General features: G+C 39.4%; 2 protein-coding genes and 9 non-coding genes across 11 annotated transcripts; 8 read left to right on the top strand and 3 right to left on the bottom strand.

Moving 5' to 3' along the window:
* Positions 1-256: 256 nt before the first annotated feature.
* Positions 257-5,724, top strand: LOC131942125 (uncharacterized; the record flags this gene model as incomplete). Its single annotated transcript, XM_059301854.1, is given in 5 exon segments — positions 257-455; positions 1,667-1,770; positions 2,398-2,607; positions 3,624-3,766; positions 5,081-5,724. Coding segments are annotated over 5 exon segments (789 nt in total), but the record flags the coding sequence as incomplete, so codon positions are not given.
* A 6,813-nt stretch (positions 5,725-12,537) lies between these two features.
* Trnai-uau (transfer RNA isoleucine (anticodon UAU)) lies at positions 12,538-12,646 on the top strand. The gene is made up of 2 exons: positions 12,538-12,575; positions 12,611-12,646. It is a non-coding gene; the product is annotated as a tRNA-Ile (tRNA).
* A 416-nt stretch (positions 12,647-13,062) lies between these two features.
* Trnai-uau (transfer RNA isoleucine (anticodon UAU)) lies at positions 13,063-13,171 on the top strand. Its single transcript has 2 exons — positions 13,063-13,100; positions 13,136-13,171. It is a non-coding gene; the product is annotated as a tRNA-Ile (tRNA).
* Positions 13,172-18,009: 4,838 nt separating this feature from the next.
* Positions 18,010-24,304, top strand: LOC131942121 (pancreas transcription factor 1 subunit alpha). Its single transcript, XM_059301850.1, has 3 exons — positions 18,010-18,437; positions 20,740-20,872; positions 23,448-24,304. The coding sequence occupies exons 1-3, from the start codon at positions 18,084-18,086 to the stop codon at positions 23,633-23,635; spliced, it is 675 nt and encodes a 224-aa protein (XP_059157833.1). The 5' UTR covers positions 18,010-18,083; the 3' UTR covers positions 23,636-24,304.
* Positions 24,305-29,810: 5,506 nt separating this feature from the next.
* Trnai-uau (transfer RNA isoleucine (anticodon UAU)) lies at positions 29,811-29,919 on the bottom strand. Its single transcript has 2 exons — positions 29,882-29,919; positions 29,811-29,846 (listed from the first exon to the last, which is right to left on the bottom strand). It is a non-coding gene; the product is annotated as a tRNA-Ile (tRNA).
* A 1,879-nt stretch (positions 29,920-31,798) lies between these two features.
* On the bottom strand, positions 31,799-31,907 carry Trnai-uau (transfer RNA isoleucine (anticodon UAU)). Its single transcript has 2 exons — positions 31,870-31,907; positions 31,799-31,834 (listed from the first exon to the last, which is right to left on the bottom strand). It is a non-coding gene; the product is annotated as a tRNA-Ile (tRNA).
* Positions 31,908-32,235: 328 nt separating this feature from the next.
* Positions 32,236-32,344, bottom strand: Trnai-uau (transfer RNA isoleucine (anticodon UAU)). The gene is made up of 2 exons: positions 32,307-32,344; positions 32,236-32,271 (listed from the first exon to the last, which is right to left on the bottom strand). It is a non-coding gene; the product is annotated as a tRNA-Ile (tRNA).
* A 3,263-nt stretch (positions 32,345-35,607) lies between these two features.
* Positions 35,608-35,716, top strand: Trnai-uau (transfer RNA isoleucine (anticodon UAU)). Its single transcript has 2 exons — positions 35,608-35,645; positions 35,681-35,716. It is a non-coding gene; the product is annotated as a tRNA-Ile (tRNA).
* Positions 35,717-36,625: 909 nt separating this feature from the next.
* On the top strand, positions 36,626-36,734 carry Trnai-uau (transfer RNA isoleucine (anticodon UAU)). Its single transcript has 2 exons — positions 36,626-36,663; positions 36,699-36,734. It is a non-coding gene; the product is annotated as a tRNA-Ile (tRNA).
* Positions 36,735-37,631: 897 nt separating this feature from the next.
* On the top strand, positions 37,632-37,740 carry Trnai-uau (transfer RNA isoleucine (anticodon UAU)). The gene is made up of 2 exons: positions 37,632-37,669; positions 37,705-37,740. It is a non-coding gene; the product is annotated as a tRNA-Ile (tRNA).
* A 1,639-nt stretch (positions 37,741-39,379) lies between these two features.
* On the top strand, positions 39,380-39,488 carry Trnai-uau (transfer RNA isoleucine (anticodon UAU)). The gene is made up of 2 exons: positions 39,380-39,417; positions 39,453-39,488. It is a non-coding gene; the product is annotated as a tRNA-Ile (tRNA).
* Positions 39,489-58,573: the final 19,085 nt, after the last annotated feature.

Below are 58,573 nucleotides of genomic sequence, written 5' to 3'. Positions count from 1 at the left end.
ATTGACTGAGCTCGGTCCACATTATGTTTTTACATTAGATTTTAATCTATTTCTATAACAATTTATTAAAACAATTTCCTAAAAAAGCAAAAAAACGGCTAAAACTATTTTTTTAAAATGCAAAAGTGTGACGTCACATTATCTGAACATCCCCTCCCCCTCAAAATCACAAAATCACGCCCCCCTCCCCCTACGAGTGTGACGTCATGTATGTGTCTTATATTTAAAATCTCGTATTATGTTCTGAACTTTTCAGCCTCGGGTTAATCTGGACATCAGCGGTGAAAATATGACCGTGGATGGCGTTATTCGCACACGAAGTAGCACAGAGATGGTCCGCGTGCAAAATGGCGTCAACAAATTGAAGAAGAAAAAGAGAGTGACTGGACTTGGCGTTAATGGCTGCTTCGCCCCCACACTAGATGTTAGCAGCGTGAAGGAAACGCCATCGAAAGGTAATTTACCGATCACCTGATCGCTGTGTGTGTTAATAAACTTTTAATAACTCAACAGCAACACAAAAAAAAAAAAAACCGTACACGAATAAATTATTGTTTTATTTTATGTGACAATGTCGTTAGGGCGTTAGGGTGGCAAATTTTGACATTTGGAGACATTTTAACGAACAGTGGTGTGGACCAGAGGTATAGGCAAGATTTTGTTATGGGAGCAGTGGCGGAACTAGAAAAAATGGGCCACCCCGCAAAAAAAATTTTTGGGCCCCCCATATATGTATATATATATATATATATATATATATATATATATATATATATATATATATATATATATAATATATATATAATATATATATATATATATAATCTGTATCTAAACAGAGTAATTAAGTCTACTTCATTGCAATATATAACCATTCTGAGAGAACAAACTAGACACATTTTTTCTTTGTACTTACGCCTTTCATTTTTAACTGGTCAAAAATATATAAAGACGTAAGCTTAATTCGTGAATGGTTTCTCGCGTTATGTTTATTTTTTTCATTTTTGGCTTTTATAATACCAATTTTGAAAACATTGATTTTTATATCTATACCATTGTTTAGTACGTCTTATTTAAATAACAATTCAGAGAATCAATTGCTTTTTACTATACATAGTACAAAACTATGTAAATGAGATTCGTGGGCATCCCTATTTTTAAAGAAGGGCAGTAAGTCATGGAAGTTGTGTGAATGTTTGCCTACCTTTCAGACTATAGCCCTTGGAGATTTTTAAAATATTTTTCTACGCAACAATCTCTGCTATAGTAGACCTGTTTTTTTTTTTTTTTTTTTTTTTTTTTTTTTTTTTTTTTTTTTTTTTTTTTTTTTTTTTTACAAAACCACTTTTAAGATGCATGGAAAACATAATTTTTGAAAAAAAAAATTCATTGTTTTTTGGTCGGAAATGGGCCCCTAAACGTCCTGGGCCCCCCCGCACTGCGGGGTCTGGCGGTATGGTAGTTCCGCCCCTGTATGGGAGGGTCATATATATATATATATATATATATATATATATATATATATATGTGTGTGTGTGTGTGTATGTAGGCTTTGTGAGTGTGTATAATATACGACCATCCAATATATAATCCATTGTATTATATATGACAATACAAGGAGTTCCAAGCAAATAGTGGCATCCCTACACTGTGTTTTTGTTTTCAGTAAGATCCAAGCAAATCGTGGCATCCCTACACTGTATGGGTACCCCGGTCCATGGAAAATGTGAGGTGTCGTCCTACGCTTCGGATATTTGTATCGTAGGGAATGTGAGTAGACTTGGGTAGAGGAGGTAGATGTGATACAGGGGACTAGATATTGTAGGATAGGTTAGGATATGAGAGGGAGTGGTCGTGTGTCTCGAGATTGGGTCTTGGTTCGGACTTTTGACTGTTGGACGTCCTAGAGTCCATCCAGCTTTGATGGGTACCTGCCTTACTTTGGGGAAAGTTAAGACGGCTGGGCATAGTGCTGAAGACACTATATCTTCACATGCCGAGGTCAAGAAACATTAGAACTCTACTTCAATGGATCGCTAGGTCTAAAGAGGAACTTTACTACTATTAACTAGGATCATCAATGCTAGGCAGTTTATGGTTAGTTAGGGTAAGTGAGTTTGGGCATTTTATAGTCAGTTGCGATTTATAAAACAAAGCAGAACTGTGTTACGATGTGCGAAGAAAGGCAGTTTATGTTCTTGATCACTCTTAAACCATTATGGCTAATTAATCTTCATCTTTTCCAAACCATTATGGCTAATTAATCTTCATCTCTAAAACACCCTGGCTCATCTCTCTAATCTTCACCTCTTTAATATATTCTTGTGACTAACTCCTGTTGATGCTCCAACCTTGAGTCACGAACCACCTGATTATCCCCCCCCACCCCCATTACAGACCGACTCCCCACCTAAAGTCCTACACTGCAGCAACTCCGCCTCTGACGTAGGCGATGAGGGCGAGCGCGTCATGAGTGCTGATGGCGTCAGTCGCCTGCCGCCCCCCACGTTCCGCGTGAGTGACGGCGGCTGTGTGGGGGTGGGCTACAACTCCAACCATGAGCTCACGAGGGACGGGCTGCAGGAGCTAGAGCTCATGATGGAAGAGGTAAGGTGGTGGTGGTGGGGAAGGGGGGGGGGTTGTAAATGTCAATTTTGACAATTTTTACCCTCACCATCTCTAAAGTCACAAAAAACCACATCCCTTACTAAAATGACGTCACACCTCAGCCTACAACCCCTCCTCCTCAAAATAGCATTTTTTTAAACAATTTTTTTTTTCTAAATAATAGCCCAAGCATGGTGAACATTGACTTTGTTAATACATTTCTATTACGTTAAAAACAGTCTCTTAAAAACCAAAAAAGAACGTCTAAAATTCAGTTATTTATTTTTTTAAATGCAAAAGTGTATCATCACACTTTTGAACCCCATTTCCCCCTCTTCATATGCCGAGGTCACAAAAACAAGTGAACTCTACTTCACTTGCCCCATAGACCGTCAGGTTTGAAAGGGAAACTTTACTTTTACTTTTTCCCCCTCTTCTCATAATGACACGAAATTCCGACTTCCCTTCCTCCCCATAGGAGTGTCGTATGGTTTATGGACGACCCCTAGGGTAAGAGGGGGTGTGTAAGACTTGCTTCCCGTTATGAAACTACTGTTCTTACATTATCGACCTAAATGACAAACGACGTCGACCATTTTGTTAACATTTTAAAACAATCCTATGCCCAAATATTAGCGTACCCCTTCACATTAATCCAGACCATACGCTCTCATAAATCTAGCACGTAAAGTAACCGATGGAATTTTTGTGTATCAATTTTTTAAATATCGCTGATGTTTTATGTGCCTAAAGCAGAAACCAATACGGGAAATATTCAAAATTTCTTTTATAATAATTTAAGGTCAATCTAAATAAATCTAAGAAGTATTTAAGCTTATAGTTAATTGTAATTATCACCAAAGTTACCTAGAATTACTAAACAACCATTTAAAATATCAATACATATTAATGATTTAGCATCAAATTATTTTACTATTCAATATTATTTTACGTTAGATTCAAAGTTGACCATGGTAAGTTCAAAAACATATAAAACACGTTTTCTATGCTACTAGCAAAGCCGTCTGAGATCACTTCGAATGGGCAAGGATCATTACAGTTTTGACCTAGAGGACCTGCCATTGGATGTCAGCCCTGAAACTTTATCGTCCAACTCAAAGATCGGCTTGGACGCGACGGTTGATCTGTCGGATGAGTAGTGAGTTCTGTTAGATGTGTGTGCTCATCGATCGAAACATGCATGTGGTGACCAGTCTAGTAATTAAACTAATTATATGAGTAGTGAGTTCTGTTAGATGTGTGTACTCATCGATCGAAACATGCTTACGGTGACTAGTCTAGTAATTAAACTAATTATAAGTACTGATAAACTTGGGTGGACTGACCAGCCTGTCTACCGGAAAAAATTTCCGGTGGGCCGCAGTATAAAATCTAAAAGGGTCCCCGGAAAAAATCTCGGTGGGCCCCAGGATAAAATCTAAAAGCCCCCTGGACTATTACTACGGGGCTGTAGTAATAGTTAGTATTTTGATTTAAAAAAAATTAATTTGCTTTTATTTCTCCGTTTTACCATTTCCATGACTACATACCAAGGTGTAACGTTCGATTTGATGGGAAAAAAATTCACAATGAAAATTTCAATCTAGATTTGTTGGGGAGGGGGGGGGGGGGCTCTTTGAAAATTTCCCAGGCCTCTTAGACACAGCCAGTCCACCCCTGATGATCAATATAAGAGTGGTAATTAGACTAATTTCAAGTACTGTCTAAAGTATTTAATATTCAATTAATTATTAACCAATTTTTATCCATCTCTGTGTTGTACATATCATGAAATTCAACCTTATAGAAATTCCTCCACCCGATCACGAAATTCCACACAAGATATTCACCCATAACTAAACGCCACATTCACACATGTATACCAATCACAATATTTAACCCATTACAGAATTATATAGTCTTGAAATTCCACCCTTCGATAATCCATCGAAGCCATCTGGATATTCCATCACTACTATACATCGCCATTACGAATTTCTATCCGTTATAAAATTCCTTCCATATGGTCATCGATCAATCCCCCCACCCCCTCGTAATGTTTCATTATCACGATATTCCTACATTAAGATGTTCCAATATCACGATATTCCAAACATTAAGATATTCCAATATCACCATATTCCAACATTAAGATATTCCAATATCACGATATTCCAACATTAAGATATTCTAATATTACGATATTCCAACATTAAGATTTTCCAATATCACGATATTCCAACATAACGGTATTCCAATATCACAATATTCCAACATTTCGATATTCCAACATTAAGATATTCCAATACCACACTATTCCAACATTACGATATTCCAAAATCACTATATTCCAAACGACCTCCACCAATCCCTAACCACCATCTTCCTCCACCCCGTACCCCCCTACTACCACCCCCCCCCCCCCCACCCCTGTACTCCCCATCGTCTAATTGTCCCCCCTAATTTTCTCAAGTGTGTGTGCAAGGGATGTCTGTCACTCTCAGAACTCCACCGATCAGCTCACCACGGCCACTGAATGCCTGCACGTGCGCTCTCCAGATCAGACCACGCCCCCAGACCAGAATGCCTCTCCCCGGGACGTGTGATCACGGAGTGGCATCCCTCACAAAAACTTCACAACACGGCTCACTCTTCACTTGTGTGATAAAAAAAATAATAATTTAGACTTACGAGAGGGTGAAGAAGAAGAAGAATGAAAAAAGGGGTGGGGGCGATTTGGCTGGGATAATTAGTTAATAAATTTTTGGTGGAGAAGATTAAAGAAGGATGGCACAATGTGAAAGACATACTGAATTATGGGATGATTTATGTCGTTTATTATAAGTAACAGTGCGATTTTTATACATTTACATATACCTATATATGTATATTATTATCATGTACATTTGTATATTATTTAAGTTGTGAAAATGGAAGGATAATTAAGTATCTTATTCTGCAATTCGAAGCACTGAGTATGAATGCTAGATGAACTATATATTAGATGACTGAGTTTGTCTGAACATGAGTATGAGAGTGAAAGTGCGAATTTTATATTTTACAAATTATGTTTGAAAAATTTATATAGAAGTATATTTTACAATTTTGGTAAATAAAAACAGGAAAAATTAAATCAGATTCGATTAACTTTGATTAAGTAGGGTAATGTATTGTCCTGAACACATCTTCACTCCCGTTTGAAATAGAACGGGTAGGCGGGGGGAAGGGGTGGGATGTTATACAAAGGAAGAGAAATTACTACCGTGGGTAGTTAAAGATATGTTTGATTCTCTCCCCTTGAGTCGTCCCACACAGAATACAATACTCTGTTGTCACGACACGAAAAAGGGTTCCCTCCCCTGTTTAAAAAAAAAAAAATCGTGCATGCGGTTTCACTTGAGTTGTCCCGCTTGACGCCCGGGCCCACATTTTTAAAGCCTTTCATTTCTAATAACCGTACGATAATTCCCGTCGTGAACTGAGTTAGTACACCCCCCCCCCACCCCACCCTGCCATTTCATTACTGCGCGGTCATCCTCATTCACTGCAGGGGGTGTAAATGGAGTTTTAATTCTCATTTTTTTTTACTTGTCTAATTAGTCATGACGTGTTAAATGTAAAAATAGTTCCTGTAAATATTCACAACGAAGGGAACAATTTCAAGGGTTAAAGTCTTACAATGACCCGAACAAACAGTTAGTCGACAGGGATAAAGTAATTATCCCAATGAGTGCTCACTGCTCATTCACTGCAGTCTTGATAATAATAAAAAAAACGTAACTTGTAATAGGCGGATTAGCATATGAATTTGCATAATGTTACAAAAGTATGAATAAGAGCCAACCTGATATTTTTGTCATAGCGTCTAGGGGGGTTGTCAAAAGTACTTAAACTTGTTTTGTAAAATATGCCTTTGAAAGACAGTTTTTTTTTTTAAATTATTCGAGGCGGCCAACAATACGGCATATAATAATGCACATTGCTTTTCCAAACGCCATTGAGAAACAAAAAGATGAGTAGTTGAGTTGGGTGGCTTGTAGTGGTGACGTGTCTATTGTGGTAACTGTGGCGGAAATTTCTGTGACAACGTTTCAAGTTGGTTGTATTTTATCTTATTTTTTTTTTGAAAACAAAGCATTTTCACATTTGCTGGCCTAATAAAGGTGTTGTAACACAAATCAGAGTTGGGAAGTATTAATAATCAGTATATTAGGTCATTTAAAAAAATTAAAAACTTGAATTCACGATGTGGAAAAAAAACGAAACAATTTAAAAAAATATGTTATACTATAAATAGTTTTAAAAATTAGACTATTTACTAATACATACACAACTATATACACAACTAGAAAAGCTATTTTAAATTAGTGCTCATTCATTTTGTTGTACAAGTACTAATGCGTTTGAGTAGGAAGGAAAATTTATCAAAGGGAAAAAAATCGATTTAGGCCAGACTAAGCGCCGCAGAAGGCGAATCCTTTTGACCCCGGCTGCTAATTAAAACCTCTGATTAGTCGCTTGATAAAATCATTTGATACGGACAGCCCGGCAAACATACGGGAGGGGTGTGGGGGTCAGTAGAGACAACATTCCACAATCTCCCCCCCCCCCCTTCCCGCCCCCACCTCTCTTGTGTTGTCCATTTGCTCACCCTTCCGAATTACAAGTGTGCACAAGGCTAATTTGTTTGTCCTGCTGCATCGCGTGTTTGCACCGGAAGGACTCTTTAAACATTCGTTAAATAGGGGCTGCGGGTTCAAGAAACACGGGGGTCCCCTTTTCACCCAGACCACGTGGTATTGTTAAAGCTGTACCATTCAAAATTTGCAAGTTTTTTTTTATGAACTTACTGTTGTTGAAATGGTGGTATTTGAAAAGGTGGGATTTTTATATTAAGCTGCAAATCGGAAGTTTGATTGTTTGGGTTGGTTTTTGTCAAAAGCCGTGGTTTACGGACTCAACCGCGACACGAACAGTAAATGACCGGTCATCCGGCATAGTAAATAATTCACCGGTCGTCCGGCATAGTAAACCCTTCACCGGTCATCCGGCATAGTAAAAAAATTGAGCTTTCAATATCAACCAGATATTTTAACAAGACGAAACGCGTTTCCACCAGTGGTCTCTTTCAAATAAAAATCTAGACGTGTTAGTTTTGATAGATTTAGGTTAGGTTTTAGGGCCGAAAATTAGGATTAGAACTATGGAAGGATAGGTTAGAGGTTGTTTTTTTTTCAGTTCTTTCAGGCATCTCTTAGGAGCACATCTACCGTCCGTCCCCCACCCCTCGAACGAAATAGAAAAAATATATTTAATAGGCTTCTAGAAAATGTATAATTTAACCAGTGTCCGCTTCCCCCTCGACCCGCATTGAAAATTTAAGTTTCCCCTCCAAAAATCTCAACTGATCTCCCCTCCCAGAGGCGTTGCAAGGGCGGGGAGGGGATGCTGATCGCACCGGGTGACACCATTTAGTGGGGTGACACCAGGGGAAAAAAATGCAAAATGTGCAAAAAAAAAAAAGGCTTTTTGTCAGTTCCATTAATGATTAATGAAAGTTAAATAGTCGTTTAAGTACAAATCGACAAGTATATATATACTTTGTTTCTTGGGGAGGGGGGGGGGGGGGGGGTAAAACCACGAAGGGCCACGCTGGGTGACACCCGACCTAGCGACGCCACTGTCCCCCGCCCCCACGGAGAAAAAAAAATGACCGAAAGAATCACTGGTTATAGTTTATAGTTTACTACCAGTCACATATCATCATGTTTAAAAAAAAAAGATTCCAATATTGCGGCTTTATTAGACAGAGATAAAAACAAAAACCGAAAAATAAAATAATCGCTTGTTCATTAACATCTTAGTAGTTAGTATTCTCACCCCCTCCCCCATTTCTAAGTAGAGTTAGAATATAGATAGTACATGCACTAATTATTTTTCACAAACCCGTTCTTAAACAAAAACAAGGAAGTGAGTTGGGCAAAAAGAGGGGCGTTTATGACTACGGGCTATTGAAAAAAAAATTAATTGGAAAAATTCCGAAAACACACATGAATTCGATGACGGTCACAGTTCATTTTTTTTTATATGTTGGAAGCATGGTGGAAAAATAAGGGCGCGGAACACTAAGACGCCCTAGCCCAGGCACCGCTTGTGTATCAATGAGGAAATGGGGTTAAAGTTCAAGTCATTGTAAAACATGGAAGAGGGGAAAAACACCCGGAGATAATAGCGGAGTTTGTTTCGTTTCTTCTCGTTCGCACGTGCCGTTCTTTTTGTGTTTTCCACTACAAAAAATACAATAAAAAAACGAACCGATGTTCACTTAAAACAAAAGATGGTCTGTTTTTCCCTAGGGATACAAGGCATGACGATATGGGCAATTAATATTTGAAATTAGAGGGCGACAAATGAGAATTATTTCAACTCATTTTGAAGTTCGCGTTGAGTATTTTTCAGTAAAAAAACAACTTTTGAAGATCAATTAATAAACACGTGTAATATATAGATTATATAGTGAGAAAGATAGAAAACAAATACAACTCATGCGCATTTTATACATTAAAAAAAAAAGACTTTTAAATAAAAAAAAAACCCAGCCTCTATATATATTTAAAAAAAAATTAAGTCCCACAGTGTTCCTGTATGTTAACATTTTACCTATGTAGTAATGTTTATTAATGTCCTCATTGAAGCTATCGTTCCTCTATAATAGCTACACGATTAAATCTACTGCAACAAAATTAAAACCTATACAGGTGACAATAAAAATAAAGGAGTGCTCACGTAATGAGTAATTTTTCTGCGGTCAGCGCAGTTAATGTATGGATTAGTTATGTATGGATTAGTTAGGACGGAGGGTTAGGATCAGGGCAAGGATCAGGGCAAGGATTAGTTTACGACGTTCACAATTAAGATTAGGGTTAGGATACAGGAGAGGGTTAGTTTTAGAGTCAGGATTTGAGCCATGTTCGGGGCTAGTTTAGGGTTTAGATTGAGAGCTAGTGTCAAGGTTCATGAGAATATTCGTTCAAAATTTAGCCTAGGGTTAGTGTCAGGATTATAATATTGTCTTGGATAAGGATTATAGTTAGGGTTGATAAGAGTTAGCCATATAGCTAAGACTGGATAGGGTTTAAAGTAGTAGTTCGAGCTAAAACAAATCTCAATATGCTCGTCGGCGGTCGTAGATTGACCGTTAAACTTTCCGCGATTAAAAAATTCGCCACGGTTACAATTACAACCACGTGCAGAGGATTGAGAAAACGCCGCTTGGAGAAAGTGGAGAAGGCGGAGAGTGCTCAGCCCTTGAGCCAACAGAGCCAACAGGGCCGATGGCTCCAGCTGATGAGCTCTTCTAACCATCATCCCGTTGATGCTAATCTTTTCACCGTCAACAGCCATCTTAAATTCAAGGGCGGCTACTAGGACGAACAAAACGATGACTGTTCTTTAGTTTATAAAACTCTTTAAAAAAATTATTTTAATTTTTTTTTCTTCTTGTTTGATCAATTGTTTTCTTAAGATGTTTTAGTTTGCTTAAGTAGCCGGTGTCTTAATTAGCACGTGCCTCATTTAGGACTCTTTTTTTTTAATGTTTCAAATTAATAAACAATATCAATGACCTAGCTGAACTTAAGACTGAAACAGGGCCCGCTACTATCGGTGACTGTCTTTAATTAGCTGCAAGGTCACTAGAGCAACACCATCGTTTTATCCAGTTTCTTATTTTTCTTTTTTATTTTCCATTTTTTTTTTTAAATAAACAGTTTATATACACCAGAATTACTTCCAGGCCTATCTTCGAGGCGTGGGGGGGGGGGGGGGCACGACGGGTGGACGACGACGACGACGAACAAAATGGAATTTATATAGAAAATATATACTTGTCCGCCACACCCCCCCCCCACCCCGGAAAATTTAGTCCGCCGCCCCCCCCCCCCCCTCAGAAAATGTCAATTGACCCCCTGGAGAAAAAAGTCTGAAAGAAACACTTCTTTGCACCTATAAGTTATTGTTCTAAAAAAAGTTATTAACAGTTTTTTAACGAACAGTCCATTGGAAGGTTGATGCAGTTCAGATATTTGACCTCAGTTTAAAAAAAATTATGTCCGACTTTGTTTACTTGCTGCAAATCTAGCCAGGCACCAATTAGAGCTGAGTGGACTCACATGCTTTTGGAGGACAACAGAATATGGAACAGAATTGGGGACCAGGCTATCCATGAAAAAAAAACAAGTAAAAACAAACCCATAAACAAATATTATTTTCAGAAATAATATATGAAATGGCAATCTATAATACAAAAAAAAAAATATTTTGATTATTTTAGACATATTAGCTACATAACAACGATAGGGGACGGCGTGGTCAAATTGTAGAGCTTACGACTGCTAATCTGAAAGTTTCATGTTTGGATTCCGAGCTCGGGTCTGCAGAACGGCCCTGAGCCCACCCAGCTCTTATGGGTACCTGACTGACTCTAGGGAAACAAAGGCGGATGTGCGTAGTGCTGGCCCCACTAATCCACTGAATGCCGAGGTAATTAAAACTGATGAACTCTACTTCAACTGCCCCATGTGTATTGGACACGTACGGGAAAATATGACGATAAAACACAGATAAATGGGCGTAGCTTATCACAAGATTAATTCTCAAATGGGACATAGACTAGTCAAAATTTAGCTTATCTGTTTTTTTCTAATTACACTACATTTTAATATTCTCCACAATTTTACAAAATGGTTAATATATAGTTATATCTAATTATATTGCCGCAGTTAGTTTTTCCCCCCTCGTGTGATATAATCACATCCAATTGTTTTTGGTTTAAAAGGAAAAAAACTGCCTTAGGCGCCAAGACCCGCATCGTCTGATGATACACAAGCAGACCTGGATAAACCAACACCGCCATAGTGGCTAGCACAAGTGGGTGATTGAATACGGCCCATCACCCCCGGGCTCAAGTGTTCCGGGTTCAAATCTGGCTGGGAATTATAGCCCCCGGCGTCACAACATAACAGGGACAAAAACGTCAGTAACATAGCTGGATCAAATTAATCTAAACAAAAAAAGTAAAAGTATATCTGAACAGTGTTACAAACTACCTGATCGTCTTTATAAACCACCAAGTGTAGGCCTACATGTCGAGGATTGTTGCGATCTCAGACAGAGTTTCTTCCAGGCATCTGTTCCCCCCCCCTTCCCCTCCCGAAAAACATCTACCGCCCCCCCCCCCCCCCGAACGAAATAGAATTTAAATAGAAAATGTATACTTTTACCAGTGTTCTTTCAAGTCCTTTCAAGTGCCCCCGCTCCCCCCTCCCCCCCCCCCCCCCCGGAAAAGCATGTCTGGAAGAAACACAAATCTGAGATGAAATAGCCCAATATGAAAACAAACAAAACACTTTATCAAAAGCCCAAGCTGATTCAGAGGCTTAGCTGAAACGAAATATCCTTTTCATTTCAACATTTTTGGTTAGGTCATAACGTCTGTCCGCTCCATGTGGATCGTCATGAACTGAATAAAATTTTCCACGCTTTGCTTTGGTAGTAAATTGGTAGTCAGTAAATATTTTTCTCTGTGGAGAAAATCTAAGTTTAGCAAATAAAATAAAGTTATGGATAAGACAAGACATTCAGCAAAAGGTTAATCTAGGCAGCACGTACTATGTATGTTTACTGTATTCAAGAGTTATATGTCTAGAGTGAAATACGTATAACGTATGTTTACTGTAAGTAATCAACAAAAGTAAGTTATATGTCTAGAGTAAATAGTATATTAGAATAAGGCAACATTTTTCAGGACATCTAACAAATATTTCCTCTACAAGGTGATATCTAATGGGGTTTACATTATCACGTATGGTCTTGTATCATACCGTACCATGTGTGGATATCTGATGTTAAACTGGTCCCAGTGGTCACGCAGCCCCGGTGGCACAATCGGTTAGCGCGCCGTACTTATAGACAGTACCTTCCCCATGTGGTCATGGGATAAGTTATGCGGAGGTTGTGAGTTCGATCCTCACCCGGGGCAGCACTTTTTGTGTGCTTCTATTTTATTTTATTTAAATTTTTTTTTCTATATACTGAATTTTAAAAAAATCAAAAATTTTATTGAATCATGAAGCCAAATAAATTTTAAAAAATATATTAATTGAAAAAGTCTTTTAAAATTAAAATTGTAACTAATATTTTTCTTCTGTTAAAAGTCCGACTCGCTACGTTAAAATAACAGGAAGGCGGAATATGATATTAAATAGATCTTTAATTTATTGATTTCAATTTTACTCCAATTTGGCGTCGTCTCTCTTAAAACAGTTTGTACTGTCCATGTCATAGAGCCGTCCCGAGATTAAACAAAATTTAACAGTTAAGTTCCTGGTCAACACAACGGCTTGAGATATCTCCCAGGTGAAAGTGTGTTATCATACTGTACCACCTAGATACGCAGCCCCGGTGGCACAATCGGTTAGCGCGCCGTACTTATAGACAGTACCTTCCCCATGTGGTCATGGGATAAGTTATGCGGAGGTTGTGAGTTCGATCCTCACCCGGGGCAGCATTTTTTTTTTAAAATCAACTTTTGTTTTTAAAGAAACGCTTGTATGGTTTTAAAAAGGAATTTAAAAAACTACCTGCTTAAATGTCACAAAACAAATTACATTTTTGGAATTTAAATATACGACAATAATACTAAATATAAAATAATTTAAAAGTCAGATATTCCATTTCAATTTCAATGTTTCTTTTAGGGTCTCTTCGGGGAGGGGGGGGGGGCGATAATATAAGCATGTTTTGGGAGGGGGGAGGGAGAGAGGGGAGAGACAGTACGTCATAGATTACTTATTGCTTTTCAATGTCATTACAGTATCGGAATAATGAAAAGTAGCAAACAAAACTTGTTGATGTATAAGAACCGTCATAATAGCAAACTGTTTCACGTGTTGAGATTACTAAACATAAAATGCGTTAGGCAACCAGTCTAAACGGCAAAAAAACAGTACGGGAAATCAAAAGCTGTTATGTAGTTCTGTGTCGCCCCCGTACCCACTGTAAAAGAACAATGTCCTATGATAAACCACCACTACACTATATCACTAATATGTTTTTTGGCGTGCACAATATTTAATGTGATATGTAGGGTTAGACATTGTATTGTATGGTATTTAATGGTTTAGTTTGATACACTTCTTACAGATGTTTTGTTAAGATATTATAGGTCAAGCTAAACATTGATTACTTCCCATTGACATTTAAAATTTTGAACAAGGGAAATAACTTTAAACAAATAAAAAAAGCATAAATTTAGAAAATCTAAAATCGTGTTATGTAGGCCTAGAGTTTTAAGCGTAAAAATAAAAAACAAACAAGTTTTTTAATAAATTAAAACAATATTCTTTTCTTTTTTCTAAAATGTAAATTAAAAATATCATACATGTTATAACTAAAAGCATTAGACTTTGTTGTTTTAATATTTAAATAAAGAATAAACATCAAGAGTTGATTTACTACATTTTATCTGAATTATAGCTCTCCAAATTTATTTCAGTTCTACCTGTCCCATTGACCCTCTCTGAAAAATTTCCTTTCCTCTCCCCACCCAGACTTCTGACACTTTCATTTGACCTTCACCCCTTTTACTGTCATCCTTTGCAATTTTTTTTTTATAATCAAATACATGACATCATGTAAATATTCATTATGTACATTTGCAAAACCTTTCGTTTTCATTTGGTGTTCAAAATTATGTTAAAAAATTTGATGTTGATGTACTTGTTTTAATTGCAAATAAAAGTATTAAAAAAAAAAAAAAAAAAATACGTGAAATTCCAAACCCCTCTCCACCCACCACCCCGATTAAAAATTAATCCCTCGAATCACTATGTATTAGTAAACCATATTAAATAAATGACAGTAGGCTACATGAAAGAAAGAAGTATTACTACTGTAAATCTGTATCAGTCCTCACAAGCCGATGATGAAAACTGTAATACTAAAGCGCACATGCAAGACAAATTGACGCTGTAAATTACATGTCTGAGGAAAACGAAAGCTCTATTTTATCTTAAAAAATCGCACAATAAGGCGACTACTTAAATCGAATGTACGCGTCATACTACTACAGGGCAGAGGAGCCGGGGGGGGGGGGGGGGGTCCAGTTTACCCCACACATGCGGACGCGACTGTTTCAAACTAGTTAACCATTATAGTAGACAGACGTACCCAAAGAATTTGGAGCTCTTTAAAATAAATGTAGGCGACATAGTGCTCACGGGGAGGCTCGGTCACTCGACCTCTTGAACCCCTGCTGATGCGACTGGTGCATTTTGACCTTTGAATTAAATATTTTCCCAGAACCCCTGTGCAGGACGCATAAATCAATGGATCCCAGGTGCTATGATAGTCGCCGATGAAGACACCCTTCTGCCGGGGCACCGCCAATCCTCAGAAATCTCTCCTCAACAACTATATATATATATATATATATATATATATATATATATATATATATATATATATATATATATATATATATATATATTGTTACGACCGCGGGGGCGTATATAGCAGGGGTAGGGTTGACAACAGACGTGACCCAGATTGAACAGGTCTAGATGGAGACAATCAACGAGGCACGTGTTAGAATTAGGTTACATTTATCTTCTTGTTTACGATTCCCTGACTAGTTCGAAAGGATTAGAGAAGGGAGTCGTAACAATATATATTTGTTTGTCCATCCTTTCATTGTTAAACCTTTTCATCCGATCGTCATGAAACTTTAGGAAGTTGTTGAGGATACTCATGGGAAGCTTTCTGCACACACAAAAAAAACGTGACCACTCCCCCGTGAGCACTACGGCTGTCTATGTTTGATACGAGGTGCTAAATAAATCCGTCGGCACCTCCTACAAGGTACACTAGTATATAACTCTCTCTCTCTCTCTTACTAGCGTACCCTCCCCTCTGTAAAAAATATACTGCGTGCGCCCTTGTTTGTGTGGGGGGTGGGGGGGGGGGGGGGGAAGGGACAACACCTGATTAAGACGACTTTGTTGTGACTGATGATAATGGATTTTTGTAAAATTGTAAAAATTGATGGAGGGAGGCAGGAGTAGGGGAGACATGGAGAGAGAGAGAAGAGAAGGGGGAGAAGGGGGAGAAGGAGGGTCGTCGTTATCGCCCGACAAGGGCACACGATCTGTGTTTACTAATGTCCCGCTTGGGTCGCGTGCCCTCATGTCCGACCCTCTTTAGCGGGATATCAAAGGGGGAAAAGTGTTATTCAAGTCTCGCGATTGCCTTATTCTCTCCCTTTTCTCCACCTTATCCAGCCTCTTGGTCAGCTAGCGAGGATAGATAAAAAAAAAAATTATCAGATGTTCAAGGAGTTGTAAAGAAGAAAGGAAAGATCAGTTATGTCCCTTTTAGTTTTGTAAAACAAACATTATCGTTCAATTTGTGTAAATGTTTTTGCGTGTATGTGTTTATGTACGTTTAAATTTTGTGCGTATGTGTTTGTGTGTGTGTATTTTTTTTGGGGGGGGGGGGGAGGGGGCGGATTTTAGAGTCCACAACCCACTTCTCTATTCTTTATGGATTAGAAAAAAAACAAAATAAGTTACAGGCAGGAACCTAGTCGTAGAATTAATTAATTTTATACCTCTTAATAAATTAAGCCACTGCAACTGGTAGAATCAAAATATTTAAAAAAGGGCACGTTACTACTTAAATTTCAAATCATCATTTGACAATTTTATAATGCTTTGTAATGTTTGAGTTTTTTTTTACCACTAGCAACTAGTAAAGTACCAGCAATCGGATTGCTAATTTTCATGCTTAACATTCCGAATGTTGGTACTTAACTACTAGCATACAACATTACTATCACATTTTTAGACGATTTCCTGTTATTCGCAGTATAAGACTTATAAGAAGAAAAAAAATTGGCATATCCCTAACGTTAAATAAAAAAAAAAACAACAACAACGAAATGACCAACACTATTTTTTCCCATTTTGTTTACTTTTACTATCATATGGTTTTATCACAGAGAAGACATTGTGTTACTGCGTCTTTTGGTATTATGACCTCTCACCGTGCTAGAAAATGCCAGTCATTTCCAGGTGGTTTTTTTTTCATCTGATCATTTTTATAACTTGTCAATAGCCAATAACGGGGGGGGGGGGGGGGGGGGTTGTCCATGGGTGACTTCCAAAAAATATCTGCAGTGTAAATCCTCCTTTCCACCCAGTCCACTTTTAGATTTCTTTCCCCCCCCCCCCCTCCATCTCTTTACATCCAGAAAAATGTAACTAGAATTTTCCGGGGATGAGGGTGAATTTCCCGGGGTGGGGGGGGGGGGGACACACTGTTAAAGTATAGCCCGGTTGTTCATATATAACCAACCCCTTCCATCTACGTGCGAGCGTCATAAATGGTTAGTTTATTTTTTCCATGTCACTGCAACAGGGGAAGCAACTCGATATTGTAAGCGGAAACTGAACCATGGGCATACATTCTTTTTGATAAAACAATGGAGAGGGGGGGGGGGGGGAGGAAAATATAAGAAAGCTTATGAAAAAAAGTTAGGGCATTCTTTCGGTTTGACAACATTGATATTTATAAAGTCATCAACTATGAAAATGTGTTGACATTATTTGTCATTTAACCCGGCTCATCTAAATAAGGTAGTGTTGTAGTTGTTCAATCGTGAACTAGAATAGCTAATTAACGATTTAACGGCCATAAATGAGCCGCAAAAGCCACACAAAAAGGGGGCGTGCCGGGGCGTGGCCTGGCTTGCTAAAAAACACATCTCTGTCATGCGCGTTGACGCCGTTCGTGTGCCGTGTCACAATCGGGTCGCGTGGTTCGTCAAACCGGCACGTGCCGCGGGTTCCGGCCACCGTTAGGGCCCCTTGTCGTAGGCCGATCTTATCAATTAAACCATTGTCTGCTGGACTGGAAGTGGCAGGTCGCGTCCCCTTGTTTGGTGAGCTCGACCAGGCATACGTTCGTACACAAGTTCTGTTGTGTTTTATTCTCTCAAGACAGCGTTCCATTGGCAAGGCGGTAAGCCCTTGTCTTAAGTCAAAAGGATTAACTTTTTTTTTATTCATCTGAACTTGAAAGAATATAGATTCTATACTTCAACAGGATTTAAAGTTTTAGAAAAAGTGATGAAATAATTTTAAACAGACTATACAAATTTGGACAAGAAAAAAATATAATTTTGATCAACTGTCAACTTTTTAAAAAATAGTGAAAAGCGTGACTTATAACTTTAAAACACATATTTCAATTTATTACAAACAATCTGGATTAATTTATTAAATAATAATAATTTCTGACTTAAAAAAAAGTAAAGTTTTGACTATCGCAAAAATTTTGTTTTCTTAACCGGACGTTGAAATTCGAAAATAAAAATTATAAATAAATTAAAATATTAAAACAAAAAATACGAAACAAAAATGGACGGGTACATGTGCGGTCTAGGCGAAGGATTTCTTGAATTCTGCGGCGCCCATGGCTACACTATGGAATCTTCCTACGACTATGGCGGAAACCCCCAAATTTACGGGGATTTCCCGGATTTTCACTCGGACGCGTACCTGGATTCTCCTGAATCGGACCAAGAAAATTACGGCAACTTTTTCGACAACCGGATTCAGAGTTTGGTGGAAGGCGGCGCCCCAAAGAAAAACCAGCAGCGGAAAGCGGCCAATATGCGGGAGAGACGGAGGATGAAGTCCATTAACGACGCCTTTGAGCATCTGAGGAGGCGGATACCGTCGAACGTCAATGCGGATAGGAGGCTTTCTAAGGTAAATTTAAGGCTTTAAGTGTTTGGTCATGGTATGAATGGCTGTATTCTATACGAGATAACCTCAACTTGTGTTATAACTGTGTTTATATAGAACGCGTAAGCTCTTTATAAAAAAGTAAAAAGTAAAGAATCCTCTTATATATAAAGGGAAGGTGTGTGTGGTCCAGAGGCGTAGCGAACCTACCCGGCGCCCGGGGACAGAGTTTTCGATTTGCAACCCCCCCCCCCCTCAAGATTTCGATTTGCACCACCCTCAACCTTTCGAATTTATTTTTCCAACCCATTTTGGCGCCCCCTAAGGTCGGCGCCCGGGGAAAAACTTTTCGATTTGCACCCCCCCTCAAGATTTCGATTAGCACTCCCCCCCCCCCTCGAACTTTCGATTTGCACCCCCTCACTTTACCCAGCCGTCTTTACTTTCCCTTACGAGTTAGGTACCCATCATAGCTGGGTGGACTCGGATTTTAGCGGTCCCATTTAATATTGGATAACCTTAACTTCTGTAATAACTGTTTGTGTAGCACGCGTAAGCTCTTAATAGAAAAGTAAAAAGTAAAGAATACTTTTTAGACCTAGCGATCAATTGGGCAGACATGTTTCTTGACCTCGGCATATAAAGGGAAGGTGTGGTCAGCACTTTACCCAGCCGTCTTTACTTTCCCTAACATGAGTTAGGTACCCATCAGAGTTGGGTGGAAGCTCTACTGACTTTGAATCGGATTTTAGCTGTGCCATTTAATACTACTTAAATTCATGTAATTAATGAGTTTCTGTGGCCGAATGTTATCTTCTGAATACAAATTGTGTTCGTGGTATGAATGTGTTCTATAAAAGTAAAGTTCCTCTTTAGACTTAGCGATCCATTGGGTAGATGAAGTAGAGTTCATAAGTTTCTTGACCTCGGTGTATAAAGGGTCAGCACTATGCCCAGTCGCTTTTTTCTTTACCAACGTATGTCAGATACTCATAAGAGCTGAGTGAACTCAAGGACATCGGACAGCCATAACCGAACCGAGATCCGAACTCGAGACCTTCTACAATTCTTGACACCTTTTCTTTAACCCACCAATAAAATATGTAGTAAGGTACCTCTTTTCGCTGAACTTGCTCTGGTATCCGTTCATCTGTTATTCATATCATAAAACCTAACTCACAGCAGTAGTAAAGAAAATGGGAGCTCTGAACCCATGCTCGAGGCCGTTGGTCGTTTGTTGACCAACGTCCCCTCTTGACCAAACCAGGCGGTGCGATGTTCTGGGGGGGGGGGGGGGGGGGGAGTGGGAAGGGGAGGGAAGAAAATTTCTGGCGGAAACCCATTGTTTTGCGGCTGGTACCATGGGTGAGAGAAATTGTCAATTATTAATGCTGTTCCAGTATGTCTGACTAATGAGCATTATCATAAGTGGTAAGGCCATAAACGGGCGAGTAAAGTAGATACATTCACAGCATGCAAATAATGTTTGTATAGTAAGATTAAAACCAAATTTGTGAAGCAAAATACATGTAGTCAAGAACCTACAAACAACAGACAAGTATAGGAAGTAAAAGGTTTCACATATTTAGGCAACATTGTCAATTATGTAGGAGACTGCGCCGCTGAAATTCAAACACGCATCTCTGAAGCCAAGTAAAACTTTGCTACCATGTAGAAAACATGGCGATGGAAGAAAATCTCCCCCAAGAGCAAACGTAGACTTTTCAAAAGGAATGTCCTTAGCATCTCACAATATGGCAGCTTATGCTTGAAAATTAAAGCCGTCACCAGTAGATTACTGGATGCCATCCAAAGTGCTTACGAATGGAAAAAGTTATCCTCTGGCCTAACACCATCTCCAACGATAGACTACTAGGAAAGATGGAATGGGAAACAATTTCCGAAAACATCGAAAAAAGATGGCGCTGGAGGGGACACGTGCTAAGAATGAATCTAGATGATGTCGCAGGAACGGCGCTAAACTGGAAGCTTCAAGAAAAAGAAAAAAAGAAAGGAAGGTCAAGGGAGATGTGGAGGCGCACGGTGGGGAAGCATTTGGCAGAGGCAGGACTGTCTTGAGGGGGGGGGGGGGGGGGGGCTGCCAGGAAAATAGCCGGAGACGGACAAAAATTTAGGGAGCTTTCTGTGGTGGCCCAATGTATCTTGGGCACAAAAGGGAAAAGTGGTTAATTACAGTGGTTTAGAAAAATTAAAACAAAGAACACATAAAAAATGAAGGTAACATGTACAAATAAATGATGTGTAAAAACCTTTCACGGCTCTAATTCCCTGCCCGTGTTCACGTGGTCAACTGTTGTCCTTGCAGGTGGACACACTGCGGCTGGCCATCAGGTACATCTCCTACCTGTCAGAGCTGGTCAAGACATGCGGTGACGTCAAGGACAGCTCCAAGAACAGGAAGTCTCAGGAGAAGATCATCCTCAAGTGCCATTACACCGGTGAGTTGGGTGTGTCAGGGTGGATGTTCAGGAGCGTGGGGTGTTCCTTTTATCAGGGGTATACAGGGAACATGAGTTATTCCTTGAAAATAAGGAACTTGAGTTGTTCCTTCCATACTGGTACATAGGGAACTTGAGTTCTTCCTTTCACACTGATACATAAGGAACTTGAGTTGTTCCTTTCAAACAAGGAACTTGAGCTGCTCCATTTGGACAGGGGGTTTGAGTCGTTCCTTTCACACCGGTACATAGGGGATTTTGTTGTTCCTTTTCAAACAGGGAACCCGAGTTGATCCCTTTTTGACAGTGAGTATGAGTTGTTCCGTTCACATTGGTACAAAGGTAACATGAAATGTTCCTTTATTAGAGAGTTTTGACACCCTGAGAACCTGTGAACAAGACTTTTAACTCCTCACTGAAAAAAAAATGGGAACGAGTTCCTTCTCTCACCTATAATAAAATCTCTGTAAAACTGAGTTTTGTAACGTCGAGAAAATCCAGGAACTTGATCTCATCGCATGAGTTCCAGACGATCAGATAGGCAAGCACTACGGAAAGACTAAGGGACAGAGTAGTCTAGCGGTAGAGAGCTGGGCTGCAAACCCATAAGTCTCGAGTTTGAATCCGGGTTCAAGTCAGTAGACCGTTCCTGAGTTCACCCAGCTCTGATGGCTACCTAACTCACGTTAGGGAAAGTAAACACGGCTGGGCATAGTGCTGACCACACTATCTCTTCATATACCGAGGTCACAGAAACAGGTGAACTCTACATCACTTGCCCCATAGACCGTCAGGTTTGAAAAGGGAACTTTACTTTTAATTTTATGGATAAACATGTGTTCTTCTAGAACACAGAATGTTCCAATAGAATATAACGGAAATATGAGTAGCATGTAGAGGCATAATGTTAATGGTTTACCTAATATTTAAACTGTTTACATCAAGGGTATAATTTAAAGTATAGTATTTAGATAAACAGTATAACCTTTAATTTATACTGTTTACCAGAAAAAAAATTAAATGTACACTTTAACATATACTTAAAAACGTTATATTTTAGGTCACAAAGCCTAAATATATTAGAAAAATTTGCATACAATGTTCGTATCTCCACCCCCCCCCCCCCAGTCTATCTTAATTTATATGTATTTTTTAAAGTTTTTTTTACGGTTTCTTTTAACAGTAAACACTTTCATATAAGTCATTTTTTTTCAAATCATTCATAAGTATATCCTAGTCGTTTTGCTTGGCGTCGCAAATAACGTCTTAGTTACAACTAAGTTCTAAATGCGTATGAAGCTTAATAGTCCTCTGACTCATCAAATTAAATTAATGTTGAATTGAGTTATGGCTTATTTAATCGTATCATAATATAAACTAATATCTTCACCCCTAACATATGTTTTGAATAATAATTTAAAATAAACCTTCCGAAAAATTGACAAATGATATATTATAACATACTGTTTTTTTTTTCACATTTAAATAAAATGTATCTCTAGACTATTCATGTAAATAAAAAGAAAATATAAAAAAAAAAAACCCATGGTTTCTTAGGAGAATGACCTTCTTTAATAAAGGACACAGCTTATCTTTTAAGTATGGCGAAGAAAAAAAACAACAGCGTCGTAATTGAACAAAGCCTAGACAAAGATTAAGGTACAGATCAACAAAGAAAGAGAGAAACGTCACAAAAACAACCTGTTTCATAAATAGATTGATACGGTCTGAAATCTACCACAGCTGATGATTAAATTACCGCACGCGATACTAAGATGTGTCGAGAGTATAGTCTTTCGACACGCGATGAAGTGTGCTTCGAGATTAGCTCTTGTGGAGTTAACAGAAAGAGAACTACCAGCTGGAGAAATATTTTTTTTTCCTACTCTCTAACCATCAGTGTATGCTTCGGCAGATGACTGTCTCTCACGTTAACTAGACTTACCTTTGTGTTTTCTTATCTTTAATTCGGTTTATTGTCAGACTTGATGCTGATGATTGGTACATGATGTAGTCCCCCCCCCCCCCCCCCACAGCCCCGTCGTAGGCTTTCTGTTACAGAAGAAGACAGCGAAGGAATTTTTCGGACATCGAGCAGTTTGAAAATGTTAGAAATTTTTTTCATGCATCGAGTCTTTTCTGTGTAAATAAACATAAATAGAGAAACCAGTCACTAGACTAGATCTAATGACTGAAAAATGAAAAAAAAAAAAAAAAAAAAAAAAAAAAGAAAGATTAAGAAAAAAAGAAGTTCAAATAAAAAGTTAAAACAAATTATAACATAAATAAAAAGGAAGGCAGTTCACATTATTTACATAATGTTACATTTAGTTCTCAGTGCTGCGAGCTTTTAAGCATCTTTGCGTTTTCTTTAAAGCATCATCAAACTATTGCACCAATATTAATGAAGACCTTGGGTAGAAATATCTTTAATAAAAAAAAAAAACAACCAACGATTAAAGCTCTTTAATTTGACTAGCAACCACTTTCGTTATTATTTTTACTGCCATGGGCGCATGTTTTTGTAAAAAAAAAAAAAAATCCCACTATCTGACGTCACTTCCTCTCTCCCCAGACATCGACGACTGCGACTTCGAGAGCGGGCAGACGGTGATCGGCCACTCCCTCTCCTGGTGCCACAAGAAAAGTGACGTCAAGACCCAGAGCACGCGCTCCGCTAAAATCTGGATGCCGGGCGCGCCGACAGAATCTGACCTCATCAGCCTCTCGTCTTCGGGCGGTCACGTGATGACCGTCTCCTGAACGCCCCATGCATCACTCTCGTGGTTGTTGGTGGTACAGAATCCCGTGTTAGGTATAGATGCGCTTGGAGGAGTCAACGCTCTACCCCATGGATAGTTGCTTCAGATTCTTGTTTTTCAAGCTAAAGACATTAAGACTCACTTGGACTTCCTATGAACTACTCAGTCTTTGGAATGTTGCTTAATGCTCACGAGTTCTTAGATATAAACTGATGCATTTGGACACGTTTATACCCGGATAAAATGAGGAACTTTGCAGACACTAAAAGTTTTTTACTTTAGTTTTTATAACTCGCTAAATTATAAACACACAGCATTTCTTAACGCATTTATACAAAGTGTTAATATTTCTTGAGGCTCCTTGGTTCAAATTTCTGTGCATTTTAATGTGTAGAACATTTGTTAAATCTATAACATTTCATGCATTGTATTTAGTTTTATTGCTGCATACAACCGTATACTTTAAATCTATCTACTGCATTCCAAGTCTTCCTGTCCTGTTTGATATGGGACGGTGTGGTCTAGCGGTAGATCACGTTAACCCGGAAGTCACGAGTTCGGTACTCGGGTTCGAGACGTAGGTCGTCCATCAAACAAACTGTCCATCATCATAGCCAACAAGGTAGTGTTGGTGGAGGTGGACCCCACGGGTCTAGCGGGTTGGTGGAGGAGGCTGTTGATGGGACCCCAGGGGTCTAGCGGGTTGGTGGAGGAGGCTGTTGATGGGACCCCACGGGTGGAGGAGGCTGTCTGATGAGACCCCACGGGTCTAGCGGGTTGGTGGGGGAAGCTGTCTGATGAGACCCCACGGGTCTAGCGGGTTGGTGGGGGAAGCTGTCTGATGAGACCCCACGGGTCTAGCGGGTTGGTGGAGGAGGCTGTCTAATGAGACCCCACGGGTCTAGCGGGTTGGTGGAGGAGGCTGTCTAATGGGACCTTACGGGTCTAGCGGGTTGGTGGAGGAGAATGGAACCCACAGGTCTAGCACTTGGCTAGGTGAGGTCCTCGATTCTCCATCCTCTTGTGTTCTGCTTATCCAATGAGCATTACTTGAGACGGTTATGCCCGTATAAGAGAGTTTTATCCCTAACAAAACTTATTTGTTCAGCTTTTCTCTGCCAATGTACAGCGGCAATAAACAAACAATAATTATTTACATATGTACGTGACGAATGTGGAGTTTGATTTATTGATTACTTTTTGCTTGTAATGTTGTATCAAGAGTTGTTAGGTATCACTATTACATGTGAAATACAATCTAAGCGAGGTAACTCTGTTTCTGTCAACCATGTAGAATTACGCATTAAAACTGTTAAATATATTTTTCTAAGATGAAACATTCTTTACATCTTTGTAAGAAAAATTGTTTTAGTTGATAGTAGGCAAATTAGCAAGCGGTTTATTAAGATTTAAATTATTCGCCTTCCAAATAAAGCCCGTGGTCCGAACTTGAGACTTTCCGGTTGGTACTCGTATGCTTTACTGCTCGACCACAGCGTTACTGTAAACAACTCAGTCAGCAAATCATCAGTTTATGGTTCCGTTTATATATCTACGACACTGCCTACAGTCCTTGTGCTGTTGACTAATTAAGTCTACGCCCCGTAGCAGATCATGTTTCAATGTTGATGTTTTTGTTTGAGATACACACTGTTTCTAATGGCTTTTGTTGATATGCCTTCTGCATATACGCTCTTCAATCTATATACATAAGCCTTTTTGTCAATATGTCCATTTTGCAAATGCCTTCTGTCTATAAACTCTTTATCAAAAATGCCCATGTCTATAAGGGTTTTCATCAATATGCAATTTTCTGTAAATGCCCTCTATCTATAAGCACTTTATCTATATGTTACTTTATATCTTTTAGCCTTTTTGTAACATGTCCTTTTCTATGTACGAGCCGTCCCGCGGCATAACATACGCCGCTATTTAGTTGTTGTTTTTTCTACTTTTCAGTAATTCATAATTTGTGAATTCGACAGTACCAACGCTGCCACTGAAAATATTTCTTTAAAACACTATAAGTAGCTCGTTAAGGACCCCCCCCCCCCTTTCTCCCCCCCCCCCCCCTACGTTTAAAATCGTTGGCTCTGCTTGTAAACATTTAGAGTGAACATAGCTCACTAAAACCATTTAGGAGTGGGGGTGGTAGGGAGAGCGTTTGCAGCTTGTTTTCTAGCGGCTCCCAGAAGAGAATTATATATATAGACGAGCCGGCCCGCGGCATAACATACGCCGCTATTTAGTTGTTTCTAATTTTCAATAATTCATAATTTGTGAATTCGACAGTACCAACGCTGACACTGAAAATATTTCTTTAAAACACTATAAGTAGCTCGTTAAGGACCATAACCCCCCCCCCCTTCCTTCCCTCCCCCCCCCCTACGTTTAAAATCGTTGGCTCTGCTTGTAAACATTTAGAGTGAACACAGCGCACTAAAACCATGTAGGGGTGGGGAGGTAGGGAGAGCGTTTGCAGCTTGTTTTCTAACGGCTCGAAGAAGAGAATTATATATATAGATAGATAGATGCTCATGGGTCTATATGCCTTCTGTCTATTACTTCATTGCCTATATGCCGTTTGCCTTTATGCCTTACACCATAATTGTTATTTTATTGAAATGTTATGTAAAATATGCACCAAAGTTTTATGTTTAAAATAAATTACATGACTCTATTAATAAATGTATATACCAAACACTGTACAAATATTACGAGAGGCATTTGCTGCAATACTGTACCATACAATCTATATAATGTTAAATGATTTTGCCGTAATGGTTTTTACTCTATAACCAGAGAACTATTTTTTTACAAAATTGTATTGTTGATGTTTTAGTTTTGTGGTTTGGATGGAGAGAAATGCGTGCGTTGTCTTGTGTATGAGGCGGGGATTGTGTTGGAATCGGAGAGGAGGGTATGAGTAGAGCGTTGTATGTGTAGAGATATGTATGCAGTGTTTCTTTCAGAAGTTGTTCTCCGGGGATGGGGTGGGGAGCTTAAAATTTTCTGTGGGGGGGGGGGGGGGGGGGGGGAGATTAAATTTCCCAGAGGGGGAGGGCGGACACTGGTAAAAGTATATTTTTCTATATAAATTCTATTTCGTTCGGGGGGTGGGGGTCGTCCCCTTCGAGGACATGTCTGAAAGAAACTCTGTGTGTATGATGTAGGGGTTGTGTTTGAAGAGAGACAGGAGCGTATGAGTTGATTTTTGTATGAGTATTTAGAAAAGGATAGAGAGAAGATAAAAGTGATGTAAAAGAAGGACGTGCTGTTGTTATATTAACAGAACGAGGTTGTGTGTGTTGTACAGAACACTGTGTAGCATCGGCATCGTGCCATGCTCTGAGTCATCTAGTCAAATGTAAATAGAAAATTTAAATACATTCAAAATAATAAACTTATATTTTTAAAGAAACTTCTGTTTTTCTTTAATATATTCTTTGTTTTTATTCTTTATATTAGCATTCAATGTAGTGAGTTATTCTACAGAGGTAAAGTTACCTTTTAGGAGACGGTCAATAGAGTAGATGAAGTAGAGTTCAATTCCCTCTGTTATCATGGTTATTTCTATAACCATGCTCCTTTATCGAATAGATGAAATAGGATTTATCTGCCTCTACGGGCATGGTTAGTCCTATAACCAGCGTCTTTGAGTTTCCCAGATTCAGGTTTGGTACCATCACAGTTAGGTGGACTCAGTGACGTTATACAGGCTCCGGCCCTGGACTTGAACTCGAATTTTGGTTTATACCAACCGACCACGCCGTCTTGTCATTCCTCAATGCCCGAAGCTTATCTCTCGCTAGGTTTTACCTGAATCGCAAGAGAATAAAAGCAGTGTAAAAGCTTGAAAAGTCTATCTACTACAGTGATCTACCTACAAGTAACTAAAAAAGAATGTTAACTTGGCAGTTTATATTTTTGTCGTAAAGAAGAAGAACTATTATCATGGAAGAAATATTTGTTTTCCCGATAAATAGGAACTTTTCTATTAGCTGTACCGCCATAATTAAATCTAGCTGCGGCGCAGCGATATCGCTAACTTAAGTAATCTGCCAATAGCCATAGTGTTAAGCCATTTAATAAAATTTTACCCACCCCACCACCCTCACTCTCATGTGTAATGTCACTTAGTCTCAAAGTGTCAAGTCCAACTTTTTAACGTTACAAATACCCCCCCCCCCCAATATTTAAAACACAAATTATCAGTTTATTTTTAAAATGCACTCGACTCCTCACCTTCCCTCCCCTCCATTCTCGCTAGGTCTGTAACTTCCTTTTCTGACGATCCCCAACTAGAAGTGCTGGAATTCAATTTTCTGGAATATGGTTAGGACTAGATAGATATAATTAAATGAAGTACTGTTTTACGCGACACTCATTATTCCACTGTAAAGGTACGCAAATAAAACTGTAGGATGGGTGATATCTAATTGAAAAGTACCCCCCCCCCCCCCAACATAACGAAATCCTACACGCGCCACCACAGGGCAATGTACATCACATCACGTGACTCGGCTCCCATCAGTGTGTACAAACAATCGATCACACACCGTGTTGAATTTGATACATGACCCCTTCGATTAACCCACACAACAACACGTAGGTATAAACCCTTTAACCAGCCAATCAGGTGTCGGTTTCATTGGGTCTGTTGTACTAAACAAATAATGCTTTTATTGATTAACTCTATGGGGTTTATTTTTTACACTAGGCAACTTACTATTTCTGAACAGGAAAAATACAAGGTTGAATATTCTGAAACAGTTTAAAAGCATGAGAAGTTTATATTTTACCGTGCCCTACCTATGAGTAGGATTAACCCTATGGGGTTTATTGCGAACACTGTACATCGTATGATTTGTGAACAGTAAAATACTTTGCATCAACGGTGTAAATTAGTATCTTCCATCTCTTTTATTATATTTAATTCGCCCACACTCAAATTATATTTTATTGTATTAAACAATAGAAAAATTAGGGGAATTGGTCCGAATTATATTAAAAACTTGACAAAAATAACTTGAAGAGTGTAGTTTTATTTTGTTTAGTACTATACTGCCTTTGATGCCCTTTATATTTTTACGCAAAATTTTTGTCAGTTAGGTATATACGTGTACACACTTAACCCCCCCCCCCACACACACACACAAACTAAAGATTAAGAGTTGTTTAAAATTAATTGGTAGCATGTGATTATCAATGTAAATTTTTATAAAATTTATTGTAAAAATCACCGTTTTTGCAGTAACTAGCAAAAAGTACTGGAGTGTTTTGGTGTGAAGGGGAGGTAAATCTGCGACAATGTCATGTTGCATTTTATTTGCATGTTATAAACTTACGCAGCAGTATGTTGATTGAGTTAAGGGGCGACTTTTAGTGAAATTGTGTGTACATTTCAGGGCTTAGAAGCGTGACGTCAGTTATGGACACATGCTGTTTCTATTTTAAGTCTCATATAGGCCTACATCAAAGTTTTATTGCATCAGTTTATGGGCTACAAATGTTAATATCGATAATAAACTTTTTTTTCTTTAATAATATAGGCCTACAAAATCAGTGGCGTAGCCAGGATCGTCTCAAGGGGGGGGGGGTTCCAATTTTTACCCGGGGACAAACTTTCGATTTGCACCCCCCCCTCAAACTTTCGATTTGCACCCCCCCCTCAAACTTTCGATTTGCACCCCCCCCCCTCAAACTTTCGATTTGCACCCCCCCCTCAAACTTTCGATTTGCACCCCCCCTCATACTTTTTATATATACCGAGGGGTCTATGGGGGGGGTTATGACCCCCCCTAACCCCCCCCTGCCTACGCCACTGTACAAAATAATAATATAATATACAAAAGTTTCTTAAAAAATCGAAAATTTAGGCTTAGGCTTATAAAAAAAATGTTTTTAAAATATCAATAGAGCTATTTCTTCCTTCTGCTCTATATATGTACCAAGTCTGTCCTTAAACAGAACAAGTACAATGAGAAGATATTATCCTACAATATAGGCCTTTCAATTTTTAAAAACAGCCTAAAACATTTCAGATTACTAATGTTTAAAAAACTTACTAGTCATGTTTGTATTTAAAAAAATATTTATTTTGAAAAAGAAAGTATACAAAAAAAAAAGAATTCTTTTAAAACACTCAGCTTTTGATCTTAAACAAAAAAAAAAGCTGCCCCGGGTGAGGATCGAACTCACAACCTCCGCATAACTTATCCCATGACCACATGGGGAAGGTACTGTCTATAAGTACGGCGCGCTAACCGATTGTGCCACCGGGGCTGCGTATTCAGGTGGTACAGTATGATATCACACTTTTACCTGGGAGATATCTCAAGCCGTTGTGTTGACAAGGAGCTTATCAGTTTACGAAAAATCTATGTATGAACAATACACATAAATTACAGTTATATTTCAATGTGAATATTTCTTTTTTATTTATTCTTGCAACATAGCAAGTCGACTTTAAACAGAAAATAATATTATATTGTAAGTGAGAGAATGAGAAAACCTGACGAACTATTTTTTCTGAAACTTCAATTTAAAAAAAAAATAAACTGATGCAGCAATAAATGTTTTGTTTTATTAAAAAAACAAAAAAAAAACAACTATGATTATACATAGTCAATACAAAAATACATTTGTTACCAAACGGCTAGTTTAAAAAAAGTATACATCGCGCACAAAAAATTAGCTGCTCCGGGTAAGGATCGAACTCACAACCTCCGCAAAACTTTTCTCATGACCACATGGCGAAGGTACTGTCTAAAAGTACGGCGCGCTAACCCATTGATTACCAGTTTATTTACATTAAATATCCATACACCACATCAGATCGCCAGTTTAACTTTAGGTAGCTTCATCAAAAAGTTGGGCCATTTTTCTTACATGTTGGACAGATAAAATATGCTACCTTTTTCTAACATTTAATTAGGCCCACTGAAGGCCTATATTATAAAAAATAACCTTCATAAAGTGTTTTTTTTTAGGAATTATAAAATAGAGTCTAGTACTCAAGCAGATTTAAAACTTACTAATTTTCCCCTTTTTTAAAGTAGGCCTACAATTAACATATAACATCGTACGCTCCTACTTTGTATAAGGTGACTGGTTTAATAAGCGCTTCGTCCAGTTTAGCCACACCATGTTCTATTTTTGCTGTTTCTATACCTAAACTATCGCTGTGTGTGTTTGAATTCTTAAAGACTCCCTTCTGACCCCATCCCTCCCGCTCCCCAGCATCATTTACCTCTCTTCTAACACACCATTGCCTATTCGCTGGATATCAGAATTTAAAATATCCTAGTGTTTTGTTTACTAGTGTTACATTTTAAAAAAATAACATTTTCGAAGCAGCAAAAAAAAATTGAATAAAGAACATCATGATAGTTTTTATTTTATTTTTTATTTTAGTGAGATAGTTTTAAAAAATATATTTAGTTTATTCTGAGTCGGTTTCAAATTATAATAGAAAAAAAAACTATTCACCATGTCTATGTAGACCCAATATGTAATATTTGACTTTGTAAATGTAATTCGCTTTTATAATAAAATAAAAGCATTTCTACGTGCTTTTATTTAACTTGATTCAGTAAACGCTCATGATTAATGAATCATCAGATTTTAAATACAGAAACTACACCCTCTTCTAACGAAACTTAACTAGTAGGTAAGCTCTGGTGACAATACAATGCGACAAGAACTTTACAAAATTGACTTATTGAATTTAAAAAAAAAACATTTAACCGTATGTTTCGCTTTTATAGGTACGTGCATTGCATTTTAATTAGTGCGCATTTTTAATTAGCCATGAAGTTTTCGTAATTAAAAATACATTTATTAAATGTAAAAACTCAGTCTCTACTTATGTCCCATACAGATATATTAACAAATGAACCACGTATGTTCCTGTATCGGAATAACATTGAAAATGAACCCAGACTTGTATGTATTGGCGTGTAGCCTACATAATTATCACTTGTTATAACTTATTATAACTTGTTATAGTTTTCTCTTCTTTTTGGCGAAGATGTAAAAGCATGTTTAATAAAACTATTGAAACACATTTTGCTATTGAAATGCAACTGTGAAGTAAAAATATTGTGGGGCAGCATTTTCTGTCATCCACAGTGTAATATTGACTTCAGCGAAAAAAAAATGCTGCCCCGGGTGAGGATCGAACTCACAACCTCCGCATAACTTATCCCATGACCACATGGGGAAGGTACTGTCTATAAGTACGGCGCGCTAACCGATTGTGCCACCGGAGCTGCGTGATCGTTGGGGCTAGTTTAAGAACTTATATTTTTAAAATGCTAATGCCTGTTACAACAAAGTAGAGACTCAAGAAAAAACCTTGCAATAAAAAATATATTAAAAAAACTAAAACGTTTAAATATTTTAGAGATTTCAAGAAAAACCAATACTTCTATTAAAGACAGCACGTTTTTATTTTCCTATTTTCGGTGCATTTAATATTAGTTATTATTTTAAAGATATGTTTCGTTTATTATTAAATTGCAACAACAATGTAAAATGATATTGGTAAATAAAATTGGTTACTTTCTTCTGTGTCGAAAAATTTGAAAAAAAAAGAGCTGCCCCGGGTGAGGATCGAACTCACAACCTCCGCATAACTTATCCCATGACCACATGGGGAAGGTACTGTCTATAAGTACGGCGCGCTAACCGATTGTGCCACCGGGGCTGCGTGACCACTGTGTCCAGTTTAACATGAGATATCCACACACCATACCATTAAACGTAATCTCAAACCACAGTGTAGAACACTAACTTATCAGTCAAATTTGTTTATCTCGATACTGCTTAGTAAACATATATACTTTTCCAACAGAAGGTATTGATATAGGCTATACTAAACCTAGCAAGTATAAAAGGAGTTTTACTTGATGTGTTTAAATGCCACATTTACTTACAATTAGCTGATCAAAACCATGTTGTTCTACGTAGCTTATTAATTATTGACAGTGATATTTGTGAACTTATGTATTTGAAACATCTCATTGCATCATTATTTTAAAAATCTACGCGTAGTTGTAGACAATAGACATCAAATACTGTTGTTCATTTACAACCCGCACATGCATAACTGACCAATTTTTCTACATTCTAAATGCCTTTTTTTCTAATTTATTATTCGAAAACTTTTAGCACAAACTTACACAAATGTATTTCTCATTTAAATCTTAACAACCATTCCAAATTTGTTTACTGAACAAAACCATATCTTATCCCCGAAAGCCAAACCATAACCAAATCCACAAAACATCCACAACATAACAAAGTCCCCTTCCTTTCCCTCCCCCAACCTGCATATGAAACAACCCACGTCAACCAATACCACAGCCCCCTCCCAGCCGACTAGTCAACCATACGACCACCAAACAACCGGACCGATCAAAGCAGTCAATTGATACTCACTCGTGTGCACGGTCGTGTTCAGTTCAAGCTTAACGACTCACCCCGCAGTTCAATGTTTGCGGCAGGTAAACCCGTGCAGGTGCTGGGCGCGAGTAACATGCACTCACGCCGGCCCGAGCGCCCGTCCGTACAGCTCCCCCCCCCCCCCCCGACCCTAGACATAGACGTTCATAAAACCACTTTAAGCTGCAGTTAAATCTGTCTAGTACTAGATTCGTTATTTTTATCGTTTGTTTTAGTGTGTTATCAAACGGAAACTTAAAAATACTGAAAACACTGCACACGACTTTCCCTTTTATTTCTTTGTGAAGGTCTGTGTTGTAATCAAGGTCTTAGGCGTCAGAGCTGTGGTAATTAAGGACTTTAATTTAAATAATGGTTTTGTAAAAGACCCGCTTTTTTCTTCAGAAGCTTTTACTTTACAAAAAAAAAATTCTTTAGTTTAAAAAATAAATAAAAGGCAAGCGAGCAATATAACAAAATATTATTAGGTCTACTTTGAATACTCATTAGTATAAAGTTTGGAAAAAGCAGCTTTTGAATCCCATACATCAAAGCGTAAGGACCGTTGTAACTGGCTTTACAACGTAAGGCTAAGGTCTATTCATGTAGGCCTACACTGTGGGTAACATATTCCGACAAAGTATCAATTAAAGTGATATTCTACGAACTATAATGCAGGTCTAAGAACGAATTTGATTTTAATATATTTTTGTGTGCCACCTCATCCAGTGCAGATTTGAAAAATATTATTTTATTCGGTATCATGATGACAATCCTGAAGTATTTTTCTAATACATGTATTAATATACATGTTAAAAATGCTTTGTAAAATTATTTCCATTAAAAAAAAAAACCCTCAACGTTGAACAAAATGCATATAGGTCAAGATAGAATTATTTTTTTTTTGGAAGCCTATTTTGTTGTTTGTCAAATTAGTCTTAATAAAACTCGATTTTTTTTTCTTTCTTTCAACCGCATGACTAATGTATATCGTGTGCTGTTGCTGTTTTAATTCGAGACCCTCTTTCTTGTTACCTGAAGATTCATTCACGCTTAAATATGAGACCTTCTACCTTATATCCCGAACATGCATTCAAAACAAAATTTCAAACGTGGTTAATTAACTGAATAAATCAAACTCGTTACTGCTTCGTGGTCAACGACCAAAAAAAAAGAACAAAACAAAACGGACAATTTTTACGAGTTTAATAAAAGAAGCAGACGATCAATACCAGCAGACGACATGGGGTTAAGTCCACTTGACCACCGAGTGGACATTGTCCATGGGCAGCTGGTCACGTGGGACGGTCATTGTGGGGCCCACTCCGGTTTTTTAATACCACATTCATGTCGCGCTCTTTGAGGGGGGATGAGAAAAAACAAACATTTGTTTCGGATCTTTTAGCACGAGAATGAGGTTGTTGAAAAAACTGGATGGTGTTCGGAACACGGTGTAAATTTTAATGTAGCTGGCTTGGTGTCCGGAATTCGCATGTCTTTAGTTCTTAACCTCCCGGATATAGTCTCTCATAAAAATGTTTTATAGTTATTTCCGAAGTTTCTCTTGTTCTTTCCTGCGTTTAATTAGTGTTATAAAAAGCACGAGTAATGGTTTTTCTTTCAGATTTTTTTCTCCAGGGGAGTGTGGGGGGGGGGGGGGGGACGACGACTAAGTATTTCGGGGGGGGGGGGGAGATATATTTTCTATTTAAATTCTATTTCGTTCTGGTGCGGGGGGGGGGGGGGGGGGCGAGGCGGTGGCCCCAGAAAGATGCCTGAAAGAAACACTGCTTCCCACTTTTTAATCTCCTTAATGGTACGAATGAGGTTTGTCAAGCCGGAGTACTGAGTTTATTTTTAGCCTTTTGTTTACAAAGGTAAACAATTCAAAAAGGTGGACTAGTCGAAGCTTCTATTCCTTGTGTTGATGATTCAATTTACCACTGTGGGTCTACCGTCATGGTTCTCTGCGTTTAATGTTGGTGAAAGTGGATCAGCTTTTCAAGTATTCTGTCCAGTCTGATGACATAATCTCTGCGGGTCTACCCTCTGTTACGAATATTGATCAAACGCTGGTGTATGGAGAATAACTATGATGTATAAAAAGCTTACTGTACTTTATCCCTTTCTTTTGGCAATCAGAATTTATGTTTGTTTATATAGACGTACGTAACATCACGACATGTACCCAATAATATAAGGTAGTTTTAAGTTTATATTGTAATTTAAATATTTTCAAAGCATGTTTTAAATGTTAAGACAAATGTATATTTTATGTATCCTACATTGTAAATGCATGTGACATTTGTGCTTTCAATAAATATGCATAAATATTTATAAAGACTGTATAACTTAATACCCGGTGAGTGAATACGTAGCCCAAATGGATTTAAAAAAAAATAAAGAAAAATAAAAGCTATCGATAGATACGGTATGTAAAAAAAATTATTCTGTTTATCCACAAAACAAGACGTTTGTCGACTTCATGTGGTTATATCAAATTGAAATGGCGTTAATGGACACGCAGCCCCGGTGGCACAATCGGTTAGCGCGCCGTACTTATAGACAGTACCTTCCCCATGTGGTCATGGGATAAGTTATGCGGAGGTTGTGAGTTCGATCCTCACCCGGGGCAGCATTTTTTTAAAGATAAAAAGCTGGGTGTTTAAAAAGAAATTAGTTAATTTTTTTGGTATACTTTCTTTTTCTATATAAATATTTAAAAAATGCAAACATGACTAGTAAGTTCTTAAAACATTAGTAATGTGAAAAGGGTTTAGGCTGTTTTTTTAAAATTAAAAGGTATATATTGTAGGATAATATCTTCTGTTTGTACTTGTTCTGTTTAAGGACAGACTTGGAAAATTTATAGAGCAGAAAGAAGAAATAGCTCTATCGATAATTTAAAATAATTTTATTTATTTTAACAAACTAACTTTGATATAGTCTCTGTCTCGAAAAACTGTATTGTCCATTGGGGTCGTCCATAAATGTCGTCACACTCGTAGGGGGAAGGGGGGGGGGGGGTCCGTAATTTTGTGACGGTGTGTGATGAGGGGGAGGGGGGGAATCAGGTGGGGCGACGTCACACTTTGCATTAAACAAAAAGCAATGTTAGAAAACTAATTGTAGACGTTATTTTGCGTTTTAGATAACTGTTTTAATTAATTTTAATAGGAATTGATTAAAATACTCTATTTTGAGAGTCCAGAGAAGATTTTGGAAAAATATAGATGTTTTAAGAAAAATTCAACAGCATTTTTGCGGTGGGGGGGGGGGGGGGTTAGGCTGAAGTGTGACGTCATTTGGGGGGGGGGGGTCTGACTTTTTGTGACGGTGTGTCGGAGGAGAGGGGGGGGGGGGGGAGGTTAAAATCGGCAAAAAAAAGCGTGACGTCATTTATGGATGACCCCCATACAGCCGTAATGAGATGATGAAATATTTGACTGATACGTTCTTTGTCTACACAGTGGCTTAAGATATCATTTAGTTAATGGTGTGGTGTGTTGATATCTAATGTTAAACTGGTCACAGTGGTCACGCAGCCCCGGTGGCACAATCGGTTAGCGCGCCGTACTTATAGACAGTACCTTCCCCATGTGGTAATGGGATAAGTTATGCGGAGGTTGTGAGTTCGATCCTCACCCGGGGCAGCATTTTTTTAAAGATAAAAAGCTGGGTGTTTAAAAAGAAATTAGTTAATTTGTTTGGTATACTTTCTTTTTCTATATAAATATTTAAAAAATGCAAACATGACTAGTAAGTTCTTAAAACATTAGTAATGTGAAAAGGGTTTAGGCTGTTTTTTTAAAATTAAAAGGTATATATTGTAGGATAATATCTTCTGTTTGTACTTGTTCTGTTTAAGGACAGACTTGGAAAATTTATAGAGCAGAAAGAAGAAATAGCTCTATCGATAATTTAAAATAATTTTATTTATTTTAACAAACTAACTTTGATATAGTCTCTGTCTCGAAAAACTGTATTGTCCATTGGGGTCGTCCATAAATGTCGTCACACTCGTAGGGGGAAGGGGGGGGTCCGTAATTTTGTGACGGTGTGTGATGAGGGGGAGGGGGGAATCAGGTGGGGCGACGTCACACTTTGCATTAAACAAAAAGCAATGTTAGAAAACTAATTGTAGACGTTATTTTGCGTTTTAGATAACTGTTTTAATTAATTTTAATAGGAATTGATTAAAATACTCTATTTTGAGAGTCCAGAGAAGATTTTGGAAAAATATAGATGTTTTAAGAAAAATTCAACAGCATTTTTGCGGTGGGGGGGGGGGGTTAGGCTGAAGTGTGACGTCATTTGGGGGGGGGGGTCTGACTTTTTGTGACGGTGTGTCGGAGGAGAGGGGGGGGGGGGAGGTTAAAATCGGCAAAAAAAAGCGTGACGTCATTTATGGATGACCCCCATACAGCCGTAATGAGATGATGAAATATTTGACTGATACGTTCTTTGTCTACACAGTGGCTTAAGATATCATTTAGTTAATGGTGTGGTGTGTTGATATCTAATGTTAAACTGGTCACAGTGGTCACGCAGCCCCGGTGGCACAATCGGTTAGCGCGCCGTACTTATAGACAGTACCTTCCCCATGTGGTAATGGGATAAGTTATGCGGAGGTTGTGAGTTCGATCCTCACCCGGGGCAGCTTTTTTTTTTTTCATATTTTTCGTCACAGAATAAAGTAGCCAATTCTATTTACCAATATCATTTTACTTTGTTGTTGCAATTTAATAATAAACGAAACATATCATTACAATAATAACTTTTAAATGCACTGAAAATAGGAAAATAAAAACATAAAAACTTGCTGTCTTTAATAGAAGTATTGGGTGCTCTTGCAATCTCTCACATATTTTAACGTTTTATTTTTAAATTTTTATTTTTTGTTATTTTCCATGCATTTGAATCTTTTAAGTAACATGTAAGTTATTTCAGTTAAAAAATATTATTATTATTATTATTATTATTATTATTATTATTATTATTATTATTATTATTATTATTATTATTATTATTATTATTATTATTATTATTATTATTATTACTTTTATTATTATTATTATTATTATTATTATTATTATTATTATTATTATTATTATTATTATTATTATTATTATTATTATTATTATTATTATTATTATTATTATTATTATTATTATTATTATTATTATTATTATTATTATTATTATTATGCCTTAGTTCCGGAAAATTCGGAGCACGTCCTTCAGGAATGTTCTTTGTATAGCCAGGCACGAGTCAGACACTGGCCCCTGCCCACCCCACTCAGGGAAAAATTATATGGGGCACCTGCCAAACTGGAGACCACAGTCCGGTTTGTTCACGAAGTTGGACTTGTTGTCTGAATCCTCCACCATATTCTCAATTAAGAACGAAGAAGAAGAAGAAGAAATTCCTTAGTTCTAAATGAAGTCGTCACTAAACACGACTAAAATGTTCATTTATAAACTAAATCAGTAGACGAGATTTGTAAAGGATTCTCTTTGTTCCTTATTAATCTGTTATCTCTCTCAGGGGTAAAACCAACCAACCGTGACATACAGTTCCACAGCTAGTACTTAATCTTGTGATTTCCCCCTCTGTTATTGAATTTAGTCATCTTTTAATTGAATTCTAATGACTAATTTTATATGTAATTATATTAAAAATTAGAAATTTTTCTGCGCTGTCCTTGAGGTTAATTAAACAAAATCACTGCAATAAAAAAGGCCCTAAATTGAGTGACAAGATTAACTACAAACACACAAATAAACACACAAATAGACATTGTTAATTAATTGAAAGCTGATAATAATAACAATTACACGCTTTGTAAATACTCCGTAAGGATCTAGGCTAAAAGGGAAGCAAATCTGACCGGTTGCTGATAGACATAAATCTCAATACTAAACAGTTCTTAATTGAAGGATTTATCTATAGTATTCTATATTCTATATAATATATTAAGTCATTAACGTTAATCTTTAACAAATGAGTTCTGGTAATAAAATAATTAATTTCTCTCATATTTAATTTTTTTTTCTTATTTATTGAAGATCTAAACAACGTTGCACCATTTATCGTAGCGTTTAGAATACGACAACGCATTAAACCACACAACCTCTTATTAGGCTAAATATTCCCTATCGCCCTGAAATGAGGCCAAGTAGCTATTTATGGCGCGAGGCAGTCTTGTCACACGGCCGGCGTGCGCATAGCGTTGGTGTCGATGGGGAAATAAAGCGGCGTGCGATATCTCTCGTTTAGTTCGCTGGCTTGCCACGCAGCCCCGGTGGCACAATCGGTTAGCGCGCCGTACTTATAGACAGTACCTTCCCCATGTGGTCATGGGATAAGTTATGCGGAGGTTGTGAGTTCGATCCTCACCCGGGGCAGCATTTTTTATCGTCCGCTGTATGAAATTGACTTAAACATTATTTTTAATCATTTTATATGAGAAATATAACAATCTTTACTATTTAATGCAGTGAAAAGGCTTTTATTTTAACAAATAAACTATATAAACTATATATACATAACATCGTTATAGGCCTATATTTAAATATTTAGTCTTCATACAAAATCATACACTTAAACGGCAGTGCTCGTGTTTAGTTCGTGTTTAAAACAAAATACACTGAATGTGTAATTAAATCACAGCATCTAAAATCTTCTTGTTTCGTCCGCGATTTCAACTCTACCAAGGAACAGGCCATTAAAAAAAATATAAAAAAATATAAAAAATAAAAACTACTTCAATGGTTTTGTGTAAAACAAAAAGAAGCACTGTTTCTTACCCAACGGTCCATGAGGCAGGCAAAGTAGAGTTCACCTGTTTCAGTGATTTCGGTTTAATGAAGAGATAGTGAAGAGATAGTGTAGTCAGCATTATGCCCTGCGACCTTTACTTTACCTAGCGAAAGTCAGGTACCCATAAGAGCTGGGTGGACTCAGGTACTTTCAGTGCTTCTTCCATGCTTTTCTTTATAGTAATTTAAATAGTAGTATATAATTTATTTTCTACTTTTTAGTGCATCATTACATAAAAGCTTGTTATTAAAACGTTTTTTACAAGCTTTTATTTAACTCACTTCCTCTGTCGTCAGTCGTCAGTCGACAGTCTGTCGTCAGTCTAGATCGAAACGTAGGAGTGAAAATTCGGACAGTTCTACTTGACCGATACGATTCACAGTTGGCACGTGGGTCAAGACATGAAGACAATGCAATCTGAAACTAAATTTGACTTAATTGGATGCCTAATTAATTTTTTATGAATTAATTAAAATTTGGACCGAATTAGTAGGCATGTCAATCCAACCACACCACACGCGTCATCACTTTCAATAGCTGCGCCATCAGGTTTAATAGCTGCGCCATCACGTTCAATAGACGCGCAATGGTTTTTAGTCATGTAACACTATTGTAAATAAAACATGTAAAGTACTGAAAAAAAATTCATAAAAAACGTTTTAATAACAAGCTTTTATGTAATGATGCACTAAAAAGTAGAAAATAAATTATACACTACTATTTAAATTACTATAAAGAAAAGCGTGGGTCACTTTAGTACTTTAGTACCTATTGGATACCTTTACTAATATTTGAGAAGAGACCCACGCTTTTCTTTATAGTAATTTAAATAGTAGTGTATAATTTATTTTCTACTTTTTAGTGCATCATTACATAAAAGCTTGTTATTAAAACGTTTTTTATGAATTTTTTTTGACAAAATTAAGTCTCTTTCTCTAAAGTTTTATTTTTTTTTTGAGCCTATTTTCCTGAACTGATATAACCTCTAGATCAGGGGTCTCCAAACTACGGCCCGCGGGCCGGATGCGGCCCGCGAGGTCCTCTCATCCGGCCCGCGGACAAAATTGTTTGTTGGAGGTGGCTGGGGAGCTTTGTCCAGAAAATTTAAAACAATTACAAAATGTAGCTTTGGTACAACTACCGTTGCCCACCGTGTTGCAGACATTGGTGAAAACATGTTGACTCAAGTTGCGAAAAATGCAAGCAAGTTTCGCAATTTTTCAATTGTAATGGATGAGTCGCTGGGCAGATGTTCCATCACAAGAGCTGGCTTCCCTACATAACTTGTATGGCACTGTTACCGGAGAAGATATATTCAATGAGTTGAAAAAATTTGCTGATTATAACTTCATATAGGCAGAGGCGTAGCGACCCTTCCCGGCGCCCGGGGACGAACTTTTCGATTTGCACCCCCCTCGAGATTTCGATTTGCACCCCCCCCCCCCTCAAACCTTCGATTTGCACCCCCCTCAACCTTTCAATTTATTTTTCCAACCCATTTTGGCGCCCCCTAAGGTCGGCGCCCGGGCACATATGTCCCCCCCCCCCGCTACGCTACTGCATATAGGTCTTCATGGCGTAAGCAACAGCTGTTTCCCCCCGCCCCCCGCTCATGATCAGCAAAGACCTCCAGCTGCAGTTTCAGTAGGGGTTTTCGGACTTGGATTCAAAAGCAGAAGAACTGAGACTGTTTCAAAACCCATTTGAAGAAAATGTAGCCAGTTGCCCAGATGAACTGCAGCTGGAGGTCATTGAATGTGACCTCCTTAGAGACTAGTTCAAAGAAGGACGGGTGGTTTTTTTAAATACGTTTTTGACCAAGGAAGACTGTTCTAAAACTTGCATCAAAGTATCAAATTTAGCAACAACATACCTGGTTTAACAAACATTTTCAAAAATAAAATACGTGAAGAACAATTTGAGAACAAACTCGGACCTGGAGTGTGTTGTTGGCCCCCGACAGTGTTTCTTTCAGACTTTTTTCTCCGGGGGTGGGGATTGACGACGACACTTGAAATTTGTATATCTAATATATAAAGCTCAGTTCGAAGAGATGCCTGGAAAAAACTCTGGCCCCCGGACTAATTTTTGATAGTTAATGCGGCCCTCGGGCTGAAAAGTTTGGAGACCCCTGCTCTAGATAGACTACTGCTATCATCGATACATTGTTTATGTCTGTCACCAACTCTCAACGCTTCTCTCTGTCTTACAGACCAACCCAATGACCCACCCCTGTCTCACACACTTTAAACAACTCGTCTCTACAACCCACACAACCATACATCACCCTCCTACCATAATACCCAGTCTCAACCACTCCCCTCATTTACCTACAGCCCACCTAAACCCCGATCTACGCCCCTGACACTAATTCCATCACCCCACCCCACTGATATCTAAACAACTCCCTCCTCCTCATGCATGTACAACCCACCTACCCACCCATCTACGCCCCTGTCTCTCACACACTCAACAATTACCCTCCCTTCCACCTACCCCCAATCTACGCCCCTGTCTCCCACACACTCAACAATTACCCTCCACCTACCCACAATCCACCCCCTGTCTCCCACACACTCAACAATTACCCTCCACCTACCCACAATGTACGTCCCTGTCTCCAACACACTCTTACCCTCCCTTCCACCTACCCCCAATCTACGCCCCTGTCTCCCACACACTCAACAATTACCCTCCATCTACACACAATCTACGCCCCTGTCCCCCACACACTCCACATCTCCACGCGACCCTTTGTTTATTATCCAAGTTAAACCAAAAAAAAATTTCCTACGCACGATCCAACTCTCTCGCATCATTTTAACAGCCCACTTACCGCTCATTGCCCATAAAACTACAGCACAAAATTTTTTGTAGGGGGGCCCTGCATTGTGTACCCACCGGTTGCGCTCCAGCCACAGGTGCCGTAAATTTCTGTCACTCAAGGGCCCTCAAGGGTCTGGTATAAGACGGCGGTTGGGGGCATCGGATCTGGAGCTCAAGCTGTAAAACGTGTCGGCTAAGATGCTAGGATTAGGCCATTAAACTGACACCAGTCATTATCGAGCCGTGTATGACAATTTCAACAGGTCTTATACAAGATGCCGTTTTATGAGGGGAAGCCTATTCAAGTATGCTAGATGATTCGGAAAAGGTTATTATTTTAAAATTAAATAGTTTTTCAGTTCTAATGACATGCTATAAAATGTGCTAGGTTGTTGTACATTTATGAGCTAGGTTATTATACATTTAAAATCAAGTACTAGACAGCAAGTAATATTAACAATTAATATTTATTTTATTAATTACAGCTTAAAATCAATTTTAATATTAGGGCTTTAATAACCAATGTGGTTAAGGCTATGATGCAATTTTTTTAAAGAAAGATATTTCAGAATTAATAAATAGTTAATATTATTTTTAAAAGAATCAGTAATTAAGTATCAACGTGAGATTTTAAAGTGTTTGTAAATGAAAAATAATTTTTGAACAGTAAGCGCCTATTATCACTAGGTAATCACGATAATTAACAATTGCCTAACACAATGCTTTCATCAAATGTGATCATCATTGCGGTTGATAAAGACAAAAGCATTAGGAGTCGAGCGTTGACCAGTATCAATATTGTTGACATGGATAACAATCTTTTAAAAAACTTCGATTTAGCTTTCAAAGTAATCATGAAAATAAAAACACCTTAATAATATGGGTCACGTGATGGGTGATGGGATATATGGATCACGTGATGGGTGTTGGAATGTTTGGATCACGTGATGGGTGATGGCAAGTTTGGGTCACGTGATGGGTGATGGGATATATGGATCACGTGATGGGTGTTGGAATGTTTGGATCACGTGATGGGTGATGGCAAGTTTGGGTCACGTGATGGGTGATGGGATATATGGGTCACGTGATGGGTGTTGGAATGTTTGGATCACGTGATGGGTGATGGCAAGTTTGGGTCACGTGATGGGTGATGGGATATATGGGTCACGTGATGGGTGTTGGAATGTTTGGATCACGTGATGGGTGATGGCAAGTTTGGGTCACGTGATGGGTGATGGGATATATGGGTCACGTGATGGGTGTTGGAATGTTTGGATCACGTGATGGGTGTTGGAATGTTTGGGTCACGTGATGGGTGTTGGAATGTTTGGGTCACGTGATGGGTGTTGGGATGTATGGAGTGTTTCGTCCAGGCATCTCTTCTACCCCCCTCCCACCCCCCGAACGAAGTGGAATTTAAATAAAAATATATACAATTGCCAGTGTCCGCCTATCACCCCCCCCCCCCCCCCCACCAAAAATATCAAGTGCCCCCCCCCCCCCCCCGGAGGAAAAAAGTCTGGAAGAAACAGTGGATGTATGGGTGATGTGATGGGTAATGAGATGTATGAGAGAGACCTGGTTCTGCAATTTTGTTTTGTTTTCATTTTCAATGACAAAAACTGTCAGATTTGTATAGCCATATTTATTTTAAAAATAGTGTACAACTGTAGATCTCGATTCTACATGATTTTAAAAATATTTAAAGGGCTTTTAGAAAAAAATTTCTATCAATGACTATCATAGGTTTCCTCCCTCTGTGTGGTAATTTCATTTCCTACATTTGAGCGGGAACTACTTTGTCTCCCCTTCCTAGCCTGTACATGAAATCAATAAAAAAAATTAAACTGACGGCTAAAATAAACTTGTAAAATAAACCATTTTTATTAACTTTCACCAACTTAAATTAAAAAAAAAAATCTACAATTTCCAAGTGAAGAGGCTGTCACTGAAAATACAACGATTTTTTTTCCAACAACTTCCTGTCATTTAGTCAACAGTAGTGGCCTCCCCTTCACCCTGTCTGTTCAAACTAAATTTACTGTAGTGTATCAAGGGAGATCACCCGCGGGACAACCGCGACTGACATATATAGGGCAGGGGTTCTCAGAGAGTGGGTCTCGCCATACTATATTTAACCACACAGTTATAATGCAAAGGCTGTTTTCATGTAAATGCTCGAAATATTGAAACGACAAACGTAGTTTTATAATTTTCATAAATGTTGCCGATAACTATAATCTACTAACTTACTTAGCTTATACCATAACCATTAAAAATTATTTTTCTTAACTGTAAACCTATTCATTTAAACAGCTCCTGTATCAGACCTAACGATCCACAGGGCAGGTGAAGTAGAGTTGATGTTTCTTGACCTCGGCATGTGAAGGGATGATATGGTCAGCACTATACCCAGCCGCCATTTCCTTACCCAACGTGAGAATTACCCATCAGAGCTGGGTAGAATCAGGGACGTCCTGTTGTCCAGAGTCCGGACCGAGATCCGAACTTGAGACTTTATGGTCAGTGGGTAGGGGAGTGGGTAGGGGAGTGGGTAGGGGAGTGGGTCAGTGGGTAGGGGAGTGGGTAGGGGAGTGGGTAGGGGAGTGGGTCAGTGGGTAGGGGAGTGGGTCAGTGGGTAGGGGAGTGGGTCAGTGGGTAGGGGAGTGGGTAGGGGAGTGGGTAGGGGAGTGGGTCAGTGGGTAGGGGAGTGGGTAGGGGAGTGGGTCAGTGGGTAGGGTAGTGGGTAGGGGAGTGGGTAGGGGAGTGGGTCAGTGGGTAGGGGAGTCTGTCAGTGGGTAGGGGAGTGGGTCAGTGGGTAAGGGAGTGGGTCAGTGGGTAGGGGAGTGGGTAGGGGAGTGGGTAGGGGAGTCTGTCAGTGGGTAGGGGAGTCTGTCACTGGGTAGGGGAGTGGGTAGGGGAGTGGGCAGGGGAGTGGGTAGGGGAGTGGGTCAGTGGGTAGGGGAGTGGGTAGGGGAGTGGGTAGGGGAGTGGGTCAGTGGGTAGGGGAGTGGGTCAGTGGGTAGGGGAGTGGGTCAGTGGGTAGGGGAGTGGGTCAGTGGGTAGGGGAGTGGGTAGGGGAGTGGGTAGGGGAGTGGGTAGGGGAGTGGGTAGGGGAGTGGGTCAGTGGGTAGGGGAGTGGGTAGGGGAGTGGGTAGGGGAGTGGGTCAGTGGGTAGGGTAGTGGGTAGGGGAGTGGGTAGGGGAGTGGGTCAGTGGGTAGGGGAGTGGGTCAGTGGGTAAGGGAGTGGGTCAGTGGGTAGGGGAGTGGTCAGTGGGTAGGGGAGTGGGTCAGTGGGTAGGGGAGTGGGTCAGTGGGTAGGGGAGTCTGTCAGTGGGTAGGGGAGTGGGTCAGTGGGTAAGGGAGTGGGTCAGTGGGTAGGGGAGTGGTCAGTGGGTAGGGGAGTGGGTCAGTGGGTAGGGGAGTGGGTCAGTGGGTAGGGGAGTGGGTCAGTGGGTAGGGGAGTGGGTCAGTGGGTAGGGGAGTGGGTAGGGGAGTGGGTAGGGGAGTGGGTAGGGGAGTGGGTAGGGGAGTGGGTCAGTGGGTAGGGGAGTGGGTAGGGGAGTGGGTAGGGGAGTGGGTCAGTGGGTAGGGTAGTGGGTAGGGGAGTGGGTAGGGGAGTGGGTCAGTGGGTAGGGGAGTGGGTCAGTGGGTAAGGGAGTGGGTCAGTGGGTAGGGGAGTGGTCAGTGGGTAGGGGAGTGGGTCAGTGGGTAGGGGAGTGGGTCAGTGGGTAGGGGAGTCTGTCAGTGGGTAGGGGAGTGGGTCAGTGGGTAAGGGAGTGGGTCAGTGGGTAGGGGAGTGGTCAGTGGGTAGGGGAGTGGGTCAGTGGGTAGGGGAGTGGGTCAGTGGGTAGGGGAGTGGGTCAGTGGGTAGGGGAGTGGGTCAGTGGGTAGGGGAGTGGTCAGTGGGTAGGGGAGTCTGTCAGTGGGTAGGGGAGTGGGACAGTGGGTAGGGGAGTGGGTCAGTGGGTAGGGGAGTGGTCAGTGGGTAGGGGAGTGGGTCAGTGGGTAGGGGAGTGGGTCAGTGGGTAGGGGAGTCTGTCAGTGGGTAGGGGAGTGGGTCAGTGGGTAGGGGAGTGGGTCAGTGGGTAGGGGAGTGGGTCAGTGGGTAGGGGAGTGGGTCAGTGGGTAGGGGAGTGGTCAGTGGGTAGGGGAGTGGGTCAGTGGGTAGGGGAGTGGGTCAGTGGGTAGGGGAGTGGGTCAGTGGGTAGGGGAGTGGGTAGGGGAGTGGGTAGGGGAGTGGGTAGGGGAGTGGGTAGGGAAGTGGGTCAGTGGGTAGGGGAGTGGGTAGGGGAATAGGTATAGGAGTGGGTCAGTGGGTAGGGGAGTGGGTCAGTGGGTAGGGGAGTGGGTCAGTGGGTAGGGGAGTGGGTAGGGGAATAGGTATAGGAGTGGGTCAGTGGGTAGGGGAGTGGGTCAGTGGGTAGGGGAGTGGGACAGTGGGTAGGGGAGTGGGTCAGTGGGTAGGGGAGTGGGACAGTGGGTAGGGGAGTGGGGAGTGGGACAGTGGGTAGGGGAGTGGGTCAATGGGTAGGGGAGTGGGTCAGTGGATAGGGGAGTGGGTCAGTGGGTAGGGGAGTGGGTCAGTGGGTAGAGGAGTGGGACAGTGGGTAGGGGAGTGGGTCAGTGGGTAGCGGAGTGGGTCAGTGGGTAGGGGAGTGGGTCAGTGGGTAGGGGAGTGGGACAGTGGGTAGGGGAGTGGGGAGTGGGACAGTGGGTAGGGGAGTGGGTCAATGGGTAGGGGAGTGGGTCAGTGGGTAGGGGAGTGGGTCAGTGGGTAGGGGAGTGGGTCAGTGGGTAGGGGAGTGGGACAGTGGGTAGGGGAGTGGGTCAATGGGTAGGGGAGTGGGTCAGTGGGTAGGGGAGTGGGTCAGTGGGTAGGGGAGTGGGTCAGTGGGTAGGGGAGTGGGTCTGTGGGTAGGGGAGTGGGTCAGTGGGTAGGGGAGTGGGTCAGTGGGTAAGGGAGTGGGTCAGTGGGTAGGGGAGTGGGTCAGTGGGTAGGTGAGTGGGTCAGTGGGTCAGTGGGTAGGGGAGTGGGTCAGTGGGTAGGGGAGTGGGTCAGTGGGTAGGGGAGTGGGTCAGTGGGTAGGGGAGTGGGTCAGTGGGTAGGGGAGTGGGTCAGTGGGTAGGGGAGTGGGTCAGTGGGTAGGGGAGTAGGACAGTGGGTAGGGGAGTGGGTCAGTTGGTAGGGGAGTGGGCCATTCAGCAGAGGCGTAGCGAAGGGGGGGGGGGGCAGGGGAGTACATATGTCCCCGGGCGCCGACCTTAGAGTGCGCCAAAATAGGTTGGACAAACAAATTAAAATCTCATTTAAGTGCAGTTTTGCATTATAAATTAAAAAAAATATAGTGGGTAAGGGAGTGGGTCAGTGGGTAGGGGAGTGGGTCACTGGATTGGTGAGTGGGTCAGTGGGTAGGGGAGTGGGCCAGTGGATAGGGCAGTGGGTCAGTGGGTCAGTGGATAGGGGAGTGGGTCACTGGATTGGGGAGTGGGTCAGTGGGTAGGGGAGTGGGCCAGTGGATAGGGCAGTGGGTCACTGGATAGGGGACAGGGTCAGTGGGTAGGGGAGTGGGTCAGTGGATTGGGGAGTGGGCCAGTGGATAGGGCAGTGGGTCACTGGATTGGGGAGTGGGTCAGTGGGTAGGGGAGTGGGCCAGTGGATAGGTCAGTGGGTCACTGGATAGGGGACAGGGTCAGTGGGTAGGGGAGTGGGTCAGTGGGTCAGTGGGTCAGTGGGTAGGGGAGTGGGTCAGTGGGTAGGGGAGTGGGTCAGTGGGTAGGGGAGTGGGTCAGTGGGTCAGTGGGTAGGGGAGTGGGTCAGTGGGTAGGGGAGTGGGTCAGTGGGTAGGGGAGTGGGTCAGTGGGTAGGGGAGTGGGTCAGTGGGTCAGTGGATAGGGCAGTGGGTCAGTGGGTAGGGGAGTGGGTCAGTGGGTCAGTGGGTAGGGGAGTGGGTCAGTGGGTAGGGGAGTGGGTCAGTGGTTAGGGGAGTGGGTCAGTGGGTAGGGGAGTGGGTCAGTGGGTAGGGGAGTGGGTCAATATAATATTATTATTACTTTTAAAATTTACATTAGTTTTTTGATAAATCGGAAGTAGCGTAAATTACTACTTCCGGTCAACGGAAATTACTCAAAATTTAACAGAAGGTAGAGAATTAGATCTTTTACTTACATGTGAAATTTCATTTATCTATCTGAAATAGTGCTCAAGTTATAGGCTTTCGAAAAATTCAAAGTAGGAAAAGTACCACTTCCGGTTATCAGAAATCGCTCAAAAGTTGATACGGATCTACGATTTTGATAAAATACTTATATATGAAATTTCATCAACCTAGCTGTAACTGTACTCAAGTTATCGTGTTTACATACGGACAGACAGACAGACAGACAGACAGACAGACAGACAGACAGACAGACAGACAGACAGACAGACAGACAGACACACAGACACACAGACATACGGACAAGATTGCAAAATTATGTTTTTCCGTATCAGTGAGGTGTAAAACGTCAAGATTTGTAAAAATCTCGATTTCTTTTTGCACGATTACAAGACTTTCTCTATACTTCGTATATACGAGAAAGTAAAAACATATATGGGAGGGGGGGGGGGGTCTGCAAATGGAAAGTTTGAGGGGGATGCAAATGGAAAGTTTGAAGGGGGGGGGGGGGGGGAGTGCAAATTGAGAATTGAAGGTTTGTTCCCGAGGGGGGCGCCAAATTGAAAGTTTGTCCCCGGGCGCCGGAAGAGTCGCTACACCTCTGTGCCATTGGGTAGGGGAGTGGGTAGTATGCCAAGGGTTAGGGGATTTTCCAACACGAGACCAATAGTAGGATCCAGTTTGTTGCAGTTTCTTCCAGACATCTCTTCGGAAGGTAAGGGGGGCGAAGAAAATCTATCCCCCGTCGAAAATTTCAAGTGTCCACCCCCCCGGAGAAAAAAGTCTGGAAGAAACACTGGCCTGTTGAGGGTTAACATCATACAACAGGTAAACAGACTGATTATAACCCAGCACGCGTAGCCGTGGTGATTCGAGAGAGGGTTTAACTATATGCACTCAAAGACGAAAAAAATATTTATGACATTTGTAAAAAAAAGTGAAACGGTTAAGCCAAATTACTGCACTGGGTTAAGTTTGAGGTAAAGGTAGCGCATACTACAGTTGAATAATGCAGGGAGAGTTGGACAGTACTGCCCATTTTCCCATCTTTGAGCTAACACATGTACTGCCCATTTTCCCGTCTTTTTAAAAGTTTTTTTTCAAGCCACAATATGTCCCTATGTTTGGGATTTTCGTAATTGGTATGGCTGAATCCTGCTACTCAATTTTGATCCATTGCTTATGCAGCGATTTATTCCCGATAGAAACATTTAGACGACAACGCAAGAATATCTAATTTTTCGATCTAATTAAATATAAAAGAGTCACGAAAAGTTTATTCAAATACTATCGTACTAATTAGTACCGATTATCTCTTGATTAGCCGCGTGACTGAAGTTCACACATTTTCTGACCTGCCTTAAACGAGGGGTAGAAAATTGTCATTCAGAGTTAAAATCTCAAATTATGTATCGTGGTTTAAAGCAAATATATATTTAAGGTGTGTGAGATGTAGACTTAATTTAGAACGAGCGGAATCAGAAAATATAGTGGTAATGTTTCTTTTGAAAAGTTAAACATCAAACTACATATATTAACTATTACCAACAGTTTTCTAAAAACACACAAACGCTTTATAATGATAGACTTTTAAATGCACTAAACTAAGAAGAACAAAAAGTATTTATTTACTAAGTTCTAAATGATATTTTTCAACGTAAATGATGAGGTCCATTTTAACGCTATAGTGATCGCTCTTCCCCTTAAAGCAATACTCTGTAGTGAAACAGTGATTAGATGCATCCCACATTGATCTATCCAGGTGTAAAGTTTGTTGGGATAATGTATATTACAATGCTTTATAAAGGTATAAGTGTCTGGGGAAAAATTAAACCCGATATGGAACGGTAATGCAGTATCGGCTTCGTTAGAAGCTACATATCACTTGAATTTAAATTAATCTAAATCTATAATAGGCCACGTTCGCACTTCTCTCTCTCTCTCTGTCTGTCCGCAAAATATTTTCGCCGGACATCACATCAGAATCTACAGCGATATATCGAGAACTTTTTACGGACTTTTGTTGAAAATAATATGTTAGATGTTTTAAATGTATAACCACAATTTTATTTAAAGAAGAAAAATAAAAAATAAAGGCGTATTCGAATATAGAGAAACAGTATTATTTATGCAACCGGAAAAGTGTATAAACTTGGGACAAGAACGCATTTAACAATGACGTCGCTTATTGTTTACACTAAAACACTAAACAACGACCACACCACCCACCGCAACATCAATATCCAGAACTTATTTAAAGTTCTAAATCTTGTCTCTTTCCCCTCATCTTTCACACTGCAACCTTTTGAAAACTCAATGCGACCACTACAAAACCCTTTCAACTAGTCAACTTAAGTTGTTTCCCTACATAGAAAAAGCTTCACTCTCCCATTGACCCTCTCTGAAAAATTTCCTTTCCTCTCCCCACCCAGACTTCTGACACTTTCATTTGACCTTCACCCCTTTTTACTGTCATCCTTTGAAAAAATTTTTATAATCAAATACATGACATCATGTAAATATTCATTATGTACATTTGCAAAACCTTTCGTTTTCATTTGGTGTTCAAAATTATGTTAAAAAATTTGATGTTGATGTACTTGTTTTAATTGCAAATAAAAGTATTTAAAAAAAAAACAAAAAAAAAACAAAGGTTCTGCCTCTGCCATGCTACAACCACTATTAGACAACCAGATAGGAGGCAAGAATCAGCAGGGCTACAACGTCCAACCTATGCCACTGCAGCGCTGTATTGCTATGGTGAAGGACGTTTTCACCTCAGCAGCCGAACGTGACATCTACACTGGAGACAATATTCGCATCACTGTGGTCACTAAAGATGGGATCAACACTGAATCATTCCCGTTGAGGAAGGATTAGTTTTCTAACACTTTTTTTCTGTTGTATGTTTTGTCCCCAAGAAATTTATCAGTGTTGGATCATGCTTTTTTTAACTATGGTATAATGCTAAGTTAATTTCATCCATTTTATTCATTATTTTCAAGTTCTTTTTGCTGCATTGTTTTTTTAAAAAATGTGTATCGTTTGTATTGGAAGAAACACAAGAACTGTTTATTATGTATAAACATCTGATAATAAATTTGAATTAAATTATCAAAAAAAAAAAAAAAAAAAAAAAAAAAAAAAAAAAAAAAAAAAAAAAAAAAAAAACAAGAGCACGAAACTGATGACGTCATCTTCCGAGTTTAGAATTTTAAAAAAATGAACTATTTCATTCAAATATGATTTAGAGCTATGTACGCTATGAAATGTAGACTACACAATACGATATTCTCGGCCTAAACTTAAAAAAAATATTTTATCTATTTGGATTCTAGATCTAGAGATTCTAGATCTAGACTAGATCTAAATCTACGCAAAAACTACACTTAGACGCTACGTCGCTAAGATCTATTCTAGATCTAGATTTAGACTCTATCTACTGTAGAATCTATTCCAAAAATAAATGTCTATAATAAACTTTTTCAGGACTTAAATATTTTATAGAAATCTGTGTTTGTTTAGCGATGAAACTGGCTAATTTTGGGTAAAAAAAAATAATTTGAAAAAATAGGCATATTCGTGTAAGTTATTTTTTTAAACACTTCTTTTATTCTCCATATTTTAAAAGGTACCTAATTAGCTGAGATGATAGTGTACTTGATACCAGACAGGTGGTTCTGGGTCGAGACACACCAAGTCAAACCTAATTTTGTTTTTTTTTACATGTGAATCTTCCTATTTTAGACTATAAAGAAAGGAACTACTTTGGAAATCTTTGTTTATCTATGCAATTTGCTAATCTCTATAATATATGAAGCAAAGTTGTTGGGTGCCCGACATCGGGCACTTCCCGGCGCCGCAGGCGCTTCAAATTTGGCAGGATTTTGCCTTGGGGCGACAGAACACGGGGGCCGGTGCCGGTTGGCCTAAAGGTCTACGATGAGGGGGTCAAAACAGACCTCGACTGACCGGCGCCTTATATGAGCTATAAATCGAAAAAAATTTGTCCACGTAGGAACCTCTTCATAACTCCTGAGGTCGTAGACCGACCCTCGGGCGAATTAATTAAGCATTCAAATTCTCAATGTTTTTGAAAGCCTAAGCGAAGCTGGGCAGCATGCCTAGTTCTAATATAAAAACCCAACGTGTAGCGAAATTTTATTTGCATAACAATCGAAGCTAAACTTGTGACCTTCATACACATGGCTCATCTGAAATCAAGGACAATGCGCGCGCATTGTGAGGTGAAACCAACTTCCGGGACCACGACGGACAGTCGAGTGACCTTCAGACAGCAAGGTCATGACATCAAGTAGCTGATGGTCATGCAGGGCAGTGCGGTCATTCTTAATGACAAGATGAACAAATGACACCAAGAGCTTAATTAAAACCAGATCTGTCAGACGCGTTTAATAACTTATGCATCAACATCCAAATTAAACATCGCGCTTAGTAATTAATATTAATGGAAGGAGAAGTAAAAACAGAAAACATCAGAGTTTCTTCCAGGCATCTCTTCCTCTTCGCCCCCCCCCCCCCCCCGAACGAAATTAAATTTATATAGAAAATATATTCTTTTAGCAGTGTCCGCCCCCCCCCCCCCGAAGAAAGTCTACCGCCCCCCCCCCCCGAAAATTTCAACTGCTTGCCCCCCCCCCCCCCCCGGAGAATAAAGTCTGGAAGAAACACTGGAAAACATGGAATAAGAACAATGTTAACTTATACGATATTAGTTTAGAGTTAGTATTTAAAAAGTGTGAGTAGATAAGTGTATATATATAAAGTGCGAGCTAAGAACTTAGAGGGCTTGATGTGAATTGTGAGGTTTTTACAAAAATAAAGGAGCATGTTTTTGTGTCTTGCGAACAATGCGCCAAAGAAGTAATGTCCAAAAACACACCCAGCAGAATTTCTAACATCTCAAGTAACTATTTATTAAAATACACTCGCCGACATTTCTTCCCCCACTGTACCTGTACCTGGTGAAGTAAACAAATTATGCCTTGCACGTGAATAAAATAAAAATCAATGAACAAGACATATGCCTACTACACTTTAGAAGTTTGTGGGGGGGGGGGGGGGGGCGAAATTGTAAAAACACACATGCTCACACACACACTCACGTACGTACACACAAACACACACTAGCATACATGTATATGTATATATATATATATATATATATATATATATATATATATATATATATATATATATATATATATATATATATATATATATATATATATATATATATATATATATATATATATATATATATATATATATATATATATATATATGGGGGTTAGCTGCGTCTCCACTCCTAGTTTCCCCCTAGGTCCATATATGCCTACAGAAACTGAAACAAAGCTGGTAACGTTTTATTCACTCGTGCTATTGTACACTCCTAGAGTAATCTCCCCTCTCTAACATTATTAGACTTAAAAAAACCGATGACAAAACATTTTTATAACCTCTTATTGCCCTCTTAAAATCATGTTTTCAAGAAGGTTATTCTATAAATAAAACTTAAATTAATTTGTAAAAAAAACAAATTACAACTACTCAGCATTTAAAAAAAAAACGACGCAGTTGTTATACTCTACATTACACGAAACATGTTTCTTCACTGCACTGTGATAGAAAACCTGCGGGGGTTTCTTCTTTTACGGTCATTTTCGTTTTCTTGAGGAGTTCTCCACAACGTTGACAAGAGGGGACGTTATCAGTTGAGAAGAGAAAAACACGATAATCTCCCTTTTTTAAAGAGTTCCCCAAATCATAAGATAAGACGCAAATGGTGAAGAGATTACAGTTTTTTTTTTCTTTCTTCATCAATCTCTGTTATGTTTTGCATGGTAAATTTTTTAACCTGCCTAAATGAATTTCAAATTTTTACATTAAAATTGTAAGCTTCTTTATTAGAGGTTTATGAATAGAATGCACGGAGACGAATTAAAGTTTATTTATTTAAATTTAACCTTTAACCCAATATGTGTTTGAACATTTTTGTTTTATTTTGCGTGGAAGATTTAACTAACAAAAAATTTATTTAAAAAATATCCGGTTCTCAAATATTTTTGTTTCAAAATGTACAATTAAAAAATATTGTTTTAAAAAGTGAATGTACTTGTATAGAAAGGACATCTTGCACCAAATACGGCATCCAGGACATTGTAGGCTATCTCACACTAAGTAGGACACCGCACGTGGCGTCAAAACATTAAGTAGGACATCTCGTTAGGTCCTCAATGACACCAAATTAAGACATTAGGCTTAGGGTTATCGGATATCAAAGAGAAGGCGACGCGTCTTCATCATATCGAATATTCCATGTTCTTTTTTTGTTTTTCAAAATGCTATGCAAAAGATAGCCATGGGCGAGTTTGTAGTTATTTTGAAACATTATATATATATATATATATATATATATATATATATATATATATATATATATATATATATATATATATTATATCGTGTTATGCTATTGAGGGGTGGGGGTGGGGGTTGAAGAACGATGTAAGGTTTTGTAGAAACTCGAAACTATACAACAAGTCGTAACCGAAATGTATCGATAAAAATGTTTTTTGAAAATAAATAATTAGAAGTTTTTTTTTATAAAATCGAATCTTATATATCTTTTTTAAAAAAAAACAGGTACGGATTTTAAATATGCAGATCAGTAATATACGTAGATAACCATCCCTGCCCCCTGAGCGAACAATCAATTCCCCCCCCCCCCCCTTCCCCGACCCTCCTCTCTTCCAATAAATATATTTTATTCATGTTGTTTGTAGAAAAAACTTTAATAAAGTTCATAAGTCAATTAACAGTCTAGTTTTTCTTATTATCGATTGTGTATAATTCAGTAATGCAACTCAAAATAAGCTACTTATTTTTTTTTCATTTCCGCTTGGCGCCCCATTAGGGTTGGCATCCGTGGCGTCCACCAAAGCCGCCCTCCTCTAGCTACGTCCCTGAGTTTAGTCCCATTTTACTCTCCGCCCCTGGCAGGGCCACACGCCCGACCCTCGAGTCGGGACACCACGTTCTTACCCTACATACTAGAAACTCTCCGCCCCTGGCAGTCCCATAAGCCCGACCCTCGAGTCGGGGCACCACGTTCTTACCCTACATACTAGAAACTCTCCGCCCCTGGCAGTCCCATAAGCCCGACCCTCGAGTCGGGGCACCACGTTCTTACCCTACATACTAGAAACTCTCCGCCCCTGGCAGGGCCACACGCCCGACCCTCGAGTCGGGGCACCACGTTCTTACCCTACATACTAGAAACTCTCCGCCCCTGACAGGGCCACACGCCCGACCCTCGAGTCGGGGCACCACGTTCTTACCCTACATACTAGAAACTCTCCGCCCCACACGCCCGACCCTCGAGTCGGGGCACCACGTTCTTACCCTACATACTAGAAACTCTCCGCCCCACACGCCCGACCCTCGAGTCGGGGCACCACGTTCTTACCCTACATACTAGAAACACGGACCGTCTGATAGCGGGCCATACGCGTGGCTTCAGCCACTTAGCTATGGGTAGAGGACCTTGACCTTGACGTCAACGGGACTCCGAAAAGAAAGCCGAAAAGTTTTTTTTTTTTTAAGTTGATATGTTATCAAGCGTCATCATGAGTTCTGATGTCTCAATACTTTTGTTAAGTGTTTTTTTTTTATATATCTCACAAGAAAAAGACGAAAAATAAATGTCCTCTTTTAGTTGCAAAAGAAATCGGAAATTGTTCGCAATGGCACCCCGGCGGTCATGTGATTCTGAGCGCCCTGGGCTGTAATATGACGACTATGGCGCCTGAGTCCTTAAAGATCTGATGGGTACCTGACTCGCGTTAGCAAAAGTAAAGGAGGCTGGTCATGGTGCTGACCAATGTATCCCTTCATAAGCCAAGGTCACAGAAATACATGAACACTATTTCACTTTCCAATGGACCGTCAGGTTTGAAAAGGGGACTTTGCTATAGTTTGCACTTATTATAAAACAAGGTCACACATTTAAAGATAAACCATTGGTAACGCGTTGCTGAAACCCCTACAAAATGTTTCGTCACTCTAGTAGTGTATGGGTAAATCGCAGCAACGTGCAATGGGTAAACGAATATATATATATATATATATATATATATATATATATATATATATATATATATATATATATATATATATATATATATATATATATATATATATATATAAGTGTGTGAAGGTTAAGGATATGCATAGGTTTTTTGTTAGGAACAGGGTTAGGGATTGGAGATGTCTATGGGGAAAGACAGGTATAACTATTGGTATATTTTATTATGTATTCTAAAGTGGGGTAATTACGCATGGTGGTAATTGAGAGGAGGTAATTGATCCGGGTACTAATGACATGGGTAAAGCATGTCACATTTCGGTTAAAATTAAGGTTTAATTTTAGAAGTATGCTTATTTATGACATTCTTAGGACTTGAAGTTAGGTTTTTAGTATTATATGCGACTCTGTACATTGTATTTAAACATGTACTGGTGGCATTTATTGTTGTAGTAAATATGTTGTGTGCTTGTATGCAATGTTCTGTTTCACTTTTCTTTTTTTTTTCCCAATTTTTTTCCCTTTAAGTCAAAGTTAAGCTTTGGTAAGTTAGCTATGCCGGTGTAAAAAAAAAAGAAGTTATGTTATACTCTTACTGATACTATCCCGATTTTTTATATTTGTATATATGAATTTTATCATTTTAGTCTTGTTTTTCGCCGGGAGAGGGACATTAACTAACAAGCGGTGTTGTGTTTAATGGTTTGACTCTGATGCTCATTGTATTGGTATAATGAATCGTGTTACTGAGGAATGGCAGGTAATGTGCACGTTTATTTTTAGAATGACGTCAACGTGTACGCATTGCCTTTTTGAGTGAATTTATGCAACGCTCTTTAATTTTTCTTACAACTTTTTGTAATAAAACATCTGTAATAAAACATTAACATTTAAATTTAGACATGGCAATAAATGTGTGTGTATGTGTGCATGTATGTTATGTGTGTGTGTGTGTGTGTGTGCTTAATTTACTGGTTAGTTTATAGAGAGTGGGACTAGCGGTAGCGGTAGAGACCTGGATTGCTAACCCGTAAGTTTTGAGTTCGAATCCAGGCTCAAGTCAGTAGAAACGTCCCTTAGTCCACCCAACTGTGATGGGTACCTAACTCACGGTAGGAAAGTAAAGGCGGCTGGGCATAGTGCTGACCACACTATCTCTTCATATGCCGAGGTCATAGAAACAAATGAACTTTACTTCACTTGCCCCATAGACCGTTAGGTTTGAAAATGGAACTTTACTACTTTACTTTACTTTATAGAGAAGTGTAAACTTTTATGTAAGCTTTAATAATTACATGACATCTTAGCGGGCCCCATTCTTTCACGTTTTCAAAACAACGGGCAATAATTAATAATTACAGACTCATTTTTTAAAAAAATCACGGTTACTACCCTTGGATAGTTTCTTAAGGGGGCAGTATCACCCAGACTAAGGGAAGAAAACAAAAATATTCACCAAAAAAAAACTATTCGACATACATATGTCAGAATTGTACAGCAGTAGTAACGCTTCTTCTGCTATAATACAGTATATAAATTGTTGGGTATATGTATGGCAACATATTTGCAAAAAAATATT

This window comes from Physella acuta, unplaced genomic scaffold, assembly GCF_028476545.2.
Source record: "Physella acuta isolate Inbredline_101_S28 unplaced genomic scaffold, ASM2847654v3 ptg000389l, whole genome shotgun sequence".
In the NCBI taxonomy this organism is placed as follows: Eukaryota; Metazoa; Mollusca; class Gastropoda; family Physidae; genus Physella; species Physella acuta.
Note: the sequence above shows the minus strand (reverse complement) of the source record. Positions and strands in the feature narration are given on the sequence as shown.

Excerpts from the sequence above, each read along its gene's own strand:
- LOC131942121 (XM_059301850.1), top strand. The coding sequence starts at position 18,084 with ATGGACGGGTACATGTGCGGTCTAGGCGAAGGATTTCTTGAATTCTGC. Across the intron at positions 18,438-20,739 it reads CGGATAGGAGGCTTTCTAAG|GTGGACACACTGCGGCTGGC; the intron begins GTAAATTTAAGG and ends TTGTCCTTGCAG. Across the intron at positions 20,873-23,447 it reads CCTCAAGTGCCATTACACCG|ACATCGACGACTGCGACTTC; the intron begins GTGAGTTGGGTG and ends CTCTCTCCCCAG.